Source organism: Dipodomys merriami, unplaced genomic scaffold (assembly GCF_024711535.1).
Source record: "Dipodomys merriami isolate MVZ:Mamm:240054 unplaced genomic scaffold, mDipMer1.0.p SCAF_4, whole genome shotgun sequence".
Classification (NCBI taxonomy): Eukaryota; Metazoa; Chordata; class Mammalia; order Rodentia; family Heteromyidae; genus Dipodomys; species Dipodomys merriami.
Window position 1 is genome coordinate 10724075 of NW_027205603.1, and position 72089 is coordinate 10796163.

Below are 72089 nucleotides of genomic sequence, written 5' to 3' on the forward strand. Positions count from 1 at the left end.
TTAAGGCTTTCATAGAAACGGAAAACTACGATAGTCAAATCCACCCAACTGCTCCAACATTAAACTTTAAATAAAGGACAAAAAGTGCTTTTACTTTATTGTTTTTGCAATACTGGAGTTTGAACTTAGGGCCTTACACTTGCTAGGCTAGAGAAGAATTTTGGCGAAATTAAGAAAATAATGACTTCAGTGAAAGAAAATGCATAGGAAAAGTTTACAAGGTATGAGCATTCCCTCCCGAGTCTGCTAGCAGGAAAACCATAGTAACAAATTTATTTAAGTAGAAGTAATGTGCTATTTTGAAGAGCAAGGTGATATTTAACAAATGTTAACAAGTACATATTCAGCAGATATTTACTAAGCTCTTGCTGTGATCAAACAATCTCCTCTTTCATCCAGCTTATGTTCTACAGGGAGAGAGAACAAACAAGAAAAGAATCAATACATCGTGTAATTTCAGATCGTGATAAATGCTGTGAACACAAAACAAGCCAGAGGGTGATGGGGAGGGTGAAGTGAGTGTAATTTTAGACCCCGTGGTCCAAAGAAAATTCTCTGATACTATATTTGAACAGAGATCTGAGCCATGAAGGGAAAACAGCCCTGTGAACATATCAGAGTGCAGTTTACCAGGCTCTGGGCATAACAGACATAAAAGCCTCATAGAAATACAGAAAGATGAGTGAATGCATAGACTGGAAGATAAATGATTGGGGTGCATAAATGGGTGGGTGGTGGGTAGAAAGCTGGGGATAGATGGATAGATGGTTAGATGGTTAAGTGGTGGATGGATAGGTGGGTGGATAGATACATGGTTCTGTGAGGTCCTTAGTTCAAATGCAGTAACTCCAAAAAGGGGTGGGGGGGGGAGGGGAGAGGGAAGAAAACATACTATGGGCAATCACAAATATGAGATTGGGAGGATTACAGTTCCAGGCCAACCTGAAAAGAAAATTCAACAAAAGGAACTGGTCATTGTATCACGTATCTGTTCCCGCTACAGTGAGAAGCTAATATAGAAGGATCACAGTCCTGGTTTTGGCCCAGACAAAAAAATTAAATAAATTAATGAGTCCTTACATCAAAATAACCCCTCTTCAAAAAAGAAAAGAAAAGGAAAAGGGTTGAAGTGTTATATAGTCCAAGGACCAGTAGACAGTAAGACTCCCAAAACCACTGATGAGTTATGGTTAAAACAAAATTTTATTTGAGTAAGAAAATGCTGATGCTTCAGGGCCATGCCTGAGGTGAGGGTCTCAGGGCACAGCCCTGGGTGCCAGCCTGGGTCGGCTTTCAAGCATTCTTGGTTGGGATGGGGAGAGGGAGAGGATACAGGCATGCGCAGTAGGGCTATTTGTCCATTTTGGCCAATGGTCACTCCAAAAGGTTGTGCCTGAAGTTCGAAATTCCCGCCAGGGTCTTCCTGCCTAGAGATTGTTGGCGGGAGGCCTGGGAAATAGAACAAAGGATGGGGGGACTTGTTTAGACAGTAGCAGAAGCAGAGTTACAGAAGCTAAAGGAGTCCTATCTAGGGGCAGAGGTAGACCACTTTTGCTTGGGGTCACAGTTCAGTTTTGTTTTTTTTTTTAATTTTTTTATTGTAAAGATACTATACAGAGGGTTACAGTTACATGAGTGAGGTAATGAGTACACTTCCTCTTGAGCATTGTTACCCCCTCCATTGTTTTTCCCCTACCATCCCCTCCCTCCCTCCCTTCCCCAAGGTTCTTTTTTTTTTTTTTTGATTGTGATTAAGTGATTACTTAATTTCCGGTAATTCACAGTATTGTGGAATAATGATGCTCATTTAAAGTCACAAGTTCATTCTAACTTTCCTGGAGCAAATTGTCTATCACAGTCTGTAATATATAACGGTGCTCACATGTTATATACCATATATGTGATCAGCAGCATGGGGATATTTGGTAGTGGTTCAACCAGATGAGTGGGAGTTCTTTGTTTCTTAAGTCCTGTTAGTTTTGTCATATCACCTAACATTTTGGATTTATCATCCACTTATCAGGGAGACCATGTATTGTTTGTCTCTTCGTTCTTGGCTTACCTCGCTCAACATGATTCCTTCTAGCTCCATCCATTTCCCTGCAAATGCCATTATTTTGTCATTTCTAATGGCTGCATAATATTCCATTGTGTATAGATACCACAATTTTTGGATCCATTCATCTGTGGTGGGGCATCTAGGTTGTTTCCATATCCTAGCTATTGCGAACAGTGCTGCAATAAACATGGAGGTGCACGTGTCCTTGTATATTGGTTCCTGTTGTTCAGGGTAGATGCCTAGAAGTGGTATGACTGGGTCGTAAGGGAGGTCAATCTTTAGCTTTCTAAGGACCCTCCAGACTACTTTCCAAAGTGGTTGTATGAGTGTACATTCCCACCAGCAGTGTAATAGCGTTCCTCGTTCTCCACATCCCCTCCAGCATTTGTCGTTGGCTGATTTGTGGATGTGGGACATTCTGACTGGGGTAAGGTGGTATCTCAGGGTTGTCTTTATTTGCATTTCCTTCACCACCAGGGATGATGAACATTTCCTCATGTGTTTCTTTGCCATTTTTATTTCTTCATTTGAGAAGTCCCTCTTTAGTTCCCTTGCCCACTTAGTAATTGGTTTGTTAGGTTTGGGAGGGATTAGTTTCTTGAGTTCCCTGTATATACAGGATGTTAACCCCTTGTCTGATATATTGCTGGTAAATATTTTTTCCCAATTAGTTGGTTGTCTTTCTAGCTTGGTTGCGATAGCTTTATCTGTGCAGAAGCTTTTTATTTTAAGGTAGTCCCATTTGTCGAGTCTCTCTCCAATTTGTTGTTACCCTGGGACTCTGTTCAGGAAGTTCCTTCCTGTGCCTATTAGTTCAAGTGTCTCTCCTACTCTGTCCTGCAGTAGTTTCAGAGATTTCACAGTTCAGTTTTACAACTACAAAAACAGTTATGAAATCATCCATTATTAATAAGCAGAGACGTCTTGTTTCTATATAACCTAAATACCGAAATCAAATATTCTATTTCATCCTCCCTTTCCCTACCACAAAAGAAGGCGTGGCTCAATGGCAGAGTGCCCGCCCATCAGTACAACTTCTTTTTTTAATTTAAACATTGCTTTTAGATTTCATTAAAGTACCATATTGTTGCTAACTTTTCTGTGGGTTCTTTGAGGTCTCTAGGTATATTGTCTACAAATACTTATTTTTTTCTTTTCTGCTAGCTCTTGTTTCCTTGATTTATTTTTTTCCTCTTATCTTACTATCTAAGGCAGATGTTGCAGAAGAATTTTCTCTGGAAAATTGAAACCAAATATTACTCTTCTTTCAAGCTGCCAAGACTAACTCTCAGGGTGTATGTCCCATTGTTTTGCACCTGATCAAGGAATCTAGTCTCACCATGAATACTTCAGTTGTACTCCATCCCTTCCCAATTCTTCTGTGCATAGTCAGAATAACCTTTTCAACATGTAACTTATGCCATAAACTCCCTCTGAACCCCCACTGGGTTATAGTTGCACTTCCAGAATAAATTTAAAGGCTCTAACTTATGCTGCTTTCTTTCTTTCTTTTTTCCCTGAAGATGACAAAGTTTTCCTGCCTCTGATCCTCCTCAGTGGTATTTCTTTTTTCTCCCCCATTTCCTGCCCCCCCACCACCAGTAGTGTTTCTTCTACCTGTAAAACCTCCTATTTCTCCTTCAAGTCTTAAACCTCTTCCAGAGAAGGCCTCTTACAATTCAGAGAAAGCTAGTCAGCGTTCTTTCTCTTTAATGTTTCATTAACTCTTCATTTTCCTTCAAAGCACTTACCACCTTTGGAAACTATATAGTTACTTGGGTGTCCACTTAATATATGTCTCTTCTTATTATACTAAAAGCTCTGTGTGTTCATTTAGTCATTCTTAGCCTATGGCATTTTGCCTGGAAAATAGCGTGCTCTTAATAAATATTTACTGAATGAATAAACTGATGAATGAGAACAGAAAGATGAATAAGACACAATCCTGGCGAGAAAACACCCACAAATCTTGCCTTCCTCTTTATTATTAATTAATTTGTTTATTTATGCCAGTTCTGGGGCTTGAACTCCAGTCCTGGGTGCTGTCCATGAGCCTCTTTGCTCAAGGCTAGCACACTATCATTTAAGCCACAGCTCCACTTCCAGATTTTGTTTTTGTTTTTGTTGGGGTTGGTTTTTTTTTTGAGCAATTAATTGGAGATAAACATCTTACTGACTTTCCTGGCTGGCTTTGAACCACAACCCTCAGATCTCAGCCTCTGGAGTCAGTAGGATTACACAGGGATGAACCACCAGTGTCTGGATTTCCTTCCTGTTTTAATTGACTAGTTTTTCTTACTAGGAACAAAAATCGTAATAAAGAAGATGGCATCCATGACCCTGACTTCATATTCCTCAAAGAGAGGACTTCATTAGGTCAGAAACAGACATACACAAGTAATTATAGCATCCTGAATATGGGCTAGTGAAGATGGCAGGGGAAAAAATAGGATGAACTGGAGCAAGAAATTTAATCTAGGATGAATTCTTGACCCAATCAAATGCACTAGGCTGACAGAGTCAACATAGCCACCTGAGCCATTCGACACTTACACTCCTTTTCATGTGTTTATTATTTCTTCCTAATTACTTATTAAGTTAATTTTAAAACTTGCCTGTAAGTAGCCAAGGGAATGATCCATGCTTTTGCCCAAAGAAAAAGGGGGTTGTCCAAGACCGAAGAGAGTTAGCTTCTGAAGTTGGAGCACTCAGGTCACTAGAAAAGAGATACCAGGTCCCCGTAAACTCAAATACAGGTGGAATGGTAAACGTCAATTTCTGTTAGAGATTCCATCTTTCTTCCAAGTTGGGGGACTAGGACATCCCTCCATTTGCTCAGAACCCTACAATTGTGTCCTGAACCCATCGCCTCCTTCCACTCTACCACCACCCCAGGTCACCTTGTACCTCCAGCCTGCTTTCTGTTGCTGTTGGAAACATTCATTGAGCTATAAATATATTCACTTTTCCTTTCCTGTGACTTCATATTGCCCCAAGACCTTACATAATTTATGTCTTTCTTTGTCATTAAGCCTCCCCATTTCCTCAACCCCACCCCATTCATTCCTTAGCCTATTCTAAGCTGTATACTTTAGAAATAATCCCAGAATCCTGTGTAGAAACACTTCCTATCTGAAAGAATCCAAAGAATACTTTAATACTTGCTAGTGTTTATCCAGTGCCCATAAGATGTCAAGCAATTAGCTTCTCAGGAGAGATAATGGGAAGTAAATGGGCATGGGGGTCAAATAAGTCTAGGTTTTAGTGAATGAAACACAGGCTTGGTTTTTAGTTTTTGCAGCCTCTCATATGTTAATGGGCATCGTGCATTGCTAAGAGGAACGCATGTGTGTTTAAATACCATTATCTGAGAGTTCAATTAGATCTTTCTCCCCTCTTGCACTTGTTTTGTTTTATTATCTTTAAGTAGTTGTGCAAAAGAGCTTGCCATTTAACGAAACAGAAAACGCACCTTGATCAATGTCACCCCTTTCCACATTCTCACCCATTCCTCCCAACCCACCCCGACCCTCGCTTTTCTTAATTTTATAGGATATACATTGAATTCTTAACTACATTCTCCCTCACTTCTCCTCTTCATTTGTCTACCCTTCTCCCCTTAACCCCACACCTTTCAAGTACCCAGACAATGGCCTAATATTGAGAATATACAGAGAGCTTAAAAAACTGGACCCTCAAAGAACCAACAACCCAATTAATTAACAGGATAATGAGCTAAAGAGAGACTTCTCAGAAGAAGAAGTAAAAATGGCCAATAGACACATGAAGAAATGCTCAACATCTCTAGCCATAAAGGAAATGCAAATCAAAACAACATTGAGATACCACCTCACCCCAGTTAGAATGGCCATGTGTGGAAGCTAAAATTATTTATAAACATGTAAGTAAATATGTTGGGTGATATGCAAATGTTTTAACTGAAATATGATGGATTCAAGAGAGAACTCAAATAATGTATTTTCTTGCACTAGTCTTTTATATTTTTTATTGTAAAGATACTTACAGAGGAGTTACAGTTACATGAGTAAGGTAATGAGTCCATTTCCCATGGAGCACTGTTACCTCCTCCTTTGTTTTTCCCCTACTATTCCTTCCCTCCCCATCTCCTTCCTCCCCCATCCCCCCCAATTGTAAAGTTCATTTTCAACATAGTATCTTGTATGTCTATTGTTACAATGGGTCAATCTGTATCATTGTTTCAGCATTTTATTTCCCTTCCCCTCCTCAAATTAGAAACATGTATAAACAAGATGCAGGGCACCAGAATCAAATACAGTGAAAACAGGGATTATACCATAGGGGGAAGAACATACAAAAGAAACAAAAGAGTCACATAGTACATTAAAAACAACATCTTGCACTAGTCTTAACCATCATTGCAATAGTTCTGAATATGGTCTTTCCTTAAAGCAACAACTCTGTGTGTCAGTGACTCAGACAACTAACCTACACAGAGACACAAGTTGGTGTTTCTGGAACCATTTTAGCATCAGCAGCCTCTCATCTTGTTCCCTGTGCACCATGAAGGAAATACATTTATTATGAAATTTGGGGCTGGGAATGTGGCTTAGTGGTAGAGAGCTTGCCTAGCATGCATGAAGCCCTGAGTTTGGTTCCTCATTACCACATAAACAGAAAAAGCCAGAAGTGGTGCTGTGGCTTAAGTGGTAGAGTGCTAATCTTGAGCAAAAGATGCTCAGGGACAGTGAGTTCAAGTCCCTGAGTTCAAGTCCCAGGACTGGTGAAAAAAAAAGTTATTATTAAATTTGATTTTAAAAACAAGAGACTCATGGACAGTACTAAAAAATGAAATATTCGATTTGACTTTTATTTCCATAATTTTTATTTTGTTCTATTGGGATGCTTCTAGAAAGGAAAATGATACTGTACAGATTGGTAATGCTGCAATTTCCTTAATAGTTCTCCATCACAGTCTTTTATTTCACAAGTTTTTGAAGTATGAATTATCTTTTTTCTTGCATTTCAAGTGCTTAACTTCTTTAGATTTCCTAAGTAGAGTACTGTGAACTGCAAAGAAGATGAGAGGTGTGTTTTCACAGAATCTATGTTGTGAACTTAAGTGAGCCTACTTTTTTGTTACCTCTTTGTGACCTCTTGGCGACAAATATATAAGTATGTTTTAATGACAACAATAACATCATCATCTGACAGTACATGGCAGTCCTCAAAAGATGGTACAGTGTGATCCTGGAAGGCAGAATAAGAGTGAAAAACCTGTAGAAATCTGAAGCACTCTTCTATTAGGTCTCTGCCTACCACTTCAGTATCGTCTCTTGCTGCTTTTGAGCACCATTTTTGGGTTCACCAACAAAGCATGCTGTCTGCCTCTATTCTTTTGTCAACTCTCTCAAGGAAGTGGAAGTTTCCCTAACTAGTTTCCTTGTCTTTTTGTTGTTGTTTGGTAGTGAGACTTGAACTCAGGGCCTATGCACTGTCTCTTGAGCATTTTCACTCAAGACTAGCACTCTATTATGTTGAATCACAGTGTCACTTCTGGTGGTTAATTAGGCTAGTTCTGAATCATGATCCTCAGAGTAGCTAGAATTATAGGCATGAGCCACTAGTACCTTAATAGCCATCTTGTCTGAATAGTGCTGAGTTCAAGCCTTAGTTCTGGCATCACTTCTTACAGAAAGTCCTTACTGCTTTTTATCCAGCTCTCCACAGCTGAACTAGATACTGGTAGACAGGATGGACACTCAGTGAACATCCATCATTGTTCTTGCTGCATAGGTCTCTCAGGAGATGTCTGCAATCATCTCCTTTCCAGATCCTGAGCTCTCCAGTCAAGCATTGTGTCTTATAGGTTCTTGTGCCCCAGGCCTGACTTGATCTTGATCAGAGCCGTGACTCCATTCTGGCTCAAGCAGACTGTATCACTCTGGGTCTGCTCTTGCTTTTTGTTTGTTTGTTTGTTTTTGTTTCCATTCTGGACCAAGAACTTGGTTCTGGTAAAAATTTCTGTAGGAGGAAAAGTAATGCATAAAAGCATGTTGTGGGTCATCTGCATACACTCTCAGCTGAGTTCATGCAGAAGGAAACTATATTCATTCATTTCTAGATAAGAATGGCCATTGGATCACTTATGACTTTGATGTAATTTCCAGAAAAACTGACTCCAAACTGAGTTTTAACACAGACACGAAAGATAAGCTAGGAAGTAGACTGCACCCCTCTTCAGGTTGAGCACAACTAAAACTGAAAAGAAAACACATAGATGCCATAAAACTATATTAACTGAGAGGAGAACAGAAAATATGAACATAGGACTCAGGACAAGGGTCATGAAGGCAAAGGGAGGAATGAGGAGGAAGCCGTGTGGTTAAGATTTATGGTCTCAAGGTCCTAATACGTATTTTGCATAGTGAGTTTGAGAATGAGTTTTACATTATTAAAAGCATAATAAAAATACATAAACAGAGTGGTAGCAGAGTTAGACCTAGAGTGAACATTTTTTAGTGCCTAGAATTCTACAAGGCTCCCCCAAATACAAACACTATTATAGGACCTCTGGCCCCAACATAGACTGTCCTCCACAGAAAGGCAGAGGATTGGCAAGGAAACTTTGTAGCCCTTGTGAACTGGGAACCAAAGATAGGGCCAGTCTAATGCCAAGAAAGGATTCAAATTGCAGGGATTTAGACAAAATAAATATGCCTTGGCTGCCTTTTTTTTCTTCCTTCCTTCTTCCCTCCCTCCTTCTTTCCTCTCTCCTCCATCCATCCCTCCTTTGCTTCCTTCCTTCCTTTCTTCTACATATATAATAGCCATTAGTAAATAAGTGCACTGGTGGGATAAAATCAATAAACCCAAACCAGATATTGATTAGAGATGATCCATTTATTGTTAAGTGAGCATTTGCACATGCCCTGTGGCATTAATAGTTAACACAATTTAGTAAAAGGAAAGCTATCCAATTAGTAGGCTAGTTTTTAGGTCATATTTGGATATGCAAAACCCCTACCAGGTAAGTTCAATTCTTCTTTTACTAATCTCAGATGCATAAGACCTTATAATAACATATCTGTGAATATATGAGGCCTCCCTACACCATAGGGGGGGTGGGGGGAAACTCCAAACTTTCCGTGTTTTTTTCTTTAACACTTCATTGACAAGTGCTATTTGTGAATTGATGGTAATGCAGATAATACCTAAATGTGAAGGTAGGTACTGGTGACTCACATCTATAATCCTAACTACTTAGGAGGCTTAGACCTTGAAGTTCAAGATTGAAGGTCAGCTTGGGCAGAACAGCTCACTAGACCTTATCTTCCAAACCAGTAGGAAGCAAGTCTGGAGGCATTGCTCAAGAGGTAGAGTTCAAGCTCCAGTGCATCCCCACATGTACACACATCTAAAAACAAGCAAACAAGCTAACCAACATGCAAGTGTGAGCCAAATAGGAATGGTTCTCTCCTTCATATCATGTTTAAATTTTTATCCTAATGATTAATGAGTTTCCAGCGAAAGCTATGATTCTTCAGGCAAAGTAAAGTGGAGTTAAGGATTCGTGTGTGTGTGTGTGTGTGTGTGTGTGTGTGTGTGTGTGTGTGTGTAAACTGGATCAATATTGAGAGTGAAGTCAAATCACAGGAGCAAAAGGAACTCATAAGTAGCTATTACACTATCTGATTCCTTCTCTTCCATAGTTTATTTTTGAAGAAAATTGGTCAGATTTCCATTAAATGTTAGTCTCTATATAGTGTGCAGAACTGACACAGTGTGAACTTAGTGATAAAAAGTAGTAAACAAAAGCATCCAGCAGTGTAAGAGCTCGGACCTGCTTACCCTCTGTTTTGATCAGAGTCACCCCAGAGGGACCAAAGTCAGCATGATAACTGTGTCTGGTTTGCCTCATCACATTGTCTGTGGTGCTCTAGTATAAATTACTAGATAATCATCCTGCAATTTGCTTCATTCTGGCCACGTAGGCTTGGCTGTGTGCTGCTAATGTTGCTGTCTCTCCTCGAAGAACTTGAAGTTGAGACTAGAAGTCTGAACACTTTCAACGCAAAAGAATGTTTTCAAACAAAGTTAATGTGATTTGTGATTGGGAGGAGAGGTTCTCTGAGGGCCCAGCGGGGGAGAGACGGCTGTGGGGAGATGGAAGGAAGCAGTTGGTTGTTCTGACATTCTTTAGAGACAGCAATGGGCTCCTGAGTTTGGCAAGTCGAGAAAAGAAGGATGGGGGAAGGGAGGAAGAATGCTTAGTTCACTATTAAGGATGTTGGGACATCCATTTTCAGCATATATTGGGAAATGGAGAGCTGAAACTTGGAAGGTACTATAAAGACTTAATGAGAGCAATCGAAAGTCATCTAAACACAGATTTCTGACACAGGAAGACACTCAACACCTGATCCCAGGGTCCTTCCACAAATATAATATCTACACAGGTTCAGCAGGATCTGCTTGACTGTTAGGACCTCTTCATCACACACACACACACACACACACACACACACACACACACACACACACACACACACACACACACACATACACACACACACCATTCCATTTCTTAAGACTTTATAGGAAGAAGGAAAGTCTTAGTTACAAAATATCTGTGGAAAGGAAGAAAAAATTCCCCATACTCTTTTAGATTCGTGGTTAGGTCTGAAAATTAAGAAAAAAAAAAGAAAGAGAGAGAGAAAGAAAGAAAGAGTGAGAGAGAAAGAAAGAAAGAGTAAGAGAGAAGAAAGAGAGGAAGGAAGGAAGGAAGAAAGGAAAAAAGAAAGCAAGGAAGGAGGGAAGGAAGAAAGGAAAGAAGGAAGGAAGGAAGGAAGAAAGAAAGGAAAAAAGAAAGCAAGGAAGGAAGGAAGGAAGGAAGGAAGGAAGACTGGAGAAAAGCATGTAAATTTTATTTGATGTTAGTATTTTACATGTATATAGGGGCCTTCATATAAAGGAAATTGAGACCCAAAGAAGATCGGACTGAGAGTTTACATGCTGTCCTAACAAAAATGAGTCATTGTGCACAAATGACAAGTCAAAGGAAAAAGGGACTGGGGCTAAGGGTGGCACCTTGTGGGAAAGTGACCTGGACATGTAAAGAGGAGACTGAGCAACAAGGACAATTCTTTTAATAAGGCTCATTTGTGCAGCTTCAGCTCCATATCAACTCCTGTGACAGCATGCTTTCCTCTTTCTGGTACAAGGGGGGCATATTTCTCATGGAGATTTATATCCTGCTTTTAGGTCAAAAGGGGGAGGGCAAAGAACATACTTCCTCTGCCCTTTTTCCATGGCCCTTAGCTAAAAATAATCACACTGTGATCAAGTAGCATATTTTTGAGGTGGTGCCTTCTAATCCCTCCCACTTGCCATCCTTGGCTCAGCAAATTTTGCTGGAATTTAACATTAATACACTAGGATGTTATCATCTATGTATTGAGTACACCTTAATATAAAACACAGAAATATTAATTGTTTTTGTTTGTTTGTTTGTTTGTTTCTTTGGTTGGTCATGGGGCTTAAACTCTGGGCCTGAGTGCTGTCCCTTAGCTCTTCAGCTCAAGGCTAGTGCTCTACCACTTGAGCTACAGCACCACTTCTGGTTTTCTGGTGGTTTATTGGAGATAAGAGTTTCATGGACTTTCCTGCCCGGGCTGGCTTTGAACTGTAATCCTCAGATCTCAGCCTCCTGAGTAGCTAGGATTATAGGCATGAGCCACTGGTGCCCGGCTAGAGATATTAATTGATGTCATGTATTTATTTCCTAAAAAGATAAAGTCTACACTTATATCTTTTCAATCTTTAAAGGCTAGGCCAGTCAATATTTCTGCACCTCTTAGAAAATGAATTAAAAAGATCATTCATTTTAATTCCATTATATTAACTGATGACTTCTGCTTGACTCAGCAAGTTTTAAGAATTTAATGCATTTGTTTTTCTACAACTTGGTAATAGATGATCAAAAGATGAATTTTTCATACTACTAAAGTTTTTTTCAGTTCTAACTTGTACACATTCTCTATAAAATGATTTTAAAAGTCATCCTAGATGATCATCTTACAAGTAAGCATTTATAACTAGTTGGGTGCTGGTGGCTCATGCCTGTAATCCTAGCTACTCAAGAGGCTGAGATCTGAGAAGCATGGTTCAAAGCCAGCCAGGGTAAAGCCATGAGAGACTCTTTTCTCCAATTAACAACCAGGAAACAAGAAGTAGAGCTGTGGCTCAAAGTGGTAGAGTGCCAGCTTTGAGTGAAAGAGAGTTCAGGGATAGTACCCAAGTTCTGAATTTAAGCCCCAAGACTGACCAAAACAAACAAACACAATATTGCCAGGCACATGCCTGTAATCCTAGCTACTCATAAGGCTGAGATCTGAGGATTATGGTTTGAAGCCAGCCAGGGCAGGAAACTACATGAGACTCTTATCTCCAATAAACCACCAGAAACCAGAAGTGGCATTGTGGCTCAAATAGTAGAGCACTAGCCTTGAGCTGAAGAGCTGAGGGACAGCCCCAGGCCCAGAATTCAAGCCCCACAACTGACAAAACAAAAACAAAAACAAAATATTTATAACTATTTCAGCACTTAATTCTTAATTTATTCAAATATAGATATTTATTTTATTAATAAGTCTAAATATAGCCATTTAAAATAATTTAAATATTAAAGAAACTGAGCATATACATAATGAAACACGGAGGACTCATTATATTGTAGTATCTATTTCCCAGTCAATTTTTTGGTCACTCTATCATCTTGCAACTTAGAACAATACTAGATATTTTAGGAGGTAAGAAAATGAAACAGTAAGTTAGGTGCTGGTGGCTCACCTGTGATTCTAGCTACTCAGGAGGCTGAAATCTGAGGATTGTATTTCAAATACAGCCCAATCAGGAAAGTTTGTGAGACTCTTATCTTTAAGTAACCACCAAAAAGCTAGAAGTAGAATTGTAACTCAGGTGGTAGAGTACTAGCCTTGAGTAAAGAAAGCTCAGGGACAGTGCCCAAACCCAGAGTTCAAGCCCTAAAACTGCAGTGTGTGCGCGCGCGTGTGCATGCTCACATACAGAAGGAGGAGGAGGAAGAGGAAGAGGAGGAGGAGGAGGAGGAGGAGAATGAGGAGGAGGTGGAGGAGGAGGAGAATGAGGAGGAGGAGGAAGAGGAGGAGGAGTAAAAAAAGGCAAAAAGAAAGAAAATGAAACAAGTGAAACTTTCTTGAAAGCAAGAGAATTTAAGTGTGGTCATAAGTAACCAATACAAAAATACAAATAAGCCTGAGACAAGGTAGAGGATATGACCCACAATCCTATTTTAGTTGGGTTTTGGGGCTTGGTGCTTAGGAAGTCTCTGATGAACAAGACAACTAAACTGGTCCTTGAAAAGTAGAATTTGGGATATAGAAAAGAAAGAGAGAGAGAGAGAGAGAGAGAGAGAGAGAGAGAGAGAGAGAGAGAGAGAGAGAGAGAGAGAGAGAGAGAGAGAGAGAGAGAGAGAGAGAGAGAGAGCAATTACCCACAAAAGAATCAAAAGCATCTAGATGGGTAAATACAGCTGGTAGGGGAACTAAGCAAATGTTTGGTTTGAGCCAAAGGCTCAAAGTTAAGGATTTTATGATGGCAAATGTTGGTTGAAATGATTTCATGCCTTAAGGAATTTGGACTTGATTCTGAAGCCAATTGTCTGAAAGGTCAAGATAGAGGATAGGCATGCCATGATCCTACCTAAATTTCAAGATGACAAACATAGCAACTCTGGGGCTGGGGGTGGAGCTGGCTGGTAGAGTATGTTTAGTATATACACAGCCACAGGCTCCATTACTATCTCCAGCTTCCTTCTCTCCTCCAAAAAATGGTAACAAATTGAAGAAAGATTTAGAGGTAATGGGAATGAAGCACTGTCAGGACAGAGAGTGGGTTTATGTGTCATTCACAAGGCACATAATGATCAGAGTCCACAAGCAAGGAAAACTGTCCTAGGTAGAGGGGTGACATCTTCAAACTAGGATAAGGTGATAATGTGTGTAGTTCTGTTATAGATTGTGTCTAAGGGTATCTTGTAATAGTGGTTCATCTTGAAAAGAAATAATCTTTATGGAATAGTTGTACTGGGACTGAGAAATCTTCCTCATGGAATAGCTGTATTGGAACATAGCACCAGGGAGAAACATACAAAGCCATGCTGACTTTCCTCTCTGTACAGATGATAACTGTTTTTCCTTTCACCCTTTATAGGGAATATGTCACTGGGATTTCTTTCAGAAGTTTACCATTCTGCCCAAAGAAACCTACAGGAGGAAAATAATCACCACTGACCGTTATTCAACGCAGCAATCAGTGGTAATATAAACTGGTAAGTATTTGGCCTTATGTAAGTTGTCTTTTTCTTTTTTCAGGTCAAAGTCTGAGGTAATATCAAGGAAGACAGCTTGACTTTTAAGAGGACCTCAATTTTAGCTGTTGAAAAGCTCAAAGTTGACTTAACCTGTTCCCTCCAACTAGTCCTTGACAGATTTATAGCAAAGAGAGAAAAATGAGACTTTGGGGGTATCTCCTGTCTTTCACACAGGTGGTGTTCACCCATTAAATCACTGACTCAATTCTTTGTCTTTCACGACACAAGGAGAACAGAAATATTAAGCACATACAAGTAAATATACACTTAGAAACTTCAGCAAGTGTTCTGAAATTGTAAGAACCAGACATGATTAACTAGGATGAGGATTGCAGGAGGTGTGGTTCAGTGGTAGAGAACTTGCTTACCATGTGCAGGACCTTAAATTTCATCCCTAGCACCATAAAAGCAAAATACAATAGAAGTAATGAATGAGGGGCAATGATGAGTGATTATGGGTAGATAAATGGAATCAGAGAAAGCTTCTCTTAAGAAGCAATATTTAAAGGCAGTTGAATTACTCAGGGAAAGAAGTATAGCAATTTACATTAAGACAGAAGCTCAGGTCTGATTAGCTATAATAATTTACAGTGAAATTGCATGACCCTTGTATACATGCTATTGGACCTAGAGGTATAACATTAAAAAATATTATAGATCATCTAGCAATATGTGAAAGTGTCACTCATTAATTTGAAATAGCAATTTGCAATACTATGATTATAAACTATTTAGCTTGGGGCAATAATATATTTCCATGTCTTATGAAATTATTCATTCTCATTAAGTCTTAATGATCCTTCCTGCCAAGATTAGAGCTAATTAACTACTCCTTTCACCTACATTAATTTATGAGTTACTCATGATGAATCTAATAAATGTTTCTGTGTTAGTTGGCCAAAGTGAGTTTCATGGGGCCAGAAACTAGCCACCACTAAGCACACATAGAAACAAATACTTCAGAAACCAGAATTGCCATCATTAGACAATCCAGACAGAAAACAGCAGGGCCAAACAGAATGGTATATTAGATAGCCATCCACCTAACATTAGTTGGGTAACTAAATACATTGTTTCCATGGTTACAGGCACTGGTATCAGTAGATGGTGGTCTTGAGTAGGGATAGCAAATCACCATTTCAGAATTGATAGAGGGTGATTGACAATGATGAAAGTCATTAGCACTGAATTCGTTGACTTAAATGCTAACGGTACATTGAACTGCTCTTGCACATACATTTTTTTAGAACCAAGAAGATGTCCAATGGAGAAAGCCAGCACTAATATATCATCATAGGCTTGAGAAGAGGGAAATATGTTTATCAGGTCTAAAGAGCCCTGGTACCCCAACATGTGCTCCAGGCACCAGCAGTATCAATGTCACCTGAACTTGGTAGAAATTCACATTGTAAGTCAGTTGCCCATGGTTCACCTCTGTGATCCTAGCTGCTCAGTAGGCTGAGATCTGGAGGCTTGAGATTCAAAGCCAACCTGAACAGAAAAGTCAATAAAAATCTCTCCTACTAACCAGTAAAATGCTGGCCTTGAGGCATGGCTCAAGTGGTAGAACACGAGACGTGTGTCTAGTATCATCACAGAAAGAAAAGAAAAAGAAAAGAATAAAAAGGAAGAAAGGAGAAAGAAAAAGAGGGAGAGAGGGGGAGGGGAAGGGAAGGAGGAAGAAAGAAAAGAAGAAAGGTAAAGAGAAGGAGAGAGGAAAGGAGGAGAGGCAAACATTTTGTTGACAAATTTTCTTTTCAGAACTAGACAAATGCTCATGTAAGGCATAGAATGGAGCAGGTCCAATGGGCACAAGTGTCTTGGTCATATCTGGCCAGTCTATGTTCATTAGCACAGAGGCACTATACATTTCCACTTATTCTATTAAATTGTACCCTGCTCACAGTTGTACAGGCTTTCCTTCTTGACAAGTATGTTTATATGAAACACCTAATCCTCTGAGTGTCACAACCAAAAGTGATACTAAAAACAGTAAGTTTGGTTCAAATAATATTTCATATAAATGAGTTGAGAAGTAGCTGGGATGCGGCTCAGTGGGTGCCTTGCATGAGTAAAGCAAGCCCTAGGTTCCATTCCCAGCGATATATACACATACATATGCATACACATGCACGTACGCCCGTGCATGCGCACATACACACTTCACAATCTTTTAAAGACTTGAAAAGTGGTTTATGTGTAAACACTGCTAAATCACTAAGTATGTTTGAAGCATATGATTATGCACATTAAGTAGAAATATTTACTTTGATGATTATACTTTATTGGAAATTCTGACAACTAAATCAACTCTGATTCCAACGCCAAAACAGTAACAATTGTAGGACATAGCCATTAGGTTTTTTGTTGTTGTTTTGGGTTTTTTTTGTTTTGCTAGTAGTCTAATTTATTACTCAAAAGGAATTAAAATACATGTTGTGAAGCTTTTCCATGAAAATCACTTAGTCTCTCTTTCAGCCTTCCCTTTTGAAAAGTGAATTTACATTTGAAGAAAGGGGGTTAAAAACAGACTTTTTTTCAATCTGCAATTTAGTAAGCTTATCAATTTGATATAAAAATGCAACTGCTAGCTGGGCACTATGCCTGGGGTTATGCCTGAAATCATACCTACTAAGGAGGCCGAGACATGGAGGGTATTGTGGTTCCAAGCCAGCCCAGAAGAAAAAGTCCAAGAGACTCTATCTCCAATTAACTAGCAAAATGCAAGACTGGAAGTATCACTAACGTGGTAGAGCACCAGCTAAACAAGCCAGTCTAGTAAACATGCTGAGTAAGAGTGAAAGGTCCTGGTCTGGCAGGTGCACACATGCTTGCACTCACGTGCTCATGTGTGTGTGTGCGCACACACACGCAAACACACATCTCTAGGTTTACAATTGATAGAAAATCCAATATCATTCTAGGGACACTATGAATATCAATCTTGTCACTTTATTTTAACTTCTCTCTTCTCCTTTTTCTTTCTACATAAGTGATAGGCATTTATTTCTTTGGTTTTCAGCTCCCTTGTGGAAGGAAGGAGTCTATCTACCATGTCCTGTTGCCTCTTTAAATATACTTTAGAATGTGCCCAACCTATGGCAGAATTGGCATTGTGAGGATTTCTCTTCCTCAGCTGGACTTTTGTTCTCCCTCTTCTTAAAAATCTGTTTTCCTTGCTCACATGGAAATCATGAATTTATTGAAGTTTTAAAAAAATGGCAGGTATAAATCTGTATCATAACCATGATAATTCTCTGAACTTCTTTAATTATAGATTCAAAAGAAACTAAACAAATGTGAGCTAGGGGTTGTCATTCACTGGTATAAAACTTCAGGCTACGGTATTTGAAGCCTTCATGTGGGCTAGCACTGTTTTCCTTGCAGGAAAAATAAAAACATATTTTTAAAAATGATATGAAAATGTTACTGAAAAAATAGATTTTTTTCTACTAACTTTCATGTCATTCTATTTTATTTTGGTTTTTATTTTGGGTCCGGTCGTGGGCCTGAACTCTGAGCCTGAGCGCTGCCCCTCAGCTCTTCAGCTCAAGGTTAGCACTCTACCACTTGAGCCACAGCACCACTTCTGGCTTGTTTTTTGCTTATGGGTGCTGAGGAATCGAACCCAGGGCCTCAAGCATGCAAGGCAAGTGCTTTACCACTGAGCCACCTTCCCAGCCCAATGTGTCATTCTATTTTAAAGAAACAGAATCTGAAAAGTTACAACGTTGGATCTTGTTATCATGAAGAAACTAGAACCAAGCAGGATTTAAACAATACATATAAGCAAACAAAGTCAAAGTAATTATTAAAAATTTTTTAAAAGGAACTAAAGAAAAAGTAGCCAACCAAGTCTAGAATTTCCCAAGCAAACTTTTTTCTTTCTTTCTTTCTTTCTTTTCTTTTCTTTTCTTTTCTTTTTGTTAGTTATAGGGGCTGAACTCTGGGCCTGGGCACTGTCCCTTAGCTCTTCAGCTCAAGGCTAGCACTCTACCACTTGAGCCACAGCACCACTTCCGTGTTTTTCTACTTATGTGGTGTTGAGGAATGAAACCCAGGGCCTCATGCATGCAAGGCAAGCACTCTACCACTGAGCCATCTTCCCAGCCTCCTCCCAAGCAAATTTCTTAGGCTCATCTCTAAATATGTCAAAGTTCAGAATAAGGTCGATATTTTTAAAGCAAAAATTGACATCTTTTTTTTCTATTTTGATCTAGTCTCTTCATTCAGATTTCTTTTTTTTATTGTCAGGTGATGTACAGAGAGGTTTCAGTTACATAAGTAAGGTAATGAATATATTTATTGTCAACCTTGTTACCCCTTCCCTCAATTTTCTCCTACTTTCCCTCCCCACCAAGTTGTACAGATCATTTCCAACATGTTGTCTTGTGTATGTCGCTGTTGCATTGGCTCCCCCTTGTCCTTTGACTCATGATTCTGTTGTTCCCCTTCCCTTCCCTAATTCAAATAAATGTATATACGATACCAGGGTACCAAAATCAAATACAGTGACAACAGAGGATATCCCATAGGGGGAAGAACATACAAAAGAAACAAAAAAATTACATAGTACATTAAAAACAACAACAACAAAGAAAATCCTCTTGTATCCATGTCTTGAAGTTCATTTCGTTTAGCATCATCATTATAAATGGTCATATGTACATAGCTATTGAGCTATTCTGCTCATCTGATAAGACTATCCTAGATGTATACTATTATTACAAATAAGGGAGACCATGGGACCTATGTGTCTTTGGGAAAAACTGAAATCTTTTATTTTCACATTCTCTTACATTCTGGGGAAAAACATAAAACAAATCAAAGATGGAATAGGGGTGCCTAAAGCACTTAGATTAAGAATTCAGTGAGAACTGGGCAGCCAGCTCTCATGTGACTCATGGTTGCAATCCTCATAGTCAAGAGACTGAGGTCTGAGGATTGAGGTTCAAATCCAGCATGGGCAGACAAATCCAAGAGACTCTCATCTCCAGTTAACCAGCAACAAGTGGGAAATAGAGGAATGGTTCAAGTGGTAGAGCACCAGTTCTGAGTGAAAAAGCCAAGAGAGAGAAGGAGGCACTGAGTTCAAGACCCAATACCATTCTGGTACCAACCCAAAAAGAAGAAAAAAGAGAGAAAGAGAGAAAGAGAGAAAGAGAGAAAGAAAGAAAGAAAGAAAGAAAGAAAGAAAGAAAGAAAGAAAGAAAGAAAGAAAGAAAGAAAGAAAGAAAGAAAGAAAGAAAGAAAAGGAAAGGAAAGAAGGAAGGAAGGAAGGAAGAAAGGAAGAAAGAAAGAAGGGAGGGGAGAGGAAGGAAGGAAGGAAGGAAGGGAGAGAGAGAGAAAGAAGAAGGAAGAAGAGAAAGGAAAAAAGAAGGAAGGAAAGAAGGAAGAAAAGAAAGAAGGAAAAGAAAAAAGGAAAGGAAGAAAAAGAGAGAAAAGAGAAATATAAAGAAAAGAGAAAGAAAGAAAAGGAGACAGAAGAAAAGAAGGAGGTAGGAAAGAAGAGAGGAAGGAAGGAAGGAAGATTACTTTAGAAGCTATGAGATAGCAAAGATGCAATGAAAATTTGTATAACTGTTTTGGTGAACAAAATTATAAAACCATAAGCATCCTAAATCCTATTTATGCTACCATTTAGCTAATGTTGCTAAGTGGTCTCTCTTTTCTGAGAATGACACTGGCTAAAACTGAGGAGTCAGATCAGGGAAATACATTTTGTGGATGGCGCATAAATATAAAGAAAAAAAAAGTTGCCGGGCGCTGGTGGCTCACACCTGTAATCCTAGCTACTCAGGAGGCTGAGATCTGAGGATCGCGGTTCAAAGCCAGCCCGGGCAGGAGAGACCGTGAGACTCCTATCTCCAATAAACCACCAGAAAACCGGAAGTGGCGCTGTGGCTCAAGTGGTAGAGCGCTCGCCTTGAGCTGAAGAGCTGAGGGACAGCGCCCAGGCCCAGAGTTCAAGCCCCACGACCGACAAAAAAAAAAAAAAAAAAAGAAAAAAAAAGAAAAAAAAAGTTGTTTACCAGAAAGACAGCCTTGCTTTTGAAAAGATCAAGCAGGAACCTTAGTGACTATTAAATGTGACTCCTGGCCTCTGGAAGCCCATGATCTCATGAGCAGAGAACTGAACATTTTTGCTAAGGAATAAAGGGGGGGGCGCGGGGTTTCTACTTTATGAGCAGATTTAATCTGCATCTTACACTATATTTAGATTTACTTGGAGAGGAATTTTAATCTGTTCAGCTGTAGAATGGAGAGACTGGCTTGGTCCTGTGGTTGATAGTGCAAATATGTGCAACACTCACCTGGCATTAAATTCCCATCAGTCCACAGCATAACAAAAAGAGGACTGTGTAGTAAATTCTTCATTAAGCCATCTTTTTAATTTAATTTAATTTTAGTTGGTGGTATTGGCCTCATGCTTATCTCTACCACTTAAGCCCCAACCCCAGCTTTTCCTGCTTTCATTATTTTCTCAGTTAGGGATTCATGCTTTTTGTCTGGGTTAAGCATCATCTGTGATCCTCCTACCACTACCTTCTACAAAGCTCAGTTGACAGGCTTGCACCACCATATCTGGCCCAACTTTTAAATGATGTCCTTTATTCTGAGATTGTGTCCCCTCTTATTTATTCTTCCTCTCTGGATTCCTCTTTACAAAATTTAAGTCAGTGAATTTCTCTTGGTCATCAGCATATAAAGGAAAAGCACTCCCGTATGACTAATATACAACATCTGTTTAAGTTAGAGGCCAATTAACTCTCATTTTTTTCCTTGCACCACAGAATCTCAATGTAATTCCTTCAAATCTCATATTATCATACCTCTGTGTTGATCTATGTTCAAGTTACAGTGGAAAAAGTAAATCATCTAACTGGGAATGTGGCTTTGTGGTAGAATGTTTACCTAGCATGCATGAGGCCCAGGGTTCAATTTCATTTGAATGCAACAAGTACTTACTTGAAGGTCAACAGTGGTAGTTCTAGGGCCCAGCTGGGTGTGCTGGTGTTTAGGGAATGGTTGAGAGACCATCTGGAGACTCATCTACAGTCAGTAATACTGAATTTGCTTCCATTGTATCCTGTGGATTAATGACAATGGCATTAATAGGTTTCTAAGTGTTTTTTTATTTATTCTCTCCATTAGATTAAGAAAAAGTTGCTCATTCATATAAAAGAATAAGCACAACCAGTGCAGGAAATCACTTCAAAATACAAGTCTTCAAAATAGTGATGCTCACCTTGGCTTTGTTTATTTTGCAATATATTGTTATGCATTGGTAGCCACAGGGCCCCAAATCAGATACCAAAATCCCCAGCTGCTCACATGTTTGTGTTTTAAGTCACCAGCGCTCTCCCATGTAGGCAAAATCACCTCTAGATTACTTATTGTATCCATGCAATGTAGATGCTATATAGTTATTGTATATATTAGGAAGTAATCACAGAGATCTGTACCCACATATCTGGAGTGGGCTAAGTTCATTTTGAATCATTGGAACAGAGGGCTGGGTACATACTACATACAGACTCCAGCAAGTTCTCCTGTGGCTAATGATATCAAACTCATCTTCTTAAAAGTTGACAAATCCAGAATCAGTGCTTGACCAGATGTCTCCTAATCTTTAATCTTCAAGATCCCATTTATTCTCTAAGTATCAGATAAGGATCCTGACCCAACTCTGTGGATCACTTAGAATACTGGTGCTAAGTGCTGCTCTTTTCTTTTTCTTTCTTTTTTGTTTTTGTTTTTTGCTAGTTCTGGAGCTTGGACTTGGGGTCTGGGTGCTGTCCCTGAGCTTCATGCATGCTACACAAGCACTCTACCTACCACTAAGCCACATTCTCAGCCCTAAGCACTGTTTTCTGTTCTATACGTAAGGAGTTACTCACTGTCTCTTGAAAAATCCTTTAGATACTCTTCTGAGGTAGATTTTCCCAATAGCTGTGAAAATCCTTTGAAAAATATGAAGCACCATTTTTTAAAAATGTTAAAAGTATGCTTACACTCAATCAACACCACTTACTAACTTGGGATTTCCACAACTGTTTCATTTTGAAATTATTTGTAAATTGTTGCAAATTTCCAGTGACTGACACATAGCAAATAGCCAGCCTTACCATCTAATTCCAGGGGCTATAGTGCCCTGTAAAAGCCACTGATAGCCCTTATCTAAAATTTCTATTGACTGTAATTTACTTTTGTTTAGTTTATGGGAAGAAGTGAAATTATTTCAAGATCCAAAACCCAACCAGACAGAGGACAGCATGATATATTTGAAGAAATACCATCTGTTAACTCAAATCCATGAGCAACAAGGCTGAGGGGTGTGGTTTCTCAACATCTCACGGCTGACAACATCACATCATCTCCATAACTGAAATCTATACAGAGACCAAAAACTCCTGCTATGAAGTTAATGATGCTTTGGGGTGAATATTTTTTCCTAATCACAATTGTGTCTGCTTATATTTGAGAATGAGCATATAGACCATGAATGGTTGGAGAACTTAAAAGCAGTGACCTCACCAGTGTTTTTTGTTTTTGTTGTTCTTGTTTTGTTTTGGCAGTACTGGGGTTTGAACTTAAGGCCTTGTGCTTGCTCATTCGGCTGATGCTCTACCACTTGAACCCTACCTCCAGCCCTGCTTTTTTACTGGCTATTTTGGAGATGGAGTCTAGTAAACTTTTCCTGCCTGGGCTGGGCTCTAACCGAGAACCTCTGGATTGCTCTAGTTCCAACAGTACCCTAATCACTGGAAACTGGCACTTCATCAGTTTTTGATCCATAGGGTAGTGACTGCTGATATATAGCTAACTGTAGCCATGTTTCTGTCTTCAAGGAGAAAAGGATCAATTTCTAGGTGGGCTTGTGGCTCAAGTGGTAGAGCAACTTGTCTAGCAATTCTAAGGCCCTGAGTTCAAACCCAATACCACCAGGAAAAAAAAGAAAAGAAATATTTTTTTCACTTAAAATAGGAAGAAATTAAAACCAAGATTGATGTGGCAATTTTCTGCCTTATAGTTTTTCTTTTAAAATCAGAAAACTGATTAGCTTTTAATCTAAATTATCTCCCATCAGGAAAAAACCAGCAACAATGTTGAAAATAGTTGAATCTTTTTTGGTTTTTTTTTCTGTCATGGGGCTTGAACTCAGAGCCTGGGCACTGTCCCTGAGCTCTTTTGCTCAAGGCTAGCACTCTACCACTTTGAACTACAGTTCCACTTCTGGTTTTTGAGTGGTTGATTGGAGCTAAGAGTCTCATGAGAACTTTTCTGCCCAGGCAGGGCTTTGAGCCATGATCTTCAGATCTCAGCCTCCTTCCTGAGTAGCTAGGATTGCAGGCATGAGCCACCAGTACTTGGCTTTCTAGGATCTTTCAAGTTTTCCAAAACTTATACTAGCCACAAAGAAGATAGTTAATTAACAAGTTAACTACTAAATAATTTGAATTATACATTTTTTTCTATTGTTCTACAAATATCTTACAATGAAGTTCAAAGATGTTAAAGGGTATTGTGGAAATTGTTAGTGACTTACCTTCTAATATTTCTAAAGTATTTAGTTTAAGTGGTAGCAGCCAGAGACATATCCTAAGCAAACTTCCACATTGTTTTAGTTGTTTCATAAAGAGAATAAGTTATTCATGAGACATTTTTAACCTACTTACTGATTTATGGTCTCAGGACTATTTCATTAAGAAGCATTACCACCCATTTTAGCAATCTATTTTTGGCACATGAATGTAGGTCAAATCCTGTGTTTCTCCAATCATTTCTGGAATGAAAATGGTTGGATTTTTTTCTATAAATATAGTATAACTTTAGAGCATTAAAAATATATTAAAAGCCTTACCTAGGGCTGTGGGCATAGCTTTCAGCAGTGAAACAATAAAAAGCATGCACACAAAACAAAACCCAATTTATGATGCAAAATCAAATGTAACAGGTTGCATGTGAAATTTACTGAGTAGCAAGTTCATCTCTCGGTGGCCACAGTGAATACTCCTTTTTGCTTAGTTTCTTATTAGCTCATCAGCCATCTGTAAGAAACATTCATTAATTCCCTAATCGCACATCATGCTCCCTCTTGAAAAGTTTGAGGTATAGCATGACTGCTACATGCATATAGTATTAGTGTTTGTATAGAAATTCCAAAGTGGAAAAGTAACAAAGAAATAGTTTTTTTTTAAGTTCCATGAATGGTTCCTTGGATCCTTGTAAGAATGTGAGCCAACAGATTAGCATGTAGAATAACAAGAAGTGCCATCTATGAGAACCACAAAGACACAGGTGAATAAAGAAGCCAATTACCTGTAAAAAGGAAGGCAGTACAGAGCTCTCTAGTTCTCAAACTCTTCCCGAAGTCCAGTACTTAATTAATTTAGTTTTGGGGTATGTGTGCTTATACTAGGCTTGGACTCATGGCCTTGAGTTCTTGCTTGGCTTTTTCACCCACCACTGGTACTCTACCACTTGACCCACAGCTCTGCTTTTGGTTTTTGACTGATTCATTAGGAATCAGAGTCTTGGGACTCTTCTGTCTGGGCTGGCTTTGAACCATGATCCTCACATCTCAGCCTCCTGGGTAGCTAGGATTACAGGTTTGAGCCATCAGCACCTGGATCCAGTTAATTTTATATTTATAATTTTGCATACTCTCTCTTGGGTCCGGTCGTGGGGTCTGAATTCTGGGCCTGGGGGCTGTCCCTCAGCTCTTTAGCTCTAGGCTAGCACTCTACCACTTGAGCCACAGCACCACTTCCGGCTTTTTTAAAAAATTTTTTCTGCTTATGTGGTGCTGAGGAATCAAACCCAGGGCCTCATGCATGCAAGGCAAGCGCTCTACCACTGAGCCACCTTCCCAGCCCTGCATACTCTTTCTTTCAAAACATAGAAGCCTCCAAGACTGAACAAGTGGTACTCCCCACAAGGCCTGGGTTTGCCCCACACAAAACTGGAAAAGTCTGTAAAAAAAAATTAGTCACTAAGAAAATTTTTTTAAAGATAACTTGTTGAATGTGAGGTTCTAGGTTTAGGGGAAAGTGGCTATTTTTCCAAATGTAAGACATATTACGGCCAGGTGGCAGTGGCTTATTCCTGTAGTCCTAGTGACTCAGGAGACTGAGATCTGAGTGAGGATCACTGTTCAAAGCCAGCCTAGACTGAAAAGTCCTCCTGAGATTCTTATCTCCAATTAACCACCAGAAAACTGGAAGTGGTGCTGTGGCTCCAAGTGGTTGAGTACTAGCCTTGAGTAAAAGAGCTCAGGGACACTGCCTAGGCCCTGAGTTCAAGCCTTACAACTGAAAAACAAAAACAAAAAACCCAACATATTGTGAGCCTCCACTAATTTGTACTGTGGGGTACCAGTAAAAATAATCTATGTATGGCAATCAAAGTAAACAGAACATTTAAAAAATGAAAGAAGCACACCAGATCAATAGAGAAGAAAAGAGATGCTAACAAAATGATAATGATGCAATTGGCTAGATCATTACGAATGAATATTAATTACATTCATTTATTCAAATAAAAATAAAATGATAAAATACTTTTAAACAACAAATTATAGCTGGGCACAAATGGCTCACACCTGTAATCCTATCTACTCAGGAGGCTGAAATCTAAGGATCATCATTCAAAGCCAGCGCAGGCAAGGAAAATCTGTGAGACTCTTATCTCCAATTAGCCACCAGAAAACCAGAAGTGGCACTGTGGCTCAAGTGATAGAGTGCTTGCCTTGAGCTGAAGAGCTCAGGGACAGCACCCAGACCCAGAGTTCAAGCCCCACAAAAAAAATGAAAAAGAAAGAAAGAAAGAGAGAGAGAAAGAAAGAGAGAAAGAGAAAGAGAGAGAGAAAGAGAGAAAGAGAGAGAGAGAAAAAGAGAGAAAGAGAGAGAGAGAAAGAAAGAGAGAAAGAGAGAGAAAAAGAAAGAGAGAGAAAGAGAGAGAAAAAGAGAAAAAGAGAGAAAGAACTATAACAAACTACAAAAAGAAAATAAGCATATAAATGGTAAAAATCAGCATATATACTGTATAGCTATATATTATATATACATTAATTTTTATATATTTATGTACTGATATATAAAGTATATTGATCTAATATACTATATAATATTCATTAATATATTCATGTTATATATACTTATATACATATATCTTAATAACTCTTACTAGCTTCTTTGGTGTGTCACCAACTAATGTGATGACACATGCCTATAATCCCAGATACTTGGGAAGCATAGGTAGGTGAATCTTCATATGAGGCTGACTAGGGCAAAAAGTGAAAAATAAAACTATAAGGGCTGAAGTGTGATTCTAAGAATAAAGCATTAGCCTAGGAGGTGCAAGGCCTTGCGTTCTCCAAGGGCAGCGTATGTCCAATAACTGATCACTGTACAGTTTCCAAGTCCCAGCCCTGGTGTCTTGATTCCATGCAACTCTGAAGAGCTACTTGCGCCTTGTGCTTCTCAAGGGATCAGCTGAGCTGCTGTTGCACCTACATTGCAGTTTGGCTCCTCCCTCTGCCCAGCAATATTATTTCTCTTGCTTCATCAAGAGTTGTTTCTAAGTACCTTCCTCAATAAACTCTGACATGCATGTGTGCAGCAGCTAGTGCTGGACCTGACCCTGCCTAGGGACTTAATTAAGACCACATTAAGGGCAATTAATATAGAGCTTGGGATTGAATCACCCACTAGCAAGTGGCCAGTGAAGGCCCATCCCTTGTAGTAGTTAGAGAATGGATAGCTTCTGACCTGAGATGTTGGTAAAAATATTAAACACTCCTGGTGTGAACCAGGGCCAGATCTCAGTGACAGTATGTACTGGTGAGTGTAGTTTTCAGGAATTTGAGATTAGAGATAGTGGTAGTTGTGAAGACTGTGGACTTGGTTTTGTTTGTTTGTTTGTTTGCATGTTTTTGCTGGTGCACTAAAGAACAACATTGAAAGGCTGAGGTCAATTAATCGCCAATTAAGGATATTCAAAAACATCAGACAACTCTTTGCCATCACAAAACAAGGTATTCATCTTCACGACAAAACAGGGTTAAGCTCACTGATAAGCAGAGTTTGGAAGAAGTAGAATAGTCCTGCTATTTCAATCTATCACCCAAAGATAGAACTCATTGAAGGAGTTGACCATAAGATATCAGATGGGGCCATCTTGAATTCCCACATTCTTCCCAGACTTTGGTCCCTATATAAATGATAGAAATGATGTTATGCAAAGACCATCATTCTCTCCTTGCTTGAAGAGGATGTAGAATGGTCTGCCTTATATGACCACAGGCATAATCCTGGGACTCTTCCCTATCTCCCCTCCTGGACATAGACAAATAGAGTTAAATCATAACATAAGCCAGCCTGCTGAGGAAGAGAAGAGGTTAGACGCTAAAAAGAACCACAAGCCCAAGCTTGCGTGCATCTACCAGATGCTACCCTTTTATTTAGGGGTGACCACATCCCCCAAAACCCACTGGAGGTCTACTATATCCTAAGTGGAAAATGCACTGAATACACTTCCCCCACTCAACATCATAGCTTAGCAACACAGCACACTGTGGGGTATCAGTTTTGCCATGGATGACTGAGAGCTGTGGCTCGCAGCCACCTATCAGTAGACCACAAAAAGAGCAAAATTTGAAGTATGGTTTATACTGAATGCCTGTGGTTTTCACAGTACCCTCCAATAAAAAGATGCAGAGTCAAATGATCCTAGGTTGGGGTTATGTTTCTTCACAATTTCATGGATACATTTGTTTCTTTCTATAAATCTCATCCTACAATGTTTGTGGGGTTTTTTTTGCTTCCCCCATTGAGAACTATTTTTTCACTTTATGGGAGCACTTCATAATCTCTCTTTGACACATTCAAATTGCCAGTACCAGTACTCATGTGCTTTGAGACTATCATTAAGGAGAATCAGTGTTCTTGAAACACAAGCGCTGTGCTGCTATAGCATTCATAGCCAAGTACAAGCTTGGCTATGCTGGACAGAGGGGTTGACTCACATGTGGGCAAGACTGGGCAAGATGCAGAGAAATTTCCTCATGCCGCTCAGAACGGCATGTAATCTGAAACTTTGGAACTGTTCATTTCTGGACTTTTCCATTTCATATGTTTGGACTATAGCTGATTGTGTATAAAGAGCTGGAAGCAAAATCTCAGGTAAGTGGGGGTAGTGAGGAGGAACAATTACCATGAAGCCAGGATACTTTAGCCACCAGCCATCTTCTGTGGGCAGGCCCAGGGAAGACTCTGCTTAATAGAATAATAAGGAAAGATCTGGGTGAGAGCATTCAACATCCCTGAGAAAGTCGGTGTGATGTTGTCCATAGGCCTGGGCTGACTTTGGGGATGCAGATCCCAAACCGGACTCCCTGATATCAATCTGTGTGGATGGCAGAGCCTGGCAACTGTGGAGGGTAGAAAATGGACAATGAGCAAATGACTGGCCAAGTTAGGCTCTGGGGAGAGAGGTGCCTCATCTGTAGAGGATGAGAGTGGCTGATAGAAATGAGCATCACAGGGGTAGGGCAGAGAAGCAGCCAGTCAAGATAGTCAAAATATACACTCAAAAGAAATCAACAGGGGCTGGGAAGGTGGCTCAGTGGTAGAGCACTTGCCTTGCATGCCTGAGGCCCTGGGTTCGATTCCTCAGCACCGGAAGAAATCAACAAACCCAGGCATGGTGGCACGCAATGACAATCCCAATTCATTCCATCGTGGATAGGGTTTCCGGCAGACCCTCTGTATGGAGAACAAAATGACCCCAGGAAAGAATCTCTCTGGACTCACAGAGGATGTAGGGCTTGGCTGACTGGTCTCCCCAAAGAAGACCCAGGGGATTCTGTACCTCCCTTACTATCTTATTCCCACCATCAGGTGGAGTTTATGCCCCTCCTTTTCAATCTTGGCACAGCCTATGACTATTTGGCCAATAGAATACAGAGGAAGTTAACTCTGGGACCTATGAGGCCAGGCATTTAGAAAGTCAGACATCTTCCATTTCTTCCCTCTTGGGGCCCTGAGCTGCCACTTGAAGAAAACCATGTTAGCCTCTCTCTCTCTCTAGAGAAAGGCCCTGCCTGGTGAGATGTCCCAGGGACAAAGGTGACATAGAAGAGCACCGAGGGGCCGGCCACCTAGCCCAACTTTCACACCAACCACATCAGAGACCCTAAGTAGTAGCATAGCACACAGAGGACCAGGAGAGGCAATAAAATGAGAGTTGATTTTAGGCACTGAGTTTTATGGTGTTTTCTTAATGCAACAATGGACAACTAAAACAGAAGTTAGTATTTGGAGATGGTGTCTGTTGCATGCCTTTTGGAATCAGATAGAAGGCTGGAGATTCTTACGAGACCATGAAATAGCTCTCAAGGTGGAAGGAGTGGGGATCCAAGTCTTATAACATATTAGCAGTAGGATGCGATCACACACAGAAGACTATGGTAAGGCAGTAATGTGGGAAATAAAAAAGGTACCTAAGATGTTGAAGTGGAGTGGCTCACTTCTGTAATCCAGTTACTTGGAAGGTACAGATAAGAAAACAACACTGTCACGGGTGGAAGTCAGCCTAGGTAAAAATTGGCAAGAATCTATTTTTAAAAATAGAACCCCCAAACAGGCATATTAGCGCACAACTGTAATCCCAGCTATTCATAAGGTGTGGTCTGAGGCTAGCTCCAGGCAAAAACATGAGATATGATCTGAAAAATAATGATAGTAAAAAGAGCCAGGTTCATATGGTAGAATGTCTGCTTAGAAAATGTAAGAGCTTGAGGTCAAAATCCCATATTGCCCTCCCCCAAAAAAAGAGAAGAAAGAAGGAAAGAAAGAGAAAAACAAAGAAAGGACAAAAGGAAGGGAGAATGAAAGGAAGGAAGGAAGGAAGGAAGGAAGGAAGGAAGGAAGGAAGGAAGGAAGGAAGGAAGGAAGGAAGGAAGGGAGGGAGGGAGGGAGGAGAGAGGGAAGGAAGGAGGAAGGGAAGGAGGGAGGGAGGGAAAACACTTGGATTTATAGGCAGGCTGTTGGAAATATCAACTAATTTCCTTTGTTTTGCTTTTGAACTGCCTAAGAAAAAGTACTTGAAGAGTAAAATAAGGGAGAAAAAAGATGTATACAATTTCCAAGTGGAATTCAGGGGAACATACAGGAGGCAGGATTTGCTCGGTGTAGAAGCAATGCTGTTTCTCCCTTCTCGTCTCTCAGGATGACACACTGTTCTCAAGGTAGGAAATAGACTTGGGGGAAAAATATCAAATAGGACATTGAAGATGCAACATGCTTCAACGTGAATGTGCCCAGCATAAAATTCAGATCAAGAGAAGACTGCAAGATACTTTGTTGAAACCTTGAGATGATTTCAAATGATGCGTCATAGAGCTTTCCAAACAAAAAGACTTCCAAGAATCCTAGGGCTGTGCCTTGCACACCCATTGATTAAATAACAGAACTTCTAAGAATCCTAGAGACACTAAGCATCTTTCTAAGCCTGTCTCAGAAAACCCTGCAAGGGTGGCTTTTACCAAATGGACTTGATTAAAATTTGATAGAAAAGCAATGCACATGGTTCTTAAAAGAACAGAACCCACTTGGTTTTGTTACAAAAAAGAAGAAAAGAAAAAGGTTTCTGCAGCCCACAGACTTCTACAGGCCAAGGAACCTACTTAGTTTCGAATGGATCTGTTGGATGCTGGGAGGATGCAAAGCACGGGTACCTGGTCTCTTAGTCTAACTAATTCAGTAGCTAGATTAGAGCAGAGAGCTTCCAGGGAGACAGGACAGCAGAGAGATTCAAGTCTAAGTGAGACTTCAGGCAAATTGTTCAGCTACACTGCACTGTGGTGGGCTCCTACAAAAGTGATCATTGGAGTTACCCCACAGGCTGTGAGAATTGCATACAACAGTCCATGGAAGCACCTAGAACCATGCCTGACAAGTATGTTCTGTCAATAACTGTTGGCCCTTGGCAATGCTATAATTGAGGTGTACACCCTGCATTGTTGGAAACTTAATCCCAAAATCAGATTAATGGAATTTGGAAGAGGAACCTTTGAGAGACATTAGAATTACAAGAAGTCCTGTAGCAGAGTCTCATGATGTCAATAGTGGCTGTATGTGTGTGTGTGTGTGTGTGTGTGTGTGTGTGTGTGGCTTTTTGGTGGTTAATTGTAGACAAGAGTGTACTGGACTTTCCTGCCAGGGCTGGCTTGAAACTGAAATCCTCAGATCTCAGCCTCCTGAGTAGCTAGGATTGCAGGCATGAGACACTGGTGCCCATGGGTGGCTTTTTAAGGAGAGAGACCCAAGCCAGTAACTTTATTCTGTCTCTCCATGTGATGCTGCTGTGCTGCCTGGACTCTGCAGTCTCCGCCATGAAGAAGGGCATCAGCAGGTTGCAGCCATAAGATCTTGAACTTCCTAGTTGACAGAACTGTGGATACCCAGCTTGCGGTATCCAGTTTTAGTAACAAAAGAGGGGCTTGCACAATTAATATGAACACCTAGCAGGGAATATAAAGAAGAGTATAAAACTGTATTTGCACAAATAAGATGTTTTTGTTTTCTTTTTAATTGACAGAGTCTCTATTGCTCAGACTGACCTCCCACTGTTAGACTCTAGTGGTCCAGCCTCCAGAGTAGCTGAGACTACAGGCTGGTGTCACCTTAGCAGCTAGTATATCAGTGTTTGTGCTTGTTTTTAAAACTGTCTTTCGGGGGAGGGAGGTATAATTGGGTGGGGGGAGGGGGGAGGCTGGGAAGGGAGGTGAAGGGTAAACAAAGGAGGAGGCTGCAATGCTTGGTAAGAAATGTATGCATTATCCTGCCCATGTAATTGTAGCCCCTCTGTACAGTATGTTCTCAAATAAAATAAAATAAAATTTAAAAAAAAAAACAAAAAAAAACATTACAACAACAACAACAAAAAAAACTGTCTTTCAAATTGTTATAATCTACACTGGAGACAATGACAATGATGATTAAACGATCGCTTTTCAAAGGCAGTACATACTTAACAGAGTAAAGCCAACGTTTTGAGAGGCTTCTGCATCTGGTGAAGTAAAAGGTAAATATGTTTATAGAATGTTGAAATGAAACATGAAAGCAGTCTCACTCTTAATCTTCCTCTGACTCTTTTCTTAGTTGAACAATGGTAGTATTTTGTTTTTATTTTCGTTTTAGGTTCTCTCCCTATCTGAATCGACGGGAATTTCCATTTCCGACACAATGCTGGCCGTTCAGTAGAAGGCCAACTAGAACATGTGAACTCTGGTACAAAACTTGCGCACACCATGGATTTATTAGGGCAAAAACCATTTCATGTTTATTCCTATGTCAAATGTATTCATAGGCAGAGGACCAGGAACGTGGGGGAGATGGGGGACACGTTCCCGCTGACCCAGGGCCGACCGGAGGGAAGTCCCAAGCCAGTCCGCAGGCTGCACGGCACCGTCGGAATGCACTCGTGGGAGTGGGGCGGCACCTGTGGCTTCCCAGGGACTCTTCTTTTTTTCAATGATTTCCCCCTGCAGCAGAAGGGGACTCGGACGGGGCGGGGCCTCCCTGCGCGTACTCGCTCCGCCCCGTGAGGGGCGGGGCTGGGCTGGGTCCCGCCCCTGTCTGCGCGCCCTCGCCCCGCCCTGCGCGCCCTCGCTCCAAAGCACCGTTCCCCCGCCCCCCTCCAGCCCAGCGCGCACTCTCGCTTCAAAGCGCGCGCCGCTGTCCCTGCGCGCCTCCGCCCCGCGTGCGCGCCGCCGCCGCCGTCGAGAGCCCCCCCTCAAGGCCTGGTCTCCAGCCCCAGCAGCGCCAACCTGGCCGCTGAGAGCAGAAGGTAGTTAGATGAGGCCCCTCACCTCCCCCGCCGGAACTCCCCGCGGATGGGCCCCAAAGTTGGCTTTCGTCCCGGAAAGTCCACCCTCGTGCCGACCAAACGCCTGAACTCTTCGTGGTGTGCAAAACCACGGGCGACTAGCGTATAAAAGCGAGGAGCGTCCCTGGGTGGGCTCGAACCACCAACCTTTCGGTTAACAGCCGAACGCGCTAACCGATTGCGCCACAGAGACTCTGCTGGCCCCGGCTGCTTCCGCTGAAGCCTTTATGAAGAATCCTAAAGGCGGTGAGCGCCTTTTCCCTCTCCGTTTCCTGATTCGAATCAGAACGAACCTTTCCCGGGGCGAGTTCCGTCCTCTCCGCCTTTTAAATACGTGTTTCAAAAGCACACGCGCAGAAGGGGCGGGGCCACACGCCGCCCCTCCCACCCCCGCTGCTCCGGGAAGGTGGTCGTTTCTGATTAGCTGCCTTTCATGGGGAAATTCAGATTTTTCCTAGGAGCTGATTGACTCCTCTTTGGGTTCGGATTATTTGTGCAGTTCTCTGCTGGCTGATTTACTTGTGTAGCCTCTTCTAGAGCATCTGACTCGCACTGGCCTGTCTTCTTAGATTCAGGTAGTGGTACACACACACACACACACACACACACACACACACACACACACACACACACACACAGCCCCTCTTTGCTTGTTTTGTGCTAACCTACAATGCGATGTTGGCTTGCTTTTGGATACAGTAACGTTTTGTTACTACAAAGAAACATCAGAAAAAGCTAACAGTCACATCCCCGCGTCCCTGTATTTTGAGTTAATTGCTTTATTCTCTCTGGAAATCGCAGCGTTTAAGCTATGCCACCTAAAACAAACATCTTCCGGGATTTTTTTTTTTTTTAAAACAATCTAGTTTGAGGAAAGAGAAATTACAGAGGAATACAAGTGATGGCAGACTCTGGACAACGTTTAAACCAGAAACGTTGCTTTGCAAACATACTCCATCCCTTTAAAATACGCTGCAGGAAAATCTCTTTGTGTGTCTTCTTAGTGCCTTTTAAAGTACTTTTTTTTTTCTCCCCCTCTACCCATCATGATTTATGCTAGTGTGTGACATGCCTTTTAGTCCAACCCACATTTTGAGCCCCTTGCGTGATGACAACTTAAATTAGCTTTGGAACCAATTAGCAGTGGTGTTCCCTGAAAGCACTGAGATGTTTAACAGCTGGCAATTCTCACCACACTACCACTGTTTTCCACACACTTTTTACACGTGCACTTGAACGTTCTGAGTGTGAAAAACACAATCTAGGAAACTTATACAGCACAGATAATGAGTCTGATTTCACTATGAAAGGCTACCTTCATGTCTTCTATTTTATATTCCTATTCATGCAAGCTAAAACCACACAGGATGATGGTTTCTCTCCCTCCAATTCCAGTCTTTCCCTCTGCTATTGTTACTGGATAATTCGGTTAGAATGGACTGCAATGCCTCATCATTAAATATTTACTCTCCTGCTTAAAATAAGTCTTGCAACAGTTTAGTTCATGTTGGTATCTGTTGTCTCATCTCTTCCTGTCAACATCACAGGAACAGTTCACCTTCTAAATAGATGAAGAGTAACAATTGAGAAAAACCAGTTCAGAAAGGAAGATTACCACCATCGCTCACTAAAATGTTGTTTGTGTGGATTATTGTGGTTTTGAAATTTGTGTCTTCAAGCCTGGTTCTCTAGTTTTAGATGTTTTAATAGAAGAGAATGACTATGTTCCCATTAATTAGTCTATGTGTCTCTGTGCTGCGAAATGCTTTAAAAGAACATATAAATATTTTAAAAGTTCAAATGGAATATGAGTGTTTTCTTCCAATGGTATCTATTAACATGGCTTTTATGCTAAATGCCCACTAAACAAAAGTAGAGAGAAACATACATTACAGTTTGAATGTTTGTAAATATTTCACTTTAGGCATATATATGCACATACATAGTTTAAAACCCAAGTAAATAGACTGAATTAATTTTAGAAACATATTTGTTTCTTAAACTTTAGATGACCCAGAATAAATTATTCCCATATATAGCTTATTATTCTATTAATACCAAGGTCTTTATAATTGCTAAAGATGAAGACAACTTGTCCCTCCTTTTATTTTTTGTATGCATATGCTATTGAACTGAAAATTTAAGAATAAGTATATATAACTCGTTGGTAGAACACTTTACACTCTCAAGAACAAGGCCCTGGGTTTGATCCTCTGCACCAGGCAGAGGAGACACTGATATGTACAAGTTAATGGACCCCAGGTATTGAATTTTCTTCTAGGAAAAGGAGAGGGAGAGAGGAGGGGGGAGGGGACATCTGTGCAAATAGGATTCACCTGGGCTTGGGCATGGTCCCTGAGCTTTTTTGCTTAAGGCTAAGACTCTACCACTTGAGCCACACCTCCACTTCCAACTTTTTTAGTGGCTAATTGGAGATAATAGTCTTACAGACTTTCCTGCCTGGGCTGGTTTTAAACCACAATCCTTAGATATCAATCTCCTGAGGAGCTAGGATTACTGGTGTGAGCCATTGGTGTCTAACTGGTCTTAATAGACAAGGCATGAAGGACAACACTGGTTTATAGGCCTTTCAGCTATCACAAATCTAGTCTTTTCAGACCCAGTGTTTCCTGCTCATCCCAACAAAGCAGACAACTCATGGGATTCCATTAACAGTACATAACCTGAATTCTTTTCAATTATATTTCAAAACAGTGACTAAGTTGATAAACAATCCAGCTACAATGTGTGTGTGTGTGTGTGTGTGTGTGTGTGTGTGTATAGGGCAGGGGAGAGAGAGAGATCATCTGGACAGTGGAAAATTCTGAATCAGGAAACAAGTGAGAAAAGAATACTAAGCCTGAACCAGGTGCTCATGCCTGTAATCCTAGCTACTCAGGAAGCCAGGATCTGAAGATTGCAGTTCAAAGCCAGGCTAGGCAGGAAAAGCTGTGAGACTCTTATCTCCAATTAATCACCAGGAAAGCAGAAGAGGAGCTGTGGCTCAAAGAGGTAGAGTGCTAGCTTTGAGCAAAAGAGCTCTGGGACAGGGCCCTGGCTCAGAGTATAACCCCCAAAGAATACTAAGCCAGTAATCCTAGCTACTCAGGTCTGAGGATCATGGTTCAAAAGCCAGTCCAGGAACTGTGGCTCAGGTGGTACAGTGCTATGGTTGAACAAAAAAGCTCAGGGGGACAGTGCCTATGCCCTGAATAGCCAGCTGTTATTTAGAGCAAAAGAAGAGCCATGAGAATAGCGTAAGGCACATTTGCAAATGACTTATGGTAGTGCTAAGTTGATCCACCCTAAGCTTAGAGCACATCTTCCACTCACCAGAAGTCAATTTTTCACACAAAAATTGCCAACTGAAGGTCAAGTATTAGTGATCAGGCCAAGAACTACCAGACAGAAAAACAGGATTCATGAATTATCATTAGACTGGGTACACCTGTAAGATATTCCCCCAAAAAAAAGAAAGATTTAACATATAGTTTCTGGTTTTTATGTATCTGTAAGGTTGTATCGCTTCGTTGGAAATTTTTGTAACGTTATTCAGATATGTCCATCCATCCATCCACCCACCCATCCATTTTCATTATTTGGAGGTACTGGGGTTTTTAACTCAGAGCACTCTACCACTTGAGCTATGCCTCCAACCTTTTCATTTTACTTCTTAATCAAGTGATGATTTAAAAGAAAAGGCAAAGAAGCTGGGTACCAGTGGCTCGTGTCTGAATGGAGGCTGAACATGAGAGAGTCACTGTTTGAGGCCGGCCAGAGCCGGAAAGTTCTCAGAGGCACCTCCCAAGCCATAGCTGTGCACACCTCTCCTCGCCAGCTCTGTGGGAGACTAAGATAAGAAGGATCAAGGTGTTAGCTCAGGCAAAAAAATAAAACTAAAAAATCCATGACCATCTCCTCGGAGTGAAGCCAGCTGGACACGGCAGCCGAGTCCTGTGAGAAGACAGAAAGCCTAAAATTACACAGTCAATTCCAGTGAGCCCTGGACTCAAAATAACCTATAGGAAGCAGGATTGGAGGTTTGGTTTGGCTGTTTTGTGCTAGCCTACCAAGCACAAGTTCCTGAGTTCAAACCCCACTACTGCCAAGAAGAAATAAAGTGAGATAAGGCAAGAAATAATGTACTCATTTTCTACCTAGAGGGTTCAAAGAAAGACCTATTTAAAAATATAGCATTTTTTTGTTGTTTGTTTACTTGCCTAGGATTTTGTTTTATTTTGCAGTGCTAGGGGATGCATCTAGGGCCGTGGGCATGTAAAGTATGCATCCTGCCACTAACCTAGACCCCTGAACTTCTTTTTGTCTATGGAAATAATCTCAATCCTTTCTTTTAAAATGGGTTTACCAAATAATAAAGAACTGAGATTTTCATTTATTCTCAATTCTTTCAACTGTTTTCCATTCCAACAGACTCTGATCTCATTAGAAATGGCAAGGGTTCTGGAGAAGTCTTTAGCTTTCCTCTGTATCCTGGGGAGCTTCCTAGGGACCCTATGGCTAGCTCAGTGAAGTTAAGTTCTGCCTCCTAGTCTGTCTCCTGACTACACCATTCTTAGCAAGTGAGCCCTGGCCTTTTATTTTCATGATGGTGAATAGAAGTTTGAGTCCATAGCCATTTGCCAACCCCTCTTCATAGTAAAAGTACTAGTACATTGAAAGTCCTGCTAAGCTTTCTGAACTCATCTCTTAACAATTATTTTTTTTTTTTAAGGAACAAAATTCTCTTCATTTGCTTCAGTAAATAAATAAACAAGGTGCAGGATACCATTGGCTCACCCCTAGCTGGGCTCAATCCTAGCTACTCGGGAGGCTGAGCTCTAAGGATCACCATTCTAAGTTAGTCCAGGCAGGAAGGTTTGTGTGACTTTCATTTCACAGACTATTAATCAGCAAAAAGCCAGAAGTGGAGGTGTAACTCAAGTGGTAGAGCGTCAGCCTTGAGCAAACAAAATGAAACAACAACAATAACAAAACAAAACAAAAACAGAAAAGAAAAGAAAAGAAAGCAGATGACGATAAGCAGAGGGACTCATTCCTAGGGGGAAAAAAAGCCAGTTTGTGAAATAGAATCAGCAAGGTGGGCAGTTGGAGGAGGAAGCATACTATATGCTGTCTATTCCCTTATTTCCTCCAATATAAATTAATAGGACTTTCCCTTTCTAGTTCCAAGGCCTATTGGAAAGTAATATATGAATGTATTTCTCCTGATATGTCAGATTAATAAACCATTCAAAATTGTAGTTCTGACTAAAAAAAATTAAAGGGGCCAGTGGTGCATACCTATAAACTCAGCTAAAAGGAGATCTAGATCTAGTCCCAGGTAATCCAAGACCATATCAAAAAGCAAACACACAAATAAACCCAAACCCTGAAACAGTAAAAGATTGGTTATGGGGCTTAAGAGATAGAGTGCTTAGTTAGTGTGAGGCTGTGTTTAAACCCTAGTACAGAAAGAGGGGAGGGAAAGGAGGGTTGGAGGGAGGGAGGGAGGGAGGGAGGGAGGGAGGAAGGAAGGAAGGAAGGAAGGAAGGAAGGAAGGAAGGAAGGAAGGCAGCAGGCAGGCATGCATGCATGCAGGCAGGCAGGCAGGCAAGCACAGACTGATGCCCCAGAGAGCGTTCCTTCCTTGCTATTCTTTCTCATAATAGACAAGAAGCCTTGAACCAAAGTCAGCTAAATCATGAAGATGTGTGCCTAGTAAAAAGATATTCATATATTATTACCATTTGGAAGGCAAGATAAACATTATCTTAGATACCAAGAGGGGTGAGTGTAATCTAACTTTCAGGCAAGCTTAATAGAAAATAACTTTAAAAAATTATCTTATTTTGACACATCAGACTTAAAAGTTGCAAGTACTAGCTTGGAGCTGAAGAGCTGAGGGACAGCACCCAGGCCCAGAGTGCAGGCCCCATGACTGACAGAAAAAAAAAAAAAATGTTGCAAGAATCGTATGAAGAACTCAATCAAGTTTCTGAAACAATAGTATCTTACTATGTTGGCTTTATTCTCTCCCCCCCCCGCCCCCCGTCACTTTTTCTCTCAATATGTAGTACTTTTCCTGATTTGTTTGAAAGTAAATTGCAGACCTGTGATCCCCTAAATACTCCACTGTGTTTCTTAAACTAAGAAAATATTTTATATAACCACACTACAGATCAAGCACTATTAAAAGTACTTCCTAATATATAAACTTTATTCGGATTTTACCAATTGTTCCAATGGGATCCTTAATTGCAAAAGAAAACCTGGAATCATGATTTGCATTTCATGGTCATGTTTTTGAGGCTTTCTTTCTTTCTTTTAAAAAACTATTTGTGCTGATCTTGGGGCTTGGACTAGGCCTGGGCATTGTCCCTGAGACTTTTTGCTTAAGGCTAGGACCCTACCACTGAGCCACAGCTCCACTTCTGAGTTTTTTTAGTCTCTTGGACGTTCCTGCCTGGGCTGGCTATGACCACAAGTGTGAGCCACCAGCAACTGGCTTTGAGTTTTCTGTGACTGTACTAATTCTCTGACTATTCTGATTCCCTCACTTACTGCCTGTCTTGCATAATCTTGATTTGGGTATTTCTGAAGAATATAGACCAGTGAGGGGCTGGGAAGGTGGCTCAGTGGTAGAGCACTTGCCTTGCATGCTCGAGGCCCTGGGTTCCATTCCTCAGCACCATATAAGAAAAAAGCTGGAAGTGGCGATGTGGCTCAGCCTTGAGCTGAAGAGCTGAGGGAAGGTGCCCAGGCCCAGAGTTCAGGCCCCACGACCGGACCCAAAAAAAAAAAAAAAAAAAGAATATAGACCAGTGAAATATTCTAAATATCTGGTTGTTGGTATTGTCTTACTATTAAATTCAGGTTTTTCTCCCTTGATTTAATGCATTTTATAAACTGGATGTTGCAACACTAACCTGACACAATGATAAAATGGAAAAAGAATAAGGCTAGCTAGACAAGATGTACGAGGTTGCCAATGAGTTTGGCAGAGACAGGACTTCTCATTGCTCCTCAATATCATACAGAATGAAACACTTCAACTGTTTAAGCTGAAATACTCTTAAAATAATAATTAAAAGTTTAAGCCCGGTGCTGCTGGTCCATGCTTGTAATCCTAGCTACTCAGGAGGCTGAGATCTGAGGATTGTGGTTCAAAGCCAGCCAGGGCAGGGAAGTCCATGAGACTCTTGTCTCCAAATAACTACCAGAAAACTGGAAGAAGAGCAGTGGTTCAAAGTGGTAGAGCACTAGGCAGGAGCAAATAGATAGAGCTCAAGGGTATTGCCCAGTCCCTGAGTTCAAGCCCCACAACCAACCCCCAAAAAGTTTACTTTCAGTTGGGTGCTGGTGGTCCATGCCTTTAATCCCAGCTAGTTAGGAGGTTGAGATCTGGAGGACTACAATTCATAACTAGCCCAGGAAAGGAAGTCTGTGAGAGTGCATTTCTAAGTTAACCAACAAAAAGCAGGACTGGAGTTGTGGCTCAAGTAGTAGAGTGCCAACCTAAGCAAGTGTAAGGCTCTGGGTTCAAACCCCAATAAAAACTCCATCTTTTTTCTCTGGTTACATATTCATTAAATAACTATGACTTGACATTTTATTTCCTGGGAAGTAGCCGTAAGAACAGAGAACAATTATTGCACAAAATTGGCCAAGATGTATGATATGGACTCTCAATTCTATTCTACTGGTCTCTGTGTCCATCCTTATGCTAGAATGGTAAATGAGCTACAGAGTAGAAATTCTTATTCTCAAATTACTTTATAATTTGAGAGGCGTGTGGTTATAGACTTTTCTCTCATTCTTCTTTGAAAAAGAAATCTTTTCATTAACCCCCATCTAGAATAAATTGCATGCATAAATCTAAATTTAAATGCTCACCTGCAGGGCTCTTTTATGGAATACTATTTATGTTAATGATGTGGGTTTTGGCAATCTTTTTCTCTGTGTATTCTACAGAACAGTTTTAAAAATCAATTATGCGGGGCTGGGAAGATAGCTCAGCGGTAGAGTGCATGCCTTGCAAGCATGAGGCCCTGGGTTCGATTCCTCAGCACCACATAAACAGAAAAAGCTGGAAGTGGCGCTGTGGCTCCAGTGGTAGAGCGCTAGCCTTGAGCTGAAGAGCTGAGGGACAGCGCCCAGACCCAGAGTTCAGGCCCCATGGCCGGCAAAAAAAAAAAAAAAAAAAAAAAAAAATCAATTATGCCATGCATGCTGGCATTTACCCATAATCCTACATACTCATAAGGCTGAAGTGGGAGGATCATTGAGTTCAAACCCAACCTGAGCACCATGGTGAGACACTCCCCCATCTCAAAAACAAATATAATCAATTCTGAATTGAAGTGTTCCAAGGAATAGTGTGAGGGTTGCTTTAACTTAGAAGTTTGTCCTCAGCTTCTGAATTAAAAAGAAAAACACTTTAGCTTATTAATTTTACTTGTTCTGTCTTGTGAACAGAACAAACATTTAGTGTCTCTGTTCTAAATGCAGATTTTCAGAATCAAAAATTCCTTGATTCCTACTGATGGAAGGGATGACATTGCTAAAGACACTCATAATTGGTACTAATAAACTGACATGTTGAATTGAAACCCTTTTGTACAACTACTTAAAGATAATAAAAACAAGTAAGTAAAATGCAAAGAAAATAACTTTAAATATTTCTTGATAGAAACAGAATCAGGCCATTAAATCTCTTAATTGAGTTTGTAGTCTCTGTGTTCTACCATTGACTCTCTTAATGGGAAAAGCATAAAAAATATTATATAAAGGAGATGTATTATCAAGATGGGGGGGGGGGAAATATGATGCTCCCAAAATCTACTATAAATAGTTATACAGGGTTCTCCAGTTCTTTTTGGCCAATCAACTTTTTAAAATATAAGGCTGGTAGGACATTTCAGCAGGAAAAGAACATGCAAGAGAAAGAAGCTGAATCCTTAAATTATCCCATACACAAATACGAACTCAAACTGGATCAGACCTAAATGTAAGAACTAACACCCAAACTCTTAGGGGGGAAGAAAAGGCCATAAATTTCATGATCTTGGATTTGGCAATGGTTTCTTAGCTATAAACACGAAAAGCACAGAAACAGAAGAAAAAGATAAATTGAATGTCTTCAAAATTAGAAATTTTGTGCTTCAAAAAGACACTATCAATTTGCTGGGCACCAATGGTTCACAATACTCGGGAGAATAAGATTAGCAACATGGAAGTTGGCTCAGTCGTAGAGTGCTTGCCTTGCATGCATGAGGCCCTGGGTTTGATTCCTCAGCACCACATAAGCAGAAAGTAAAAAGCCGGAAGTGGCGCTGTGGCTCAAGTGGTAGAGTGCTAGCCTTGAGCTGAACAGCTGATGGACAGTGCCCAGGCCCAGAGTTCAGGCCCCACGACTGGACCTCCCCCCCCCAGAAAAAAAAGTTTGTGGGACTCCATTTCAACAGAAAAAGCTGGGTGTGGTAATATGTTTCTGGCATCCCATCTCTGTAGAAAACAAAAAAATAGGAGAATTGATAGTGTCTTTTTGAAGCACAAAATTTCTAATTTTGAAGACATTCAATTTATCTTTTTCTTCTGTTTCTGTGCTTTTAGTGTTTATAGCTAAGAAACCACTGCCTTATCCAAGATCATGAAATTTATGGCCTTTTCTCCCCCCCTAAGAGTTTGGGTGTTAGTTCTTACATTTAGGTCTGATCCAGTTTGAGTTCGTATTTGTGTATGGGATAATTTAAGGATTCAGCTTCTTTCTCTTGCATGTTCTTTTCCTGCTGAAATGTCCTACCAGCCTTATATTTTAAAAAGTTGATTGGCCAAAAAGAACTGGAGAACCCTGTATAACTATCTTGCCTAGAAAGCATGTATCTGAGTTAAAACCGTATTTTCACTGGGGAAAAATAAAACACAAAAGAGGTGAGACAGAATGAGAGAGAGAGAGAAAGTACAACTCATAGAATAGAAAAAAATTGCAAATCATTTAGCTGATAAGGGAATAACATCCAGAATATATAAGATCATATGGAAATACAAATCAAACCACATTGCAACATCACTAATTCCATGAGGACAGCAAAGGTAAAAAGATGGACAGTAACAAGTGCTGGACAGGAAGTGAAGAAATTGGAACCTTGTGCATGGCTTGATGGGAATTCAGAATGATGCAGCCACTTGGAAAACAGAGCTTTCAACATATTAACCATAGGGTCACCATATGATCTGGCAATTCCATTCCTAGAAGTTGAAAACATGTGGCCACCAGGAAACTTATAAAACTTATTTAAAATAGACAAAATGTAGAAATTGACTCAACTTTCCATTGATTAATAAACAAAATGTCTTAAGCTTAGTTGATGGAATACTATTTAGCTGAAAAAGGAATGAAGTTCTGTTGCATGCCATAAGATGGAAAATCCTTGAAATATTTAGACCTACTGTGTGTGTGTGTGTGTGTGTGTGTGTGTGTGTGTGTGTGTGTGTGTGTGTGTGTGTGTGTGTGTAGCCACAGCTCCACTTCTAGTTATTTTGGTGGTTATAAGACCTTATGGATTTTTCTGCCCTTGCTGGCTTCAGATCTTGATCCTCAGATCTCAGCCTCCTACTCAGGATTGAGATTTCAAGCCAGCAAGGGCAGCAAAGCCCATGAGACTCATATTAATTAATTTCTATATTGCTGCAGATCCAATGGACCCTGTGCCATGTTCCACGTACGAAATGTGAAATGCAAGCTCAGCAAGTCAGAGAACCAGAAAAAAAAAAAAAAGAAAAAGAAAAAAGAAAAAAAAAAAAAAAAACAGGTTGAGAAATCATTGCTCTACAGGTGCTGGCTACAGTCCTAAAGAGAAGGAAATGCTCTAGAGGAGCAATTGGGAGGAGAGTTGGTGGGGTCAAAGTTGGGGATCTGGACATTTCAGAGCACTCAGAAATGCCTTGCTAGTCACAGGCACTGGTACAAAGAGGTTATGAATTGAACCCTGTACCTTTGACGAGGATGTTAAGTGGTAGACCAACAGTGAGAGACCCTGAGTTTAATCTCCATCCAGCACTGCCAATGAATGAATGAATGAATAAATAAATAAATAAATAAATAAATAAAACTTTTGAGTTAGGTCCCAGTGGTTCATTCCTCTAATCCTAGCTACTTGGGAGGCTGAGTTTGAGAATCACAGTTCAAAGTCAGCATGGACAAGAAAGTTAGTGCAACTATTATTTCCAATAATAGTGGGTGTGGCTGAAGTAGAGTCCTCCCCCACCCCCGAAAAACTGTCACACTGTTTTATACTATTTATTTCCATAATGCTCTCCTGTTTAATTTTTCAAACTCCTCATTTCCTCTTCTGCAACAGAAAAGAAAGAAGGATCTGGAAAAGGTATCCAGGCCTTCTAAATTCTGACTTCATAGACTTCTTCACTCCTTCCTTAATTACTGTATTCCACTGGATAGCATAAGCCATTATCTTATTTTTCTTAACATGTGCACATAAAAATGGTGCTTCTGTCTGAAATACCACAGTGAAACTGTTTGGTGCAGTTAATACACATTAGAATGATCATGTGCCCAAATGATAATATTGTGTATACCAGGATTTATTCAGTGTGTAAACACATTACTGGCTTTACACACAAGTAAAACAACAATCATGTTACTTCATCATGGGTATTGACCTTATACAAACAGAAAGTCTGGAAGTAAATAAAATAGCTACCTTTTTCAATGTTACTATGTTACATGGAAGTTACAAGTAAACACAAAGTAGCAATGCTAGAAATTTTTTATAATCTCCTGTTCCATAAGATGAGAAAATGAAGTCTCTTCTATTCTTTCACAACACCAATTCCTATTAGCTAGTCTTCACACATATATAACAAATTAGGTACATTTAAATTTTTAAAAATCCTTGCTTGCTAGGAAAGAGATTATAAGATTTTTTTCAACAGTGTTTTTAAAATGGTGTTAAGGGGCTTTTGTTGGGTCACTTTTTGTGTTAGATTTTCATTAGTATAAAAAATATCTAAGATAATCAGCTTATAACGTGAAACCATTTATTTTGATTCCCAGTTTTGAATGTTATTTGGTGGACTCTCAGCCCCCCTTGCTTTTAGACAACTAGCAAGGGAGCACATCAGGTTTGGAACTCCAAAAAGAAAGAGACTTAGGGACTTAAAGCTTTTCAGGCTCCAGCTTTTAAGGTTCCTATTTTCTCCCAATGGTGCCATTAACACATGGTCCTGTGGGAGAATTCAAAATCCAAACAACAGTACTTAAAAAAAAAACAAACAGATTTAATTATGTAGGAATATATGCTCAAAGCCAAGCACCAGTGGCTCATGCCTGAGATCCTAGCTACTTAAGGAGGCTGGGATCTGAGAATCATGGTTCAAAGACAGCTTGGTGAGGAAAGTGTATGAGACTCTTCCTCCAATTAATTCCCAAAATAGAAAGCCAGAAGTGGAGCTGTGGGTCAAGTGCCAGAGAGCCAATCTTGAATGAAAAATCTATGGGACAGTGCCCTGAGTTCAAGCCCAGTACTCACACATGCACATGCACACACGATGAATGTATGTTCATACATATTCATAACATCTACTGTTTTCCATTCCTCTCATTAAATCTACTCAGAAAACAACCTTACCCCACAGAGACACCACAGTACAGAAATCTCCTCTGTGGATATCATATTACTTTCAAACTCTGCACAGAAAAACACCAGGGAACAGTGTTTTCTTTGCATTGGACAAGATTATTATTGACTGCAAAAAAGAAATGTTTGTTTGTGTTTTCTTGTGGATTGGGAATTGAAGTTAGAATTTCAAAATAAATTATAACAAGCTAGTAAAAAAAAATACAAAGGGTAGAAAGTGTTACCATCTTGCCATAATTGTCTCTGATCTTTTTATGAAGAGTTGACACCCTTGTGCAACTCTTTCCAATTCGTCTCCTTCCTTTTTCCATCTTTCCAAAAGGAAATCACTTTCTTTTGAAGTCAGTATGTACTCTCCCTATTAATAGACTATACTTTTACTTTATGTGTGCATGCTCTTACATCTTTAACTTATGAAATTCTTTATAAACCATTAAATTCTTTCTAAGTTATTTATACATTCTAAATATTAACCCTTTGTCAAGTACAAGTCTTGAAAATATCTTCTGTTTATCTTTGATATATAAAGATGCATAACAGTTTTAAAGATAATTCAATTTATCATTTTCTGTCTGGGTTATACTTTTCAATGTTTTGTTTAAGAAATCCTTTGAAAAAAAGTCTTCTATATTTGTTTCCAATGTTTTTAAAGTTCTGTTTTTCTTATTGTGTTTAATCTATCTGATATTAAATTTGTGGTCTATGAATGTATGAGAAAATAAAGGCCTAATTAATTACTCTTTATATGGCAAAAATGTCTTTAAAATTTCTTAACAGGAATGTTTTGAACAGGAATGTTCAAAAGGCTTTGAACATTACTGATACTTGATGTGTGTGTATGTATACAGACATATGTATATGTAAAATAACCTGAGTAAAATATATGTAAAATAATCTGAGTTTTGCTTAATTTGTACTCCTCTGAGTAGCAGACAATTACTAGAATTAAGTTGGCACAAGCACTGAATTATTCCAGTTAAACTGAAGGATATGAGTGCCATCTCTGATGGCATTTTTAGAAGGCTCTTCTGGAGGAAAAAATCTACCTACTCATGAGGTTAGACTCATTTGTTCATCTATCAGGAATAAAGGCTGACACACACAAAATGACTTTATAAAATTTAAAGACTTCATTCTAATTTTACAAGATTAAAAAAGTTAATTATTTGAATCAAAGAAATCCTGTACCTAACTTGATCAGACAAACATTATTTGAAGGTGCTAACTTCTAGACTTAGGTTCTTAATAAGGCCTAGTTGCTAATAACTACCTACTTCCTCCTTTTTTTCATAAACACTCTAAAAGTATGATAAGTTTTAAACCTAATTTTAATCAGAAGTAAGAAGTGTAAAGACAAGAAATGTAGGGTTTTTTTTTTAAATCAAAGAAGGTGATTCTTATTTTAAGGAAACATTCTAAAATACCTTTCAAGACCAATTCCCTCATTAAAAAAATAAAGGTCCCTCTTATTTTTTAAATAAGAGTCTCCTTACAATATTTCCATCTTTTAAAATAACTTCTGGAATTTTAGAGTCACATAAAGTATGAATTCTTTCTTTCTTTCTTTTTTCCCAGAGGGATCTGGTTCTGACAGAGGTTGAAGTAGTTAATGTTAATATAGTGTATGTTAAACGTAATTGAGAAACACCATTACATTATTTTCAAACTCTGAAGATAAGAGTAGCTTTCTTTTGTACTAGGACTACAAGAAGCAATGGGGTGGGCAAATAATTTTGTCACTGCTTCTTTCAGGCCCAGAGCTTCTGATAGCTGGCCGTCTACCAGAATCAAAGAAAAGCTGCGCAGCTATGCAGAAGAGTCTCCAAAGTCAAACTGAGCAACCTGTAGGTATCACCCACTGCTTCGTTCTTTAATGTAGTCGCTACATTAGAGAGACCTTGAACTGCAAAAGTATACCGCACCGAAGGGAATTAACCCAAGAACCACCATCTGGGGAACTTGGGTTTTCAAAACTATCAGTCTCTTTTAAAAGAGTTTATCTTTAGGGATCAAATCAGCCACGAGTGTAAAAGAAAGTAAATTTTAGGAAAGTTTAGTCTTAAAAAAGAAAGCAAGAATAAACATTGCTGTCTTCTTTACCAGGTTCTGGAAAATCGTCCTTGGGAGTTTCCTAGGAAAGTAAGATTCAGATTCTCATCTATCCGAGAGAGAGAGAGAGAGAGAGAGAGAGAGAGAGAGAGAGAGAGAGAGAGAGAGAGAGAGGGGGGGGGGGGGGGGGGAGGGAGGGAGGGAGGGAGAGAGAGAGGGTAGGAGGGAGGAAAATAGAGAGGGAGGGAGGGAGGGAAGGAGGAAGGAAGGAAGGAAGAAAGGAAGGAAGGAAGGAAGGAAGGAAGGAAGGAAGGAAGGAAGGAAGGAAGGAAGGAAGGAAAGGAGGGAGGGAGGGAGGGAAGGAGGGAGGAGAGAAAGACAATGACACTTATATAACATCTGAATGTCCGGCTGGCCGGGGTCGCCGGGCGGGCGGCCGGAGCGCCATCCGGGAGCCGCGTTGGTGGCAAACGTCAGGCCAAGTGTCCAGCAGTTGCCAGGACGGCGCGCGACTCTTGAAAGAGAGGTTCGCGGGTTCTGAAAGAACTGAGTCTTTAGCCAACCGAAGCTCGCCATCCCTACATCTTCGGCCATTCCATCACCCCTAGAAGCAAAAGTGAAACGGGCGGGGCAAGCGAGCCCTAAAAGGGAACGGGGAAGCTGAGCGCCCGTGACACCACAAAATGGAGAAAGAGGCATCGAGGAGGGGAAGAAACGAAGGAGCGGCGGAGGGAAGGAAGGTGTGACTCGGCACGGGAGTGGGATCGTGGGGGTTCAGGTCCCCCAGAAGGAGTGCAAAGGAGGGTCACGTTAAAAATAAATGGAGAAAGGAACGAAGGAGAGGCCAAGGGGGCGGAAGGACAGACGTTCCAGAAGTCGAGGCTCCATTTTCAGCAGCGCCATGTTCGCCTAGCCTTTCCACCGCGTTGGGTTTGGGTTTGTTTGCAGGCGGTGGGCTGGCGCCAGCGGGTTCCGGGGACACCTCTGGGATCTGGGGGTGCAGGGTCATGGCGAGGGACCTGGGACCCTTCGCGCCCCCATTCCAGGCCTGGCCACCTCTGTGCCCTGCAGGCTCCCGGCGGACCCGAGGGGTGACACCCCCCCCCTCGCCGGACCCTTGACATCTCGGGGAGCCCAGTCTTTCCAGTTTTGCCTAAGATGTGGTGGGCTCACGTGGCCAGGCACGGGTCACCAGAACGTCGAAGAATGAAACCGAAAAAGACGAACTGAGCCCTCGGGGAGGAGCAGAGGGCGGATCGAGATGGGGCGCCTCCTCCCCAAACAGCCTTCCTGGAGGGGACCCCGAGTCCTCTCCCCGATCGGGCCTGGGCAGGAGGCCCTGCAGGTCACGTCCACCTGCCCGGGCTGACGGGGAGCGCAGCGGCCCAAGGGGGCGCGGGGCGCAGGTCAAGGCCAGCGCTGGGCCCAGAGCCCAGTCGGGGCGGGAGGGGAGGGATTGGGGCGCACGTCGCCGAGGCAGCCTTCGTGTGCGCCTTCCCGAGGCTTTCGGTTTGGCAAAGCAACTTTGGGGGTTCAGCTCGGGAACAGCTGGAGGCGGCCCAAGAAAAGCAAGCCTGTCCCCCCCCCCACCCCCTGGCGATCCTATCGGTCGATCAGCGGGATCAAGCGCGCGCCCCAAGTGCGTTTCTCCCAGCTGCGCCCCCTTTCATTTATTCTCCACTTGCTCTGGACATCGCCCAGCGATCAGAGGCTCCGATCCTCACCCCTGGCTTCCTAGCGCCCCGTTCTCACCTCTGGGGGCGCGGGGGTGCAAGCGGCGACGTGCCGGGGAGAAGGTGGCGCGGGGTGAAAGAGTCCCGAGCCCGCGGGCCACTTCGGGGTTTCGGCGGTCCCTGGCCCCCGGCAGTGGTGGTGGCCGGGGGGCGGGGGGAGAGGAGGGTTGGGGCCGGGAGAGCTAGAAGAGGAGCACGTCGAGGTAACCAGCCCAACCCACAACGCCCTGGGATGTCTGGGGTCAGCGCTTGGCTGGTGACCCCTAAGGGGAAGTTCTCTGGCTTGTGCTCCACTCGCTCACCCCGTCTTCTCCTGGCCACCTCACACAGCACAAATCAGTGCCTGTCACCGATGGGCCGATATCAGGTCCATCAGATGCGTCTCCCAAACCTGGCACCCCGACCCTCCCCAGAGCTTCAGAGGGCCGTGCACGGGAACCCCAGAGCCTAGGGCCGCGCACCGGACACCCTCCAGCCGGGCTCTAGCCCGCCGCCGTCTTAGTTTATTACTGTATTATTAATCGGTCTTTGCCTTTTGGGAACAAAAAAATGTTTAGGTTACTTTCCTCAGTACATCTTTTATAGATCTGCTTTGTCGGGTTTCAGATTTTCACGAAGAAAAACGTATGTCTCTCAAGCAAGGATGAAAAAAGTTGTTTTATTCTTCTATTAGAAAAGTTGTGTAGAAATACAGTTGTCAGATTATCTGAAGAAGAAGAAAAAACCCTCTTGCCTTATAAGAAAAGCCCTATGTCTAAGCTCCAACTTTAGTGTTGACATCTTTAATTAAGGTCCTCTTTGCCGTCGGTTTCTGTGAACTGAAAAACAAATAAAAACAAAATAAAAAGCCCCACACAATTTCCAAAAGTAATGTGATGGCTTTGGAATAGCCCACAAAATTGAAAACATTGAGAAGCTTCAAGGCCTACCATACAAAGAACATTCTAACTTTTGTTTCAGAGACAGATTATTTTTCTAAAGGCTGGATGATTTTTGGAATTATTCCTAACTAGAATAGACATTGATCATTTCACAGTGAATGAAACTGGAAATCAAGCATTGTCCAGAAGTTCAGGTTTGCATTGTGTCTACTCCTTTTATTCACCAAATTTATTTAAATTTAATTAAGATTTTTTTTAAGTTGCAAACTCTAAAGACATTTAGAAAAGAACATTTTATGACAGCCAAGTAAAAGAAGAAATATAGCTTAAAATAAGTAACTTTCTCAACTCTGAAGGATTGCTTGCTTCTAAATAAAAATTGAAAGTTGCTTGTTGGGTAGGTGTTCTGTCCTGTCTACTCTTGAATCTAGTCAGGGAGGGCAACTGATGGGTTTTAAGGCCTACTTATTTTTAAGTTGTTTCAAAATACTTATTGCACTTATTTGCTAAACTCTTAGGATAACTTGGGTTTCTTTTCATGAGGCTATGTACTGATCAACGTTCAATGCAGAACAAAGATTTTGATATTAAAGTATGTCTTGTTTAACATGTTATGTGCTAATTAGTGCGAATATATAATTCAAAATTGAAATAATCTCTGATGTTTACTATGTTAAAGAAGGCATATGATCACTAAAACTCAAGAGAAGCAGAGCTTTAAGCAGAGCCCCTAAGTTTCATTCAAAATCCATTTGGACAGGTAAAGAATATAAATTACTTTCTGAGAAAATTTTTGTCAAAGATAAGTCTCAGGAATGCCAAACCCTACTTCACAGATGTCCAGTATATGAAAGTCCATTTATAACATCTGCAATATTTACCAAATGTTGTTGATTTTTCAGCATTATTTATTGGTCTTTTTGCCATTTAAAAATCTTAACATTGGTAATATTAAAATAATTTCAAGGCATTTCTTTATAACTGCCTGCTTTACTGCTTCACAAGTCATACTAGCTTCAAGCTATTGAAATAGATTATATGAAGTATGTTTTAAATGATCCTTGTCTGTATTATCTTTGGTTCTTACAGTTTTGGAGTATTTTTTAAGTGCCAGATATGATCACAGATATTTTAAATAGGACCCCAAATGTAAATGTCAAAGATATGCATAACTATAAGAATTAGCAAAGAAAATAAATTCTAGTGTCACTTTAAGAACATTCAACTAAAAGCACAAATTTTCAATATCCTAAGACTTTATTTTTGTAAAGTCTTACATTCTTTGGCAGTCCCTTCCTAATCCATGGCTTTATTAAGTAATCTGATTATGCCTACTACATACAAAGCATTATCAGACAAAATTAATGATATTCTTATTTCCTTTTTAAATGTTTAATGCTGCTTCTGAATTATTTTATGAGAAACTGCTAAGGTCCAAAGATGTTAACAATTTTAAACTGAAATTAAGATGAACATTTGCATTCATTTTTCAAATACATAGAATGTACAAATACATTAATATGTTAAATACATTAAAATATTAAATACATTAAAATGAAAATATGCTAAATACATTTAAAATACACATTAATATAATAGAATTTCAAGGGCTATCACTTTTTGTGTTAGCTGGGAATTTAAAAGTAATAATCTTTTTAAAGGAATATTATCTCTTGCTTTAAGAAAGCTAACTATGATCCTAAATATTATAAGAAAAACTTATGTATCAATTCTGGTGTAATAGTGGAGGGGCAAGTAATGAAGTAATTTCATAGTTTTTAAAGTTACATAATTGTTTAAAAACATTTTATAATTTTCAGCCAAAAATTGGCAACATGTTCAGTGTCTCAGACTTTTTTCTTAGATAATTATAGAGAGCTAAAAATAAGGGAGCAAAAAACATTGATCAGCTAAAATGTCAGTGTTTTCATGTTACAAGAAAGAGAATTACAAGTCATTGATCTCAAGTGATATTACTGAAAGGTGAGAAAGTATCACTGAAGATTTACATAGTCATATTGCTGGATTTAAAAGGTATAGCTACAATAAATACAACATCCTGTTAAAAATAATTCAGTAATTCTTTATAATACCATTCACACGTTTTTTACATATTGTTTTAAATTATTCTCTTCATTATAGCACAAGTATCCTGAGTTGAATTGGTTCTTTTTAAACAGAGAGAACACCCAGCTGACTTTGTACATGAAGAATATGAAGAAACTACTGGAATTTTTTTTGTTACAACAAGAATCTAAATACAATTATAATAGAATTTCAAAAATCAATTATGTGCTCCATTTGAAGATTTTTAAAGAAGAATTAACTTACTTGACACCAACACAAACAATGTTTTGTTTCTTCACAGAATAGACATTGTGCTGCTTTCAATTATTTCACTGAATGCTGTCCTCTAAAATTAACAAATGAAGGAGACTTTTGCATACTGTGCTTTGTATTAAGGACCCCCTAGAGTGGGGCTTCCAATTGTTTTCTAATTATATTGTGCTTGCTAACTTGATTTGTACTCCACTGAGGAGCTAATAGTTACCTGATTTTTTTAAGCTAAGCAACTTAGTATTAAAAAATCCTAAAGCAATATATTATCCTTATGAATAATATGACAAAAATAATCATTTGAGATGTCACTTAGAAATTGTGATAATTCTTATTTAGAATAGACAATAAAACACTAAATTTTGTGGTAATACCTTATATTGTGCTATTGCTTACAAAGACACAGAGAAACAGAAACAGCTGTATATGGACATTTTCTGACTAGGTAAAACAAAGGAGAATTTTAGGAAGAGGAAAGGGGTGCAAAATTCTTGTCACCCTTGCTCATGGATGGAATTAAACATTGCCTCTTTTGTTCAATTTCCAAAGTAACCAATATGGAAGTACACTCTCCACATACATTTTCTTCATCTAATTACTGATGCCTCCAATATTTTAATAATTTAGAAGTTCAAATCCAGACAAAATCCAAATACTGCTAAGGACATGCAAACTCCAAAATGTTATCCATTTTTTTTCTTCATTTTGAATGAGTGGTGGTGGGAAAAAGAGAACGTTTTAGGATACTGGGGAAAGGTGAAAGAACTGAATTGTTGAGCAACAGAGACAGACTTTTTGTCAACAGTAGTACTTTGTCAAAAATAACTTACTACATAATGCCTCACTTAACGTGCACATTAGACAGTCTGAAACTTACTGGATTCCAAACAATTCTTTATATGTGGGTGATACAATTATCAGTGCAAGGTATAGTGGGAAAAATAAATTGGAGATTTCAGCTGCAACCTTGGATGTGAAATAGTCAGTCCATTAAAGGCATAGCTATAAAATGGAAAGACACTTATTTCAACATGCACTTGCCAATCAGACAACTTAACCCTCTTAAAAAATGTCAAAGTAGCCAGCATATTGGTAAATTTCAGCTTCCCTGTAAATCATATTGGTATCATAACTAAATAGTCTGTTAAATAATTTTAGAATAGACTTTGAAGTCTGTCTTCTCCTATTGGTTATATTAGTGGTGTATTTCCATATTGTGTGAAATTAGAACATTTATTAATTTTAAACCAACTATTAAGATAGTCATGTAAGTGCCCAGTTGTTCATTATTTCAAACACAAACCACCATACTCAGCTTTATATACATGCACCGCTGCCCCCAATGAGCTAGTTCCAAACCATTCAGGATTCTATGCTAAAAGCAAAGGCTATGTCTTCTTGAGCTCATTCCAAACAAATGAAGGTTAATGGATCATCAATAATTAAGTGTATAATCATCAATAATTAATATCACAAATTTAAGTGTGAAGTGAATTTTTGGTCAAAAAGCTAATGACCTAACTGTGAAATTGATTTGTGCCTCCTTCTAAAATATTGAACTAGCATTTTTAAATCATTGAATTAGCCAAAATCAAAATAATTTCAAAAGATTTAAATTAAATTGACAATAGTTTCCAGCTAATTTGATTATCACCTTTCATTAGTTATTTCTTGCAATTCAATAACATATAAGTGATCAAAGGTATATTTCATCAGATTAATTCTTCAACTTCCAACAACTGGAAGCCATTATACAATGGTGCAATGCTTCTTAAATATCAACTCAAAAGGCAAGTGTACTTGGCTGATTTGGGCTGATTTATTAAGGGACAGTTTAGCTTGTGAGCTGGGCGTTAAAGAAGGAAGCTACAACCTCAGGTAGGCTTAGGAATTTAAGGATTCTGAACTATTTCCTAGCTGGTTCACCGTTTACTGAGTCCAATTTTAATAGCCCACATGCTTCTTTCTCTTTGTTTATCTGAGTTGTTTCTGGTTTCTTATTTTGTGATTGCAGATGCATACCAGCAGTACTACTGTAGGAATCCAATGCTAAATTGCATTTTGTGTAAAAGGTGAAATAAATAAATGTTGGTGCACAGTGATTTTTCAGTTTTTACTGATACCCATTTCTAAAGGGGTCTGGCATAAATAAATGAATGTCCGGGCTGACCTATACTATACTACTGGACTTCTACTTCCTTGAAGATTTGGTTCTGTCCTCCACTGTTAGATGCAGCTAGCTATAGAAATACCTATAGTTAATTTTTAAGTCTACTTTTCTGAAGTGTTATTTCAAATATTTATTCCTCATAATAAGTTTATAAAGAGCTTATATATTAAAACTATTTTAAAAAATGAAAGACGCATTTGTTCTCAATTAATATAACAATTCACAATGGCCAACTGTTACACAAATTGTGAAAAATTCTTTATGCACAAAAATCATGGGGGAAAAAGACTCAGCTATTATGACTTTTATTTTCAGGGGAAGAAAGTGATTCTTTCTGCTGCTGCTAATGACTGTCACCTTGCCAAATATTCTATTCTCTCTGCCTCTTGCACAGATGTCCCTGTGTAGGTTAGCCTGACCTTGAATGCTGTCTCCTGCCTAAGCTTTATATGTACTGGGATTACAGGTATGTGCTACCATCCTCAGCTAGTGAACCCTTTTTTTATCCTTATTCAACCTCATGAGAGTAACACCCCGATTTCCCATTCTTTTTCTCACTGGTTTCTGCTGTCTCCTCCGTCTTTCTCTTAACTTTTAAATCATGAAGCTCCTTAAGACAAGGTCTTATCTCTTTCATTTATGCTGTTTACCCTGTCCCCCAAATCACTCCAGTCATTCCCCCTCCCCACCCCATCACAGATCTCTTCTCTGAGCAATAATTCAATAATTTATTTGACAACCCATTTGATGCTATCACTTGGATGCTTCATGAGTATCTAAAAGCATGTAAAATTTTCCAGGAGGAATCCTTCTCCTTTTACTTATAGGTCAATGGATGGCATCAACTGGTACTGAGTTGGTCAGGCCTGGAAGCCAATTGGCAACATTTGGATAAGTATTCTCCAAAGGTCTATGTATGCCAGGCATGGTCCCCAGGCCCTGTCAGGAGTTGGTGGAATTTACTGGGAGGTTTAAGGTCTCTGAGGGCTTGCTTTTTTTTTTTTTTTTTTGGTCCGTTGTGGGGCTAGAACTCAGGGCCTGGGTGATGTCCCTGACCTTTTTTCTCAAGGCTACACTCTACCACTTTGAGCCACAGCACCACTTCCAGTTTCCTGGTGGTTAATTGAAGATAAGTGTCTTATGGACTTCCCTGTCCAGGCTGGCTTTGAACCACCATCGTCAGATCTCAGTCTCCTCAGTAACAAGGAATAGAGGTGTGAGCTACCACCACCTGGCTATGGGCATATGGGATGCAGTCTCTTCCATTCCTTGATGTAGCTGCTTTGCTACAGGCCCCAAGGCAACAGGGCCAACTAACAGTGGAATGAAACCTTCACAGCTGTGACCCAGACACAAGCCTTCTTTCTCTTCTTTTAAGCCAATTGCTTAAGTGTTTTGCTACAATAACAGAAAGCTGACTAACATATCCTTTTTTTTCTTCTTCTTTAAAATGCATAGCTCCAATACATCACCAACTTCTGGCAGTTTCACTTCAAAACGTTCTCCCTCTTTCTATGTTTCTTTATCTTGACAGCCTTCGATTACTTCAAACCATTATCCACTGAAGGAAGTCTTCCCTCTGAGTATCCTTGGAATTCCTCCTCTATTTGGTCATGATAAGCATTTATGTTGATTTCTCAGTAAATGTTTTACCCCCCCAAAAAAAGGTACAGAAAAAAATTGACAGAAAAAGGGCAGCTTAAATATACAGCTTGATGTTTTGTGTCTTGAGCACACTTGTAAAACTAGCATGAAGATCAAGGAACAATGTCAGTCCCCCTCGCATCTTCCTGGCTCTGCCTCCTGTCATCTATTGCTATAAGTTGCTTTGGCCAATTTCCAATTTTACCTAGCCAGTATTGACAGTTTGGAAGCATACAATAAATGATTACCCTATTGTGCAGTCCTCTTAAAGGCCAAGTACCAACATATTACTACGGTCTATAAATGCCACTGCTATACATTCATACCTAAGGTCATGTCCTGCCATTTCCTATTGGTTCAGTGTGCTGGAGTTCCCTTCATCTTGTTTTTCATCCTTGACTATGCCAAAACAAATGTAGAAGCCTGGACTCTGAGCCTTTGCATGTGCTGTTTTGATTACTAGAATGCTATTGGCTGTTTTTTTTTTTTTTTTTTTTTCCTCAGGTTCTCACTTAAGGCATCATTGCCTTAGAGTAGCTTTCCAAACACTGCTGTCATTTCTTCTATGCAACAAGCAAGGGCACAAGAGGACCAGGGCAATATTTCTGATCTCTTGCAGTTAGCAAACAAAAGGCAAAGCAGAAGGATGTTTTTCTTTGAGCAGTTATGCACACATGCGGTTTATGGGGAATATTTAAATTGGTTAAATCTGGCTAACAAGGAAACAGGAAGAATTAGAAAAGAAGGAGAGATGGCAAAAAATGGAAAGACCTATCTCACTGTCTTCCAGCAGGCCAGAGAAGCAAAGCAAAGGCAAGAAAAGCAGCCCAGCACCTACCTCACCATTGGCTGTTTTAGATACACAGGTTGGGGGAAGGAAGGGAGCCGAGCTCCTTTTTTTAAAAATGCAAATATTAAGTCCATGCGTCTGTGAAAAACTATCCTTACATCATAGGGGAGAGCTGGGTGCTTGTCAGGCACAGAAGTGTGTGGGAGAGAACCTTTCACCTATTTGGCCATTTTCCCCAGCACAGGTGACAGATTTCTGGCATCAACCTTGTGTTCTGTGTTAAGTAGAAACACTCATCCCACTGTATTAAGTATGTATATCTCAATTTGTGTGACTTGAAATTGGATTACATGGGATTCCTTTTTACCGTATTCCTTGGAGTTTCCTTCTGCCATGATCAAATTGTTTCACGTTATAAAAGACTGTCTGTGGACCACTGAATTAGACTCTGGGAGAAAGAACCAAAGTGAAGGTATGTCCTTGAGGAAACAAATGCAAAGGACAAGGATGCAAATTTGTCCTTTGGGAAGCCAATGACCCAAGCCATTCAGAAGGAGCAAGACCCATGGCTGTGGAAAGAAAGGGAACAAATTTTGCCCTAGAAATCATTTCTCAGTTTCATAGAACGTTCCAATCTGAATAAGGCGTGTGAATGAAATGGATGCTCCAAGTAGGATTGGGGTTTCACACAGAGAAAATAATGTTCCAGATTCTTCCTCTGAAAATATCCCATGCTACCCTGTAGCATAGGTATGAAGGGAACACACAAGTGCAATTATTTATTATTTATAGTATAAATAATAGCAGAATTGGCTACTATGGGGAGGGGGGTTGTTTGCAGCAAAAGGTAGAAATAGCTCTAGTTACCTGGGCTGTTGGATGTGTAGACAAGGAAAAGGTAAGGTTTGCCCCCTGTGGGCTACACAGATGGATTTGCATACTTTCCAATTGCCTCTGGTCTTGGCTGTATGGATAGCATTCTAGGCCTATTCATGCCTATGAACAGGCATGAATGTACTATGAATGTACTTTTGGCTGGCACTGGGGAAAGGACATGAATGGAGAGGGTCATGTAATAGGTATACTTAAGGCTGTCCTATCAGGATGTATCGAGGGTAAAACATCTTTAGAAGCAACTGTGGTTGTAGCAGCAGTGTCTTATGACCTTCCTAAAATATTCATCAGCAAAGAAGTTTTTTCTTTTGATGGTGGTACAGGAGTTTGAACTCAGGATCTTGTGCTTCCTAGACAAATACTCTACACCCTGAGCCATGTCCTTTGCTCTCACCAACCAAATAGAAGTCTTAACAACACACAAGCTGTGTTCCCCAGCTTCCTTTACTGTGACAAAATAACTGAGATAATCGACTTAGAAAGAAGGAAGCATTTTGCTTCATAGTTTCTGAGGTCTTAGTCCTTAGTCAATTGCTTTTGGACCTGTTGGCAAGGAAGAACATCATGGTAGGAAACATGGAGCAGAGCAAAGCTACTCACTTCATACTAGCCAGGAAGCAAAGAGAGAAAGAGGTTGAATTCTAGGCCTGTCAAGGGCTCCAATGAACTACTTCTTCCCACTAAGCCCTACCTCTTAAAGGTCTCACCACTTCCTAATTGTGCGACAGGCTAGCAACCAAGTCTTTGAAGGACATGAACTTTGAGGAACATTTAAGATCCAAACTGTAATAAATGGGAACAAAATATACAACATAATCCTCCATATATTATGTAATATATAATTATATAATATATGGAGGATTATGTTGTATATTTTGTTTGAATATATATTATATATATATGGAGGATTATGTTGTATATTTTGTTTGAATATATATTATATAATATATGGAGGATTATGTTGTATATTTTGTTTGAATATATATTATATATATATGGAGGATTATGTTGTATATTTTGTTTGAATATATATTATATAATATATGGAGGATTTTGTTGTATATTTTGTTTGAATATATATTATATATATATGGAGGATTATGTTGTATATTTTGTTTGAATATACATTATATATATAGAGAGAGGATTATGTTGTATATTTTGTTTGAAGCCAGCCTGGACAGGAAAGTCCATGAGATTTTTAATCTCCACTTAACTCTAAAAACTGGAAGTGGGGCTGTGTAGTGTGCTAGTCTTGAACACAAAAAGCTCAGGGACAGTGCCCAGGCCCTGAGTTTAAGTCCCAGGACTTAAAATAATTATGTATATATATATATATACATATATGTATATATATAAAATCTTTATATACATATAATGATTGAAGATAGTTTTCAAGACTACCTCTTTTAAAAGCTCTGGTCTGGAATGTTTATTTGATCCAGCTGTATTTTCTGATTCAAGAGTTAATATATTCTTTAGAAGTATTAGTATTACAATAGTCTACTCCTGCAAGCAATAAAAAACAGAACACAGCGGGTGGCTTAATGTAAAGGGTTTCAGTCTGTCCACCTGGGTTTGGTGGAAAAGTAGGTTTTGGAGGCCCGCTTGTTCCTGTTTCAGTGTTTGAAATAGACATTAGGTATTTCCAAGTGCCACTCGGAATTATTAAACATAAGTCCAACCCAATTTTTCCTTAGGCTCAATGGGAAACAGGTGTCAAGGGGGCGACACAAAGATGTTTTTTATCTTCATTAGGGACTTTTGCACAGGGGGTGAAGACTTTTAGCACATATATCCTGACTCTGACCACTTCCCCTGCCGTAGCTTGGATGCTGGAATGGGCTTTGTATTTAGGGATGCATCTAGCATCCAACAAAAGAAAATTCAACCATGAAAGTTGTAAGAAAAAAACATTTTTCTCTCTGTCACACACACACAAAATAGGGTGCAAGCTCAGCTACCCAAGTCTGATGCAATAGCTCAACAATAGCATTAGGGAGCCAGGCTTTCTCTTTCTTTTCTATTAACCTAATGAGTTGCCCCTCATCCTCATGCTTGCTTCCTCGTGGTCTCTGGATGGCTGTATCTGTGCTCTAGATTGGAGGAAAGGTAGCAGCTGAAAGAAGACTGCTTTTGTCTGTTTCAGGAAGGGAATCCATTGTCAGAAGGCTCATAGCTTATCAGCCAGAACTGTATCCATGCTTATTCTTAGACTACTCATTATCTGAAATTCCTGAGAGCATATGAGAGGCTTGTTTACTGGCTATCTCTGCCATCCAGTACAGCGGAGGCAGAAAGGCTAAAAAAAACTACATTTCCCAGACTCCCTTGCACTTAGGGAGTAGAGAGAAGCAAGGCAGGGGACAACTGCTCACTTTGTAGGTATCAAGTAAGGGATTTTCCGGGGTCATTAGATAGATGCTTACTTGCTTGCTCCTTCTTTGTAAGAATGATTTAAGTTATTCACTCAGAGTTAAGCTTTTCACTTAGGATTTTTTTGCGGTGGTAGTGGTGATGGTTGTTTGGTTTGGTTTTGTCTCCAGCTATTTCAGGAAGGGTGGTTGTGAAATTCAATAACCCTAATAAAGTAATTCGCAGCCAGGCATGGTGGTGCATGCCTGACCGTTGCACTTGGGAGGATGAGGCAAGAGGATTTCAAGTTTAGTTCAAGGCTAGCCTGGCTACACAGTGAAAAGAGACAGGAGTGTTGGGATGAAAGTGGGAATTGCAATTTTAACTAAATGAGCTGAAGACTTTCTGAGAAGGCAGTTTTTAATACAAGATCCAAACATATCTATGAAGAGATCTAGAGAAAGAGAATTCTTGGTACAGGAGCAACAAAAGCAAAAAGCTTGAGGAGTGACGGCTTGCATTGTTGGAAGAATCGCCAATAAACCCAGGTTGGTTGAAGAGGAGGAAGTATGTATCAGGAGCCAATCTCGAAGGACTAACAAAAGATCAGAAACCTTTTGGCTCTGTATAAGATGGGAAAATTCTAGGAGAAGAGCTTCTCTGAGGTGAGGAGATTTAAAAGGGGTCATCCTGACTGTTCTATTCAAAATAGAGCTGGCACCCATGGCTCATGCCTGTAATCCTAGCTGCTCTGGAGGCTGAGATCTGAGGATCATGGTTCAAAGCCAGCCTAGACAGCAAAGTCTGTGAGACTCTTCAGTTAACAACAAAAATCTGAAAGTGAAGCTGTGGCTCAAGTGGTACAGCACCACGCATGAGAACAAAAGCTCAGGATAGTTCCTAGGCCCAGAGTTCAAGCTCCAGGACTGGCAAAAAAAAAAAAAAAGTTTTTTTAATAAAATAAAATAAAACTAAGACAAAATTGTCTTTAGATTTGAGGGTTGAGGGTAAAGCAGGGAAGCCAGTTAGGAGGTTATTAAGAACTAAGGGACCTTTTTATTTATGAAAATAAATACAATTTTATGTAAAAAAAAAAAAAAAAAAAAAAAAAAAGAACCTAAGGGAGAAATGGGTGTCGTGGTATATGCCTGTAATCCTAGTCTTCCTGATGTGGCAGGAAGATTGTGAATTCTAGGCCAGTCTGGGGTATGTAGCAAAGAGACCCTGTTTCAAGAAACACAAAACAAAACAACCAAATTAAAGAGTCTATGGTAGAAACAGGGAAGATGTGCTGGGATGGAGGAGTTCAGTCTGGATGGGTTTCTAGGGTAGAACCAATGAGACCTTCTCACAGTTAAATGGGGAGGGCAAGGAAAGCGAATAGCCAAGGTTAACACCAAAGTTTTCCACCAGAGCCTCTTGGAAGACTAGAATTTCCATTTGTATAGAGTGGGGAAAGCAGGTGGAATCAAGGTTTTATTTAAGGGGAAAGAGTCAGAAGTTCTGTTTGGAAGTTTAAAATGCCTGATAGAACACCATGTAGTAGAGGATAAGGCTGGAGAGAGCTGAGGTTGGAGGTTAGGGGAAGAGTCTAAGCTGGAAACCAAAACTTGGGAGCACAAAGGCAGTTCTCTTCCTTCCTTCCTTCCTTCCTTCCTTCCTTCCTTCCTTCCTTCCTTCCTTCATTCCTTCTTTCCTTTCTTCCTTCCTTCCTTTGTTCCTTTTTTTTTGGTGGGGCGGGGCTGTGGGTTGCTGGTCCTGGGGCTTGGACACAAGGCTTGGCACTGTCCCTGAGCAAATTTTTTCCCCCTCAAGGCTAGAACTCTACCACTAGCGCCACAGCTCCACTTCTGACTTTTCTGGTGGGTAACTGGAGATAAAAAGCCTTGTAGGCTTTCCTGCCTAAGCTGGCTTTGAACCGTGATCCTCAGATCTCAGCCTCCTGAGTAGTTAGGATTACAGGCATAAGCCTGGTAAAGAGTGCATAGGCTAGGAAAGGGATGGCTGCATAGACTACACTCTAGGACAAATAACATTTAGAATTAAAGAGAAAAAGGAGAAAACAATGAAGGAGATCAAAAAGCACATCAGGAAGAAAAATTGGAAAAGAAAGGAAGGAAGGAAGGAAGGAAGGAAGAAGGAAGGAAGGAAGGAAGAAAGGAAGGAAGAAAGAAGGAAGGAGGGAGGGAGGAAGGAGGAAGGAAAGAAGGAAGGAAGAAAAAGTAAGAAAGAAAGAAAGAAAGAAAGAAAGAAAGAAAGAAAGAAAGAAAGAAAGAAAGAAAAGAAGGAAGAAAGGAAGAAAGAAAGAAAAAAAAGAAACTAGGCATGCTGAGCTGAATGACATGAGAAGATCTTGCCTTGTGTCTAAATTCAAATAATCAGTTTCCTAAGACAATATTATGCTTAGCACCAACTTGAAAGCCATATGAAAAGTGATATTGTTCCTTTTCACCAACAAATCAGAGGCCATTTAGTATCTTGTTTGGATGCTATTAAATATTTAAATAATCAGTTGAAGAACTAATTGACCTTTCTAAGCCCACTATCTAGAATGTCAAGTGTTCTCTTCTTTCAATGATAAAAAGTTGTTGCTCAAGAGTGTGCCAATTAAATTTTCAGCCCAATTAATTAGATATTGACATTTTGTTAAGTAATTATGCTTAAGGACAAATTAGTCTGGTCACTTTCAGCCAGGATACATGTAGGAAAAATGGGAAGCAAGGGGAAATGATGGTGAATATATCGTTAGAGTTCTCTGTTCTCTGTGTTCAGGGTTTCTAGCTGAGCTCACTTCTTGCCACATAAAAGATGAAGTATATCAACAGTAGCTGTATAGCAGAAGATTTGATGCAAATCTTAGTTGCTAGGGAACAAAATATAAAGATAACTAGTGGAATAAGGGAATGGGGAAATGAGAATTTAGGATTCAGGATTGGAGACAAAAGGAAGTTTACTTAAACATACATGCAAAAGCAAGAATACATGCAAAAGCAAGAATGGCAAAAGTTGGGGGAAATCTCCCAAGATAATCTTCTTTTGGTTTGTTCCTTTATTAAATAAATCACCCTTCTCCTTCCTCCTCATCTTGGTAACCTCATAACTCACCATGCTACCCCATCCAAGTATTCCTTTTCTTTCACTATTTGCCAGAATTGTCCTGCTAAGAAGCCAGTCCAAGCCAGTTCAGGCAGCCCTTTGGGTGCTGGAGATTAAACATAGGGCCTTACGCTTGCAAGGTGGGTGTTGTTCCATTTGAACCATGTCTTCTGTCCCTTTTCCCATTGGTTATTCTTGATATAATGTTTTGCCTTATGTGCAGGCTGAGATCTTTCTGCTGGTCCTTCTCCATAGCTGGGAAGACAGGTGCCCGCACCACACCCAGCCATTGGTGGGTATATAATCTCACAGACTTTAAAGGCTGGCCTTAATCTTCTACCCCCTGAGATCCACCTGCTGAGTTGTTGGGATTACAAATGTGGGCCACTTCTCTACAAAGATCCCTGATTTTAAGCAGATACTGACCACTCAGAAGGCATATTACCGATGCCAGGGTGCTGGCATTTTTACTCTTGCTTTTCCTTTTTATAATATGTACATGCTGACATTACAAGAAATGTTCCTCTTATGTGCAACCCCATCTGATTCATGCCCTGAGTGATGACTTCATACTTCCATGAGTGAACATGGGGTCTTAATCTGCATCTCTGGTACAGTATTCATTAAAAAAAAATCTGCTCTGACTTTTTAATTGCTTGCTTAATACATATTTTTCTAAGTACTCCAATTAATTTTAGGCTCCTGCGAAACAAAATGGCTATATTTGGGCTTGATTGTTTCATATCAAGGACTTTGCAAGCAGAAGGCACTCCATATATAATATGTTTTATATGTACATATATAATGTTCTATATATGATACGTATATCATCTATCTAAATTGAATATTATAAATACCTCTTTTCTTACTCTCTTCCAACTTGTTTTGGGTGTCACTTGTTTTGTTGTTTTATTCCTTGATTTTAATTTTTGGGGGTGATAAGTGGAATGGTAAGAGGTTCTGGTTTTTGTTAAATTCATTTTTTATTATCTTGAAATAATTGTATAAAAGGATTTTAATTCAACATGTTTTAATTCATGAGTACAACACATATTGATGAGTGTCACTTTTTCATCATTTTCCCGTTTTTCTGTCATCCTTTAAGACACCCTCTTTGCTAAGTAACAGGCTCATAATTATGTAGTTAATTGTGTTTTCATTTAGTCACTGATGAAAAGCTTTCTTAAAAACACTCCCTCAGCGGGGCACCAGTGGCTCATGCCTGTAATCCTAGTTTCTCAGGAGGCTAAGATCCGAGGATCAAAATTCAAAGCCAGCCCTGGCAGAAAAGTCTGAGAGATTTTATTAGCCAGCAAATTGGCCAGCATGCCTCAAGTGTAGAACATCATCTGTGAATAAGAAACCCAAGCTAGAGCCCAGTGCCAATGGCTCGTGCCTGTAATCTTAGCTATTCAGAAATCTGAGAGCTGAGGATCACAGTTCAAAACCAACCCAGAGAGGAAAGTCCACAAGACACTAATCTCCAATTAGTCATCAAAAAGTTGGAAGTGAAGCTGTGGCTCAAGAGTTAGAGCACTGGCCTTGAACACAAAAGCTCAGTGACAGTGCTCAGGTCCTGAATTCCAGCCCCAGAACTGGCACACGGGCCTGTGTATACACACACACACACACACACACACACACACACACACACACACACACACACACACACAACCTAAGCAAGTGCATGAGGCCCTAAGTTTTGAAACATACAAAAGACACCCTGATAAGTTGATAAGTGCTGGTTTTCTTAAGATCCTGTGGCCGGCACTATTCCCTTTTGCTCCTAGTCGGACTCCATCTGATTAGTTTTCTAATGAATTCTTCCTGGGATGACTCAGATATCACTTCTGTAAATGACATAGTGAACCCTCCATCCTCTGAGGTTAATCCACAAACCCAGTCAACTGCCTCACGTCTGTTCCTTCGCTCTTCCAGCTCCCCCATTTGTTCTTGACATCTACTAAAATCTAATTCCCCTCTTAAATGTCCTCTTACGACTCCATTATTTTAATTTTACTTCAACATACAAACACCTATTACTTCCTTTTTGCATTTATAATTTGTATTTTTTTCTCTTAGTTCACTTCAAATCATATCTACTGTCTTAAGTTTTATGTCCTCAATCAATCATTAAATTACAAAGTCTTCACAGGCATAGACACATGTTAAATAACGTAACTATCATGTATACATATGTAACATGAATATGTATATACACATATATGTTGGTTTAAGTTCTATAATCACCAAATAGCAACCTAGTCCAGGGTAGTATGACAATAGATATTCAATAGGTATTTGTTGGTTGACAAATTGGGTCCAGATTTATGTTTTATAACCATAAGTTAAACATAAACTAATTTCTAATTTCCATCTTCTTAAAAATGTGTTTATATACTGTATTCATGTGCCTCAATTTTTGTATCACTTTAAAGTGAACCAAATGTCTACTCTCAGTTTGTATCAGCCCACTTGAAAGTGATTTCCAAGGGTATGGGTTCTCTCCAATAAGAATCCAAACATACTTGGAGATTTCTTTCTTTTGAAAATTCATTGAAAATTTTAATGTATAAACATTAACTTGGAAATCAGATGCCAATGGCTTATGCCTATAATCCTAGCTACTCAGGATGCTGAGATCAGATTTTGAAGCCAGACTGAGCAGGAAAGCCCTTGAGACTCTTATTTCCAGTTAACCACTGAAAATTAGAAAGTAGATCTGTGGCTCAAGTGGTAGAGCACCAATCTTGAGCAAAAAAGCTCAAATAAAGCACCCATGCCCTAGTTTAAACCTCAGGACTGGTACCAAATAAATAAATAAATAACATGGAATGAGATCATGAAGGCTATCTAAGAAACTTCTAGTTATTGATGTTCTGAAAGTCTATGTGACTCATTTTTTTCAAAAATGGAGATTTTTTAATTGTACATTTTCAACACATTATATTGAATAATAACGCACTTCTAAGTTGTAGAGAAAAATAAAACTAGGACATGTGAGACTAAATTTTAACATAAAGAATAGTATTCTTACTGAGCTAAGTTTCTCTCTGTACTAAGTAGCCAAATGTAGATGAATAGCATATTTTTAAGAAACCACTATAATGATGCAAACAATAAAACTACTATCTTAGTACTCAATAAAATACTTTCGACAAGCTTATAATCGAGCATTCTTGTATTGGACAAAATTTATACTTCAGATATAGTTTAAAGCAGTAATAGAGCAGATACAGGTGAAAATACAGTTATAATCACAACAAGGATGATGATAAAGTCAGAATCCTCAAGATAAAAGTTACAAGAGCTTCAATGGACTAGACGTTAAAAAGTGTAAAACTTGCTAGATGTCACTGGCTCACACCTGTAATCCTAGCTACTCAGGAGGCAAAGATTGGAGGAATGAGTTCAAAACCCGCCCAAGACAAAAGCTTTCTAGATCCCATCTCAGCCAACAGATGGCACAGTGGTACCTCCCTGGCATCCCAGTTACATAAGGGACTGAAATGCAAAAGATCGTGTTTCTGGCTAAGACTAGGAAGACTGTGGTTCAAAGCCATCCTGAGTAGAGAAGTTCATGAGACCTTTCTCAATTTATACCTGAGCACAAATAAATAATATTGAACTCCCAAGGTAATAAAAAGCTGAGGTTGGGAGGATTGAGGGTTTAGGCCAGCCTGGTAAGAAAAGTTCAAGAAACTCCACGTCCATAAGAGAAACTGGACATGGTTACACTTGCTTATGATCTCAGTGACAATGGGAAACCTAAGGCACACACTGGGTTGGGAAATAAGACCCTTTCCAGAAATCACCAGTGAAAGATGAGGCTGGAAGCATGGGTTAGCAGTATGGTGCCAGGTTAGGAAGTGCCAGACACTGAGTTCAGATTATCGTATTGGCAAAACAAGACAGGAAAAGACACACACAGAGAGAGAGAGAGAGAGAGAGAGAGAGAGAGAGAGAGAGAGAGAGAGAGAGAGAGAGAGAGAGAGAGAGAGAGAGAGAGAGAGAGAGAGGAGACAGACAGACAGAAAAACAGACACAGACAGACAGACACACACACACACACACATACATACACACACAGAGAACTGTTATGCTTCCATATAACAAATCTTCAGCAATTAGAAGAAAATAATTATTCTTATTTTAGAATGTGCACAGTTCAAATTCATATGTCAGTTAATGAGAAATTACTGGTTAATCTGAATCATGAATAAGCATGAATAATTTTTGTCAGGTTAAGAGCAAACATCTTCAAGTCTGAATCATGAATAATCTGAATCATGAATAAGCATGAATGATTTTTTTTGTCTTAAGGGAAAACATCTTCAAGTCCCTCATAAGACCATATAGCCATGCTTAGGAATATAATTAATGGTATTTCAGATCAGAATGTCAATATTTTAGACATATCTCTTTAAATTTATAGTCTAAAGTATTATTCTTATATTGTCATGGTAAGCTATTTAAACAATCCAAATTTGAATTTGGAAATATTACCATTTCATTTAAATCATTGGTTCTAAAGCACATTTTTCTTTAGACAGTTAACTTAAAATACTTTAAACTGGGTGCTGTGGCTCACACTTGTAATCCTAACTACTCAGGAGGCTGAGATCTGAGGATTGAGGTCCAAAGCTAGCAACAGATAGAAAAAAAATATGGGATTCTTTATCTCCAATTAATCAGAAAAAAAAAAAAAAAAAAAGACTGGGCCCGGTGCCGGTGGCTCATGCCGGTAATCCTAGCTATTCAGGAGGCTGAGATCTCAAGATCATGGTTCAGAGCCAATCCTAGCAGGAAAGTCCTTGACACTCTTATCTCTAATTAACCACAAGAAAATGGGAAGTGACGCTATGGCTTAAGTGGTAGAGCACTAGCCTTGAGTTGGAGAGGTCAATGACAATGCCCAGGCCCAGAGTTCAAGCCCCACAACTGACAAAAAACAAAAAACAAAACAAAACCAAAAAAAAACCCTGGACTGTTGGGCTGGCAATTCGTAAGCAAAATAGCCAAGTGAGAATGCAAGACCCTGAGTTCAAACCCTTCCCTATCACACAGAACTTTAAAATAGACCAATTGGTTGTAAAAGACAGCAATATCTCCTATTACAAACTGATTATAAATATATTCTGATGTCTCTCTAGAGACATCTCTGCTGTATTTGTCATAAGTCTAAGAGTTGTCAGCCATAAAGTGAAAATGAAGATATTCAATTGATATTGCTACAGTTTTTTTTTTTTTTTAGGTGTGGCAGGGGTGGAGAGGGACTATGGTTATTTATAAGGCCTTCTTCACTTATTTCTGTCTTTTATGTGAGACCCAATCAATGTAACTTGAACATACCTTTGAAGTATATTTGCTTAACAAGCATTTTGATATTATTGTAAATGAAAGGCATGTTACATTTTACTGCATCTTTCCATTCTTGTCTTCTAATTACTGTTGTTTTAAGCTAAGCTTTGTCTTGGGAGTCTAATAATCCCATTTTCTTATTGTTTGAATAAAAAGAAAAAGCAATGTTAATTAGTTCATGAAAATCTGAAGCTTCAGAATGAAGCAAAGACACTGCTAGTATGTTCTGAGCCATTTAAAGCATGGTACCTCCAGGAAGGCTCCCAGTGGCCCTCATCTGAAAATCACACTTGTGTCTAACCAATCCCTGGATACAGACAGAACTCCATTCTAATTACAGCAGAAATGACGCTGTGTGTTTTCTGACATTTGTCTATTAGAGTAAGCCCCATTCTATCAACAGGCCTATTTGGCAAAGAACCAATGAAGACAATCAGCTGGATGGTAGCCCTCCATCCATCAGCTCCCAAGAAATCAAAGTCTGCCACCACACACAAGTAAAGTGGAAGCAGACTATTGGGCTCCTCCCAGAAGACCCTAGAAAGGATTGCAGTTCTGATCAACAGCTTTACCTCCACCTCAGAAATAACCCTGAGCCAGAATTACCCTGAGAATGGCCCAGATTTCTAGACGGGTCTCAGAAACTTCAAGATAATTAATGTTTGTTGTTACATGCTACTAACTTTTGGGGGGTAATTTCTTATGTGGGAACACACATGCACATCACTGACATTTATGTACTAAAACTCTTTGGTTGGAGGCAAAAATGACCAGTCATATTCTAGCAATAATAGTGATATATATAGGGTACAGAACAGGAATTCACCCAAACTCAGGTGGGGAATCTTATATTTCCCTTTCCTTCCTTCCTTCTTTCCTCTCTCTTATTTTTGCTTCTCTGTCTCTCCATCTCTCTCTGTCTCTCTCTTTTCTTTCTTACTTCTCACTTCTCTCTCTCTCTCTCTTTCTCTCTCTCTCTCTCTCTCTCTCTCTCTCTCTCTCTCTCTCTCTCTCTCTCTCTCTCTCTCTCTCTCTCTCTCTCTCTCTCTTTCTGCTAGGAATCAAATCCCTATGGCCTTATACATGGCAAGCAACCAAGCTACCAGTCCTGTATATAATACCTACAGATATACACAGACAGATATAGGTGCAGACGGTATACAGAATGTAGATATAGATTACTGGAGATGAGATTAGTTGGTGGTATTATGGTTTGAACTCAGAGTTTCCCACTTGCTTGGCAGGCACTCTACCACTTGAGCTGTGCTTCTAGCCTTTTCTTTTGCTCTGATTATTTTTGAGATCGGGTCTTGCTTTTTGCCCAGGATGGTCTGGAAACTTGATCCTCCCATTTGCAACCTGCCAACTAGCTAGATTTATAGACAAGAACCACTGTACCAGGCTTGCATTGTTTTTTTTGTGTGTTTTGGTTTGTTGTTGTTTTTTTTTTTGCTTGGGGAGTTGTTTGTTTGTTTGTTTAATGTGAGGCTTTATTTTCCAGCAGTAAGTAAAGACTGAAATTCTGGACTTAGTCTATTTGGTCTCCAGTCTGAACTCTACCAGTTATTATGTGTAAATTTCAATGTCTTTTGTACAAAGGTTTTTGTTGTTGTTGTTGTTTTGGGCATTTTAAATGGAAGTAATTGCAGCACTGATGTGAGGCCTGAGCAAGGTAATTTGTTAAAAATGTTTGAAATGCTGTTGAGCTCAGTGGTAGAGCCCTTACCTAGTATGTGCACCACCATTCTTGGTTAAGATAGTTTAACTCTTTGTAAAATAAAAATATGTGTCATTGGGCTCCAGTGGCTCATACCTCTAACTCCAACTACTCAGGAGACTGAAATCTGAGGATCATGGTTCAAAGCCAGCTTGGACAGGACTCTTATCTCCAATTAATCAGAAGTGGAGCTGTGGCTCAAGTGGTAGAGCAACTAGCCCTGACTAAAAAAGCTCAGGGACAGTGCCCAGACCCTGAGTTCAAGCCCCAGGTACCACTAGATTCTTAATCTCCAAGAAACTATGGGCAATATTTGTTTCAATATTCTTTGATAATGAGCTGTAACTCAAGGGTATTTTCATTCTTTGAATGATCATTTTGATCTATACCTTTCTGACAAGCCACAATGAGGTCTTGATAAGTTTAATATGAAATGAGAATACAAATGATGACAGCATTTTTCTTTTGAGTAGTGACAAAGGAATATAAATCTGAAGAAGAGGAAGATGGAGGAGGAGGAAGAGGAGGAGGAGGAGGAGGAGGAGGAGGAGGAGGAGGAGGAGGAGGAGGAGGAGGAGGAGGAGGAGGAGGAGGTGGTGGTGGTGGTAATCATAAGTGTTGCCTATACTTGAGTGGTATTTTTTTCTCTTCCAAACAAAGCTATCCACACAAATGGGTTGTTTCCTTCAGAGAAATGTCTTTCATTTATTCAGCATATCTGTACGGAACCCTCCCTCTGTTCCAGATACTGTTCTGACTACTAGGAATGTCCTGATGAGCCTGACAGCTCTCACCTTCTTCCAAGTACTTATTATGAAAAGCAGAAGAGTGTAAAGGCAATCTGAGGAGATCCAATGTTGTGCCACCAAAAGTAGGGCTCAGAGAAAGTACCCATGTGGAGATGAAGATTAAAGCAGGTCTTGAAAGGCTAATCAGAGTCTCCAGACAGAAGGTGGTCCGGGGAGATGGGTCACATTTCAGCCTGTGCAGACACCCAGAGACAAAAGTAATAATAATAAAAAATAAAAGCATGAGGCACATTTGTGAGGCAAGTTGGCATTC

At 39.8% G+C, this 72089-nt stretch overlaps 1 long non-coding RNA gene and 1 other non-coding gene across 3 annotated transcripts; both read right to left on the reverse strand.

The window, feature by feature from the left end:
• Window positions 1-1214: 1214 nt before the first annotated feature.
• LOC138806199 (uncharacterized) lies at window positions 1215-33689 on the reverse strand. 2 transcript variants are annotated; one of them, XR_011365736.1, is made up of 4 exons: window positions 33638-33689; window positions 21420-21540; window positions 4675-4775; window positions 1215-1449 (listed from the first exon to the last, which is right to left on the reverse strand). It is a non-coding gene; the product is annotated as an uncharacterized lncRNA (long non-coding RNA). The 2 variants fall into 2 exon arrangements; XR_011365737.1 differs by having other exon boundaries at window positions 33492-33657.
• Trnan-guu (transfer RNA asparagine (anticodon GUU)) lies at window positions 33464-33537 on the reverse strand. Its single transcript has one exon. It is a non-coding gene; the product is annotated as a tRNA-Asn (tRNA).
• Window positions 33690-72089: the final 38400 nt, after the last annotated feature.